The sequence below is a fragment of the Perca flavescens genome, chromosome 2 (assembly GCF_004354835.1).
Source record: "Perca flavescens isolate YP-PL-M2 chromosome 2, PFLA_1.0, whole genome shotgun sequence".
Lineage (NCBI taxonomy): Eukaryota > Metazoa > Chordata > Actinopteri > Perciformes > Percidae > Perca > Perca flavescens.
In genome coordinates this window covers 41,604,832-41,665,779 of record NC_041332.1, presented here as the reverse complement: position 1 = coordinate 41,665,779, position 60,948 = coordinate 41,604,832, and the positions used below count along the sequence as shown (strand labels likewise).

At 41.7% G+C, this 60,948-nt stretch overlaps 3 protein-coding genes across 4 annotated transcripts; 1 reads left to right on the top strand and 2 right to left on the bottom strand.

Moving 5' to 3' along the window:
- Nucleotides 1-1,425: 1,425 nt before the first annotated feature.
- Nucleotides 1,426-36,135, top strand: zdhhc5a (zDHHC palmitoyltransferase 5a). Its single transcript, XM_028567292.1, has 12 exons — nt 1,426-1,963; nt 13,475-15,589; nt 18,015-18,136; nt 18,790-18,947; nt 20,384-20,556; nt 20,939-21,041; nt 23,799-23,890; nt 24,121-24,247; nt 24,739-24,847; nt 24,993-25,102; nt 30,120-31,258; nt 34,000-36,135. The coding sequence occupies exons 2-12, from the start codon at nt 15,426-15,428 to the stop codon at nt 34,232-34,234; spliced, it is 2,532 nt and encodes an 843-aa protein (XP_028423093.1). The 5' UTR covers nt 1,426-1,963; nt 13,475-15,425; the 3' UTR covers nt 34,235-36,135.
- A 6,754-nt stretch (nt 36,136-42,889) lies between these two features.
- On the bottom strand, nt 42,890-51,430 carry tmx2b (thioredoxin-related transmembrane protein 2b). The gene is made up of 8 exons (XM_028567352.1): nt 51,084-51,430; nt 50,004-50,064; nt 48,035-48,148; nt 46,832-46,908; nt 46,616-46,722; nt 46,457-46,522; nt 46,194-46,323; nt 42,890-45,273 (listed from the first exon to the last, which is right to left on the bottom strand). Exons 1-8 carry the CDS (start codon nt 51,270-51,272, stop codon nt 45,094-45,096), a joined length of 924 nt encoding a protein of 307 aa, XP_028423153.1. The 5' UTR covers nt 51,273-51,430; the 3' UTR covers nt 42,890-45,093.
- A 2,843-nt stretch (nt 51,431-54,273) lies between these two features.
- On the bottom strand, nt 54,274-60,147 carry LOC114547845 (syncytin-A-like). 2 transcript variants are annotated; one of them, XM_028567332.1, is made up of 3 exons: nt 60,070-60,147; nt 56,654-56,704; nt 54,274-55,519 (listed from the first exon to the last, which is right to left on the bottom strand). In XM_028567332.1, the coding sequence occupies exon 3, from the start codon at nt 55,498-55,500 to the stop codon at nt 54,331-54,333; it is 1,170 nt and encodes a 389-aa protein (XP_028423133.1). In that variant the 5' UTR covers nt 55,501-55,519; nt 56,654-56,704; nt 60,070-60,147; the 3' UTR covers nt 54,274-54,330. The 2 variants fall into 2 exon arrangements, with proteins under 2 accessions (XP_028423133.1, XP_028423141.1); XM_028567340.1 differs by lacking the exons at nt 56,654-56,704; nt 60,070-60,147 and adding an exon at nt 55,671-56,571.
- Between the last annotated feature and the right edge of the window lie 801 nt (nt 60,148-60,948).

The following is a 60,948-nucleotide window of genomic DNA, read 5'->3' as shown; positions in this document are numbered from 1 at the left end:
CACTGACACAGCGGGTAATGTCTGATTTAGTTTAAAGCTTTAGTGCGTAACTTTTTGATATTAATAAACGTCCGCTACATTCAAGCCATTGCCAAATGAGTGGCTGCAAAGCTAATTAAGACTATCAGCTCCACACAACTCTCTCTGGATTTCTCAGTATGACTATGTTCTGAAGATTGTGGAGTCCGGTGACATTTCCACGCAGAAATTTGAGTGAAGATAATGACCTCTTATGAAGACTCCATCATGTTTTTTAATCCTCCGTGTCATCCTTGGCTACTAGCAACTGCATGGAGGAGGGGTGGGGGCGAGTGCGCGATCACAGAAGGCTTGTATCATGTGGACGCGCCGACAGATTTGTTGTCATTACTTACCTAACCCATACTATTCCTCAAGGGGGAGACAGAAACTACGCACTGTAGCTTTAAGTTGTGTGCCACTGTGTCTCTGACTCAGGCCATTCTCCTTGAGAAAAATAACCATCTCATCGTGACTGAGAGAGAGAATGTAGCCATGTTAATGGGCGGCAGATGATGAAGGAAAGGGTTGAGGAAGTAGCCAGCGGCCTTGCATCACTATTGTACCTGGAGGCTGCTGCTGGGCTTCTTAGCTAGTCTAATAATCCAGGACCATATTCAGGAAACATTTTAAGGCTGAGAATAGATCTGAAATGGTGAGAGTAGACACATATTGAAAAACATTTTTTGTTTGTTCGACCCCCTATGGAAAATGGGTCATCACGAAATCAGCCATTGTTTTTTTTTTAATACCATGATTGCCCCTTTAGTGTAAGAGCTTTATGGACTTGCATGCCAACTGCCAAGGGGCTTCAACGCGCATGCACGCACACATGCGCACGCACACACACACACACACACACACACACACACACACACACACACACACACACACACACACACACACACACACACACACACACACACACACACACACCTAATCATACATGGAATTGAATTGTGTGTGTGTGTGTGTGTGTGTGTTGATGAGGGGCTGTGTGGGTTTATCCTCATAGCCCCTGCTGTCATTTTAATCTCCCCTTTGTGTTGCTTGCTTGCCTGCCACACACACACACACACACACACACACACACACACACACACACACACACACACACACACACACACACATTACTGTGTCAGTGTGCCACATGAGATGATTAAAACCTCATGTCAGAGACAGCTTATGTGCCAACCATGCGACAATAACATGTATTATTAAGGCGTTATTATCTATTGCAACTCAGTCAACAAGCCCCGGACTGTGTTTTGCTATGCTGGCGAATACATTTAATCACGATTTAGTGCAATCATGACGTTCATGGCTGGAGAAGCCATAGAATAACGTTACGCCTGCAGCTTGATTGACACCCATGTCGTCCAATCAGTGCTATTTTTATTGCGACAATTCTGCTGTTGGACCCTGGCATTAGTTTTGTTGTCGTACTGACAAATATGTCGGCCTCTTGGAATCTCCTGACCACCAATATTATGGATATATGAGAAGAAGCACATCATTGTTTTGGGATTATATTCACCTGGATTTCTTCTCTTTAACTTCCGCATTGATGGAGCGGCCTGCAGACAGATGCTAGCTATTTTACAGAAGTTAAAGAACCAAGCAGCTTCCACCCCTAGCTAACATTTAGCTAGTTCAGCTAAGCTGCGTGTAGTGAAATAACGTCAGACATATCGTTCTCTGGCTAGCTAGCCAAACATTTAACGTTATCTGTATTAGCTTGACGCTGGGATAGCTAGCCACCACAGCAAGACTCGTAACGTTACATCCTGCTGGCACCGCTGAATGAGTCCTATGAATAATACTGAATGTTGCATTAAGGAGTTGTCTCTGCTGATCATAACCCCATGAGGAAATAACAAGACCAAGACTGGCACATCCCATTCACCGTTTTTTGGACCCAGAACAATTGTAAACCCCCTCACAGGTGAGGTGAATTGTTAGCCTGCTGCTAGCCAGGGCTAACCAGTGGAGACCCGAGTAACGTTAGCTTAAGGCTAGCTAATGTTAATGTTATATGGAAAAGAAGCTCCTACAGTAACGTTATACTGAGCATTAACGTTACCAATCACACTAACGTTAATTTTACTTATCGCCTAAACCACGAGTCGTCTTTGCTTTGGTGTAACTAGCTAGCTAACGTGAATGCTTGTGTGTAATAACGTTACATTTCCCCTGTATCCTGTTAACGTTAGATCATTTTCATTATCGTGCAGCTACTGTGACTCATTACCGCTAACGTTAGTTTCTTTCATCATTATTGACTTGCTAACGTTACAGTCAGCATGTTAATAATAGCTATAGCTATCGTAACGTATTTTTTAAGTTGTAGCTTAATTCTGCTCCCTATGTCAGATGTTTAACGTTATTAATCGTCCTCACTAACAGTTATGCGTCCCCACCCCGACTTCAATATTACACACTGGCTAATGTGGGCTGGATGCCACTGCACGATATGTAATGCACGCCAATTTACAGAGTGCATCCCATAATGATCAAGAGAAGGCTTTAAATAATGTGTTTTAAAAAAACAAACATGTAACGTTACACTTGTTAATCACAACCGCCTCTCTAAATAGTGAGATTTTCAATGTAGTTTGGCGTGACGTTCCGTGTTAGTTGCATCGTGTCCACTGAGCTGTCAAACCAACGCTGCTGGGCCGTACGACTGAATCAATTAGGGGCTGCTTGTCACCTGGCTCAACGCTGCACAATGTCAGTAAAATGGCAATCCATAATTGGAGACTCGTGGTCAGGAAATTAGGTTGTTTGCATCATTTAACCAGTTTGGTGAATATACTGTACCGATGCTGTAGCTGCTGTTACAGCGCTGCCATGACTGCAGCAGGCCATACACACCCAGGATGTATGGGTGCAAGTGCTGGCAGTGCTGTATGCCTCTTTTGAGATGTAAGAAGGTGCCATTGTGTCTGGGGATTTTCGAGCATTTACAGCATTGTAGGGTAGATATTCTGCCCAATAGAGTAAGGATGATTTTGATCAGATCACATGGAAGGAGCTCATGGTTTAAATGAGGAAATAACTAATGTCTTATATCTTCATGGAGCTTGAGTAAATACAAATGATGTGGTGCATGTTCAGAATTCCTTTGTAATACAGATTTGAGTGAATTAAGAGCACTTAAGGTAAACCATCTTTTTCTGTGTGTAGTCCCTGAATGTGATGGCATGGGATTTATTAAATGGTTGGCTTTCATAAATACAATCCTAGCATGTCAAAGCAGGTGTATCCCTTATTGTACAGGAGTGTATGTTCAGTATTGAGCATCATGCCACTTGGAAGTACCAGTTCCATTTGACAGTAACTATCCTTAATTTTGGCCTTGACATGTCACAGTGTGGTTGCTTGCCAAGTTCAGGGAAATATTGGGTAGTAAACAAGAAGCAATATCTTGTATTCCTGATAGTTTGCATGGCTGGGTGCATGTGTTTCAATCTAAACATTGAACTTGTGTTCATTAATTCAAAGCCTATTCAAAGTGTAGATTTTCTTCGAAATCCCTATTTGAAATTTTGTTTGCTAGAAAAACCTACTTATTTAAGGTGTTGATAAAAAGTGGGTAGAACATGACCTCAGCCGCTGCCTTTTCAGGATGGCATGACCAAGATTTGCTGAAATATCAGTGTATCAGCAATTGTGTGGTACATACAGTTGTAAATATAAACAAAATAGGCCAACATTAAAAGGAGATGTCTGGCAGTAGTACTGGGTAGTCTAAATCCATTACGTTCCACTTCCGGGATTGATTTGGTGCCACAGGAAATTCCGCCGAATGTCCCTCTTTTCGGCCGGATGTCTTACCTTCCGCTTTCTTTGTGATTGAAACTCTGAATAATCATACAGTTGCAGAACAATCGTGCCATGTAGTTAAGGGATTTATTTCTTTGGCTATCTCACTGCGAGCTAGGGTGATTGTAAGAATACACATACTTTGATTCTCACTACCCCGCGTTAATTATGTCAGGGATGTTAATAATTAACCATTAACCGACAGTAGGATTTTTGATAGATTTAATACTATCACTAAAACAATATTATAAACAAGTAATTAATTAAAATAAAGTTTGTTGCACGGTAAAGAAAAATATTCTATTTCTTAACTGTTAGTTAACCCGTGAGTGCAAAGTTTGCAGTAGCAAGTTGCGTTTTAACCTTTTTTTTTTTTTTTTTTTTTTTTTTTTTTTTTTTAAATGGACGGCCAGCTACGTGATACAGGCCGCTATATCGATGAGGACTGGCGGGTTAAATTGGCCGTCCTACACGCAGAGCACTATTCCAGGCAGACGCACACAGCTGACAACCTCGCAGCTAAACTAGTTGATGCTCCAACATACATTCCGCCTCATCAGCAGACAGCTGCAGACGTGTACCGGTCTCGTAGACAGGAAAGGGGCTGCATGCACTGTTGTAATGTGGACAGAAAGTAAGATTTATTTCATGTTGTAGACTTTATTTGATGTGTAGGCTGACAGGCTGGGGTATGTGTTGCCTATTATTACCCACGTCTTGTAATTTGGACTGTATAGAATGTTCAGAATGATGAGAGTAGATAATGCGGAGCATCACTCTTGTTAAAGGTACAATATGTAACATTTCTGCATTAAAATGTCTAAAAATGACTTTGTTATAGTAAGTTGTAAGTAAGTTGTGTACTAACACTATCCTGGGAATTGGGGAAAGGGCTATTGTCTCTGTAAACAGCTTTCTCTGGTTAAGCAGCTGAGTTGTGAGTCCTATGTGATGAATCAAAGAGGAGGGACAGATGCTAGTCGTAGCTCTGCTGAGACTTCGGTCCTGCACAGCAAAAGTGTTTTTGTTGATGATGTCCTTTTTTAAATAGTTTCCTGCAGAGTAGTAGTAGTAGTAGTAGTAGTAGTAGTAGTAGTAGTAGTAGTAGTAGTAAAAAAAGCTTTGTACACTAAATACTACTAAAGACTCTAACATACTTTCTGTGGATGGTGGTTCTATCCATACCTTTTATGGGTCTGTGTTGGTCTGGCCTTCCACACGTGCATTTCCTTAACCACAATCCACACTCTATTCCATAGGGCTGCAACTAACGGTTATTTTCATAGTCGATTAAACCGTTGATTATTTTCTCGATTATTCGATTAGTTGTTTGTTCTCTAAAATGTCAGAAAATGGTTAAAAATGTTGATCAGTGTTTCCCAAAAGCCCAAGAGGACGTCCTCAAATGTCTTGTTTTGTCCACAACTCAAAGATATTCAGTTTACTCTCACATTGGAGAGAAGAAACTAGAACATTATCACATTTAAGAAGCTGGAATCAAAGAATTTTTACTTTTGTCTTAAAAAGATTACTCAAACCAACTAATCAATTATCAAAATAGTTGATCATTTAAGAGTTGACAACTAATCAATTAATCTTTGCAGCTATACTATTCCACTTGGTGGCAGTTGGGGGTCTTTGTATTCCTTTAAAGACGAATTATATAAATGTGGGTAACCTCTCTTCCAAACAAGAATCAATTTTGATATCTTATTTATCTTTTTTTTTCTTCCAAACAACTGGAGCATGCGCAGTAGGTCTGCTTTATATGTGGACATTCGGCGAGATCGCTTTTTTGGGCTGTACGCGGACATGGGCAGATGACAACATTTACGTCACATTACACGTGCTGTGTTTTGTTTAACTACTGAGGTAATGGACAGATGAGTGTAGTTTGTTGGACTCCTGTCAGAATGACCTGATGTATATTGCACACTACTGGGGCTGAACAATGAATTGTTTTCACATCGAAATCACGATTTGAATGCCATCAGCTAATCGCCAAAACCGCAATTAATCAAATGTGTAATATTTAGTTGAATGTTTGGTTTAAAATTTTGTATTCCTCTTTTTTATTATTATATTTACTGTTATTTCATAAGATAAATGCTGGAATAATGTTACATATGACCGATTCAATGTTCCATGCTTATTAAAAGAAAAACCCTTATTGATGATTCATATCTATGTTCTGATCCTTGCATAAGAATATAGAGCAGTTTTGATGGTGTCATGTTATAATGCTCCATGACATGTTTTATCTTACACAGTGAATATTGAACTTTAGCTAAACTTAATAATAATCCCAAATCGAATTTTAATCGCAATATCTGGCAGAAAAATTGTAATTAGATTTTTTTTTTTCCTCAAATCGTTCAGCCCTACACACTACTGACTTGAACAACTTATTTGGTAGGGCTGCCCCTGGAAAGTCTAATATTTGAGTCGGATCAGTGGGTGATCAGTGAACTGACATTTGAGCAGTTTTTTTTTTTTTTTGGTCCGTCAGTGTTCAGTTACTTCTTGGGACATTTTGGTCAGAGTGTAATAGTGCGTTCCGTTTGTACTTGGAACTGGGAATTTCTGAAGTCAAAGTCGGAAACACACCCCCTGACTAGGGCTGGGCGATATATCGATATAAAAAATATATCGATATATTTTTAAATGAGATATGGAATTAGACCATATCGCATATATCGATATAGTTCAAATGTGATCCTTGCTCCCATAGATATATACACAGATGTCGCCTTGAGGTTCTAAACATACGTCAAAACCGCCGCCATCTTGGAACAGGGGTCCGAAGCATTCAGATCAACGCTAAAGATGCCGGACTTTTGTACTGCTTAATTGTGTTCGATAGAGGAAATGAAAAGATCAAACCGCAATGAATAACATTTAACAGGTGACAATGTGTTTTATGATTATGTATGCCGCCTTCGACCAGCAACCTGAGCTCCGGCGGCAGCGGGAGGCGGAGAGCTCCGTGGCCGGCCGCAGCGCCTCTTCCCCGGAAAACACAGCTTTGCCTCGCTGCTGCGCCGGTCCCCGCTGATCCAGATCGGACCAGCCAAAGACAGAGTGGTGATCGGTAGGATCTTACACGTAGTCCAGGACGACCTGTATGTCGATATCGGGCGGAAAGTTCCACTAAGTTTGCCGGCGGCAGGCGGACGGAGAGAAGCTACAGCGGGCAGCAGAGACCGCCTGCGGCTGCAGGATCTGGAGCTCAGTGCCCGTTAAAATGACATGTAACGATAAATACATACAGAAATAAATAGTGGAGGAATGAGCCTGGACATTTCAGTCTGTTTTAAACTTCACCTTGAAGCAGAAACTCTTAGTTCAGAAGGGTGAAGTTTCCGTTTGACTCAGATCTGTGAACCGATCATAATAAATATTCTTTGTATTAACACATTAATTAGTTTCTTTGTTTTGTAGTCGATAGTTCATCTTTTAGTTTACTTAAGTGGAAGCAGTATCAAGTGGAAGAATGGGACTATAAACCTAGGCTTACAGGCATGAGGCATTACATTTTGAACAAAGTAGATTATATTAATATCAAAAGCTTAATTGACCTTTGGAACAAATCACAAATATGGAGCTTTGATTTCAAAAAAGGTACTCCTGTTATACAGTATTTAGGTTTACATTTTATTGTTATTTGAACAGCTGAGCATTTAATCATGAACCAGGTGAAGAAACCGGTTTATTATTTATTTGATTTTGCAACTGTTTCTATGAAACTATATGTGACATGTCATATTTGATTTTGGCTTTGACTGAACATTTGCTCTCACTTAAAATATCGGGATATATATCGTATATCGATATTCAGCCAAAATATATCGGGATATGACTTTTGGTCCATATCGCCCAGCCCTACCCCTGACCTCAGATTTCCGACCTCAGAACTCGGGCAACCACCGAGTACCCCGCGCTAAAAATCCAACATGGCTGCTCCGTGCATCAGCAGTAGTGAAAGCTGTAGTAACATACAGTTATAAGCACTTCTGTGTTATTTGTAACTCACTAAATCAGTCGTACACACAGCGCTGTCCATATTCTATCTGTGGACATGTTGTTAGGCTGTTTGTATGCAGCGCAATGCGTTGTTATAAACTGGCATTGCTAACAATGGCTAACCTGGCTAGAGCTAATGAAAACAATGAAAGTCTGACTTGTAAATGGAACGCATTCAACTCGGGTGTGACGTCATTCCCAGCTTCTGCTTCAGAGTTCCGAGGTCAATGGAATGCACTATAACCCTTGTTTTGTCCTTCGGGTCACCGGGACCCGAAGGACAAAACAAAGTGCACACTGACCAAAACGTCCCCAGAAGTAACTGAGCACTGACTGACAAAATCTTCTTTTCTTAAACGACATTGCTGATTGAAGTGTCACCGATTGATGACTCGACTTTCAGGAGGCAGCCCCAATTATTTTTAATTTTTTTATTAATAGATATTCACTGTCAGTAGGGCTGCAGCTGTCGATTATTTAGAGTATTATGATCGAGTAATTGGATAAGAAATACTTTGCAATAATATACAAGAGTGGTTTAATTTTCAGAAAAAAGCAACTTTGTTATTGCCTACATTGCTTACAATATTATCTCTCAAGAAACTAAACACATTTTTATTTAAGTGCCATAATACATTGTTTTTAAAGAAAACATTTTCTGAAATGCAATAACAACCTCAAACTAAGGCAAATATTAAACATACATAAACATTACAACTTTCAGAACTACAAGTTTCAACCTGAGACTGATGTGTAGATAGGCCTATATGTAAATATTAGTTATACTCAACCTAGTGACCCAAAGGACAAAACGAGGGTTATGTACTCTTGTTTACTTTGTTGAGAATTGCTCTCTAAACCCTGTCACTTGTTAAGTAAGTAAAGTTTATTTCTAGAGCACATTTAAACACAGTTTAAGCTGACCAAAATTCTGTACAGACAAGCACTAAGGTGCTGTATTAACCCTTGTTTTGTCCTTCGGGTCACCGGGACCCGAAGGACAACACAAGGGTTAAAATGCCACACAGCTCTGTTACACTTATGCTAGTAGATCGCTGATCAGCTGTTTCTCAGTGAATGGGAGAGAGAGTTGGAGAAAGAGGTGCCAAAAAAATCAGCTGTTTTTCCGAAGGGATAGTCAGCTCTTTAGATCAAGTCGTGGTCACCACTACGTATTTTCTTGTCTTTGATTTTGGTAGTTGTTGTGTTTGGTGTAGTTCCATCGTCCATACGACTCTGCTTCATGGAATGGAGGATTAAGTTAGACTCCATGTTTTCTGTTGAGATGCTGAAGCACTGACGTTGTGCTATTATTGTGGTAAGCTTGTTTGATTTTGCAGTAGACACACTGTACAGAGTTTTAGTTTTAATTACGTTTGAACTGATTCCAAACTTTGGACACTTTCTGTTTTCTCTTGCCCGTCTCTTCTCTTAGCCCCTCACTATTTACGCTCTCTTTCTTCATTTTGTAATCTGCGGCGTCAGTCTTCATGGCATGTGTCGCCAGCAGCGCCAGACCAGTTTGCGACAGTAATAATCATCCGTGCGGAAACACTGAGCGATACGTTAGTCTCGCTTTGGCAGACTGTCCAGACACTGCAGAGCGGAGGAGGGTCTGGCTACTCCACATAGCATTCTGGGATGGGAGAAAAACGTGCTCTGGTTTATTGGCATTTATTGGTAACTGGTTCCAACTAGCCTACTGCTCCGAATAAGTGACAAAATAGAGAATATAGTTCCCAGTTTATATTTGGTTAGAAGATGGCTGTGTCTCATGTGACCTTGTTGTCATGTGTACATGCTGTGACTATACAAATCACAACATGTAAACAGGAACATGTTGGCGTTATTTTGTCACTTATTGGGAGCAGTAGGCGAGTTGGAACCAGTAACCTGCAGGATCTGTGCTAGGCTAAGCTAATGCTGGGGGCGTCAGACAGCGTTACAGCACGTACGGAGATGAGAAGGGTATGTATCGACTTGTCTAACTCTGGGGGTTATGGTGAATAAGCTAAAGTCCCACTAAGTCGGCGTGTTCCTTTAAGCCAATCACAATTTTCATGGACGGTGCTATGGCCTGCACAGAGCTGCTGTAGAATAGTTGTGAGAGAAAACTCCGATTGGACAGATAGTCTAGCTTGCTGTCTGGATTTACCCTGAAAAGATCTGAGGAGCAGTTAACCATAGTCCTCAGAAATCCACCGGAGGTTACAAAAGATTACAACACAAAGAAAGCGGAAGGAAACGGTCCGCTCTGGTGCTGTTGAAGCTGCCTTTGAAAATCGTACAGTCTGTGGTGAAAACCCAACGTAAAGCACAGTAAGACAAAATGTGTGTTTTATTTTCAAAGTGTGCGGTGATAATAGGCGCCGACCTGTGACTGTCATTTCCAACCAATCACATAATTTGTCCCGCCCCGGCTGGTAGTGACCCTGGTCGGGCGCCATTCACATTGAAATTGATCCTTGTCCTACCCTGATCCAACCCACCTTGTGACCTGGGTCGCGAGGCCGAGTAGATCGAGGAGGGTTACCCCAATTCAGACCCAGTCGACCTGGGTATAACCCTGGTTGAGCTACTGGTGTGAAAGGGGTGCAACCCCCCATCATACACATTGTATTAATTATTTACACTTTAAAATGCACAAATTGATTTAAACGTTAAATGATCATGTTACCTTGTTTTGGGACTGTCCGTGGACTAGGTGGTAACATTAGACTGTATGCTTTCTGCTAAAATGCTGAAGCATTGACATCAGTATCTATCTATCTATCTATCTATCTATCTATCTATCTATCTATCTATCTATCTATCTATCTATCTATCTATCTATCTATCTATTTGTGGAAAGCTAGTTCGGTTTTACACACTGTACAGAGTTTTTAGTTTCAGCTTGAAGTGATCCAAAACTTTGGACAATTTCTGTTGTTTTCTCTGGCCTGTCTCGCGCCAAGCTATTTCTCTCTCTTCGTCCATTTTGCAATCCTCGCAATTACAGTGATATATATGTATATGATATATATATTAAATGCATTATACAAAGCCTCTATGCAAAAAAAATTGCATAAATGAGTTTTAGTAATCAAATTACTATTAAATGTGCATCTGAAATGTTCTGTCTTGGTTTCACTATTTCTTTTTACTTAAAGATGCAGTACGTAAGTCTTATAAAACTAACTTTCTGTCATATTTGCTGAAACTGACCCTATGTTCCAGTAGAACTACATGAATTATGTAATATAAAAAAAATCCAGCTCTTCTGGCACCACCTACAGCCTGTAGTGCGATTGGCAAAATTCCACCGCTCCCGGTTGATTTTCTCCAATCAGGGCCACAGGGGGTGTCTATCTGCCTGTCAATCACTGCTCAGGGACGCACAAGCATATAATAGGGTTCTCCCCTCCCCGCGCACGAGCTGCAGAAAGGTTTCCCAAAACTCTGGTGAATATTGGAGTGGCTTGTCAGAGGTGGCGTGAGCTCCGGGATTTTAAAGATCTGAAGAACGATGCAGACGTAGCCACATTTCTTCTCGACAGGTTAACATAATTACCAAGAATGATTTATCTTTCACTTGGTTATTAGTAGTCAAAAGTCCACAAAGCTACGTTGGTGAGGATGATAGTAACGTTTGCACAGTGGTCGGTCTGGATCTTCACAATCTTACCTACAGCAGCTTTAAAGTATACTGAAGTAGTTTATCACATGACACAGTTAAGGTACACTTTTTCCTAAAAACTAAAATTTCCTTAAAATGTTTAATCTAAAAAAAAAGTTTTATAATGAAGCAAATGACATCCAGTATATGGTAGAGTGTATTAATTAGTTGGTATATTATACAGTAGTTTATACTAAGTGAAACATGGTATACAAGGTATGAGCATGACATAAAGTTCAGGGTTCTTACTTCAGTAAACATTTGGTTTCATTTATTCATATTATTTGTGTATACTTCATGTCCTGGGCTGCCTGATTACCGTGCTCCTTTTGCGAGGAGGTCATTGATCCTTAACTCACGGGGAAACATTGCCTGCAAATTTGACATTTTACAGTCACGCTGACATAAATGACCTTGACCACTTTGCTCGTTTGAAAGCCATGATGTCTCTTTTTCATGGGAGGGGGCAAATTCTCTGGGCGGGCAAAGCAGAGAAAGGGGAGGTAACCTTGCTCCTTATGACATAATATTTTATTCTCTTTCTCCCGCTTCTTCTTCTGTTATATTTCCGGTGAGGTGAAAACATGATTTTTGGTTGAGGGTAATAAAAGCTTCAATGTCAAAATAATAGTGTTTTTCCATTACATGGTACCTGCTCGCCTTGACTGTACTCGGCTTTTTGGGTTTTCCATTACAAAAAAAAAGTCCCTGGTACCTGCCAATGGGTCTTTTATTTTTTTATTTATATAAAGTATCACCTCCGTCGAGGTTCCAAGCGAGCTGAGGCGATACCAAAAGGTGACGCGAAAACTTGCAGACTACTGATTGGTCGGAGAGAATAGTCACTAGTCACTGTGTCATCACTGCTAGCGACAGACTGGGGTGTAGTGAACAAACCCGCCATTTTTAAATAGTTTAGCCAGCGGTGGGTTTTTTTGCTGCCTCTAGCTTCTTTCGAAACTAAATTTGTCTTGCCGAGAGTAAAAAAAACAACACACCTTCGACGTTCTGTGCGTGTGTCGCGTTAGGTCACAGTTTCCTGCGGCATCGCTATGAGGACCAGCCACACTCACCTCACGCATGAGGCGGTACTAAATCTGCAATGGAAATGGAGGACGGGGCACCGTGGTCGAGTAGAGTAGAGCTGGTACTAGCAGTGGGTAAGCGCCATAAGAGCTTTTGGGGAAAAACGGTAAAACTGCCAAGTATTTCTCTAACATTAAAAGTGACAAGACTCTTCCTTAGGTCTCCAGCAAAGTGTGAAGTGAATTGGTTCAACGGTTCACATGATATGCATGTTCACACAATCCAAGCCACCACTCTCCAATTATAGTAGTGGGGTTACATTGCCCTGTATTTCTGGTTTAACCCTAACCCTCACTCTGGCATCTCTCCATTAGTGCATGTATAGGTTCTGGCATGTGTGTGTAGTTCAGGCCTGTGTGTAATGTGTATAATAACAGAGTGAAAACGTAATTTCCCTTACAGGATTAATAAAGTATACATTCTTATTATTAATATGCTGCCTGGAGAATGCCACTTTTCAAGCACGGGGAGGGTTTTTAGGCTTTCCCCCCTTGCCCATTCTCTTGCAAATGATATACTGTCTTTAAAAAAATAAAACCCTTGTGTATTACACTGAACACTGAACAGACACTTTCCCAGAAGACAACAGGTCACAACTCAACAGGCTATGAAAATAAAAAATGTGTCTTTAAAAGTATAAAATCGCACGGACAAAGAAAATTGACTGACTGATTAAAAATCAATTGCTGACATTAGGAGAAACTCATAAGAGGTAAAAACGGCAGCGTATACATCAAAAGGGCAACACATCCGTGGTAGAAAGGTTTAAGAACGGGATCAAGAGTGTGTTTTTAAAAATAATAATTGTTTACACACGAGTATTTGATCTTAACCCAGCCCTTGTTCCTCTCATTGCTACTGTAGGTGCAGCATCCTGACCAACCATCAGACTGGATTCACTTCTTTTGTGACCCAGGACCTTTTATAGGGAGTTTATATTCAGTACTGCCTCCTCATCCATATACACAAAGCCATCCAAATCAACAATCGAGGAGGCCCCAGCACTGGGTCCTGTTTTACAGGTTGGAGAAGATACTTTAAACCTGGAAAAAATACAAATGGCCTTAGGAATTTCTATCTTCCACAGATAAAAGCTGCAGTTTTTCATATTTTTGTTGAGGTTTATTGTAGGAAGTTGCTCTGGAGAAGCTGTATCCTACAAGGGATTGTTGTAGAAGCATGTTATCCAAGCCTCAGTGCTCTCTGCTGGGGAAGGAAGCAGAGGGAAGGCCCTACAAGTCCCTGGAGAAGACGGCAAAATAGAAAACAGCCTGTAGCTGGAAGGCTTACAGTTACATAACTTACAGGCACAGCCATCCACTAACACAGTTGAACAAGGAAACCAGTTGGGAAACTGGGTTGTTCTATATGTTGTTATTGCTGGCTGATGTATGAGATAATGCCATTATCTATTCACACATAACCCCCAGCGCTCCATATCAACACTGTAATTTTGAGCTCTTTCTCAAAAATTTCTTTTACATGGATACTAATGGATGTTCGACTGGATTTTCCCACCAATGTTTTGGAAAGAATCACACCACCACTTCTTGCATTTTGTCTTCCAATCACATCCCTGGTGCAGCTGGCAGGTGAGGTGGTTTGAATCAGCCACCGGCGGGGTTTAGGGATGCCCCGACACAGGAAAACCAGGATCCTCCACTGGCCCGTTTACAGACTGCTGTTTCTAATACGAGTTCTGGACTGAAGGCAAATTTTCTCCTTCTCTAGGAGTGTAAGGGGTTGTCACTTTTTATTTACGAGACTTTTTCTTACACTGCTACAACTGCCCAGACTGCTGATCTCTGGGTGCATAAAAGACTTTATATTTTAGTGGTAATCTCATACATTCTGCTAGCACATTTAACTACACACCAAGCTGAGAAAAGTTATCGTTCTTTCAAGCTTTCCTCTCCATTTTTTGCTGTTTCTTTTAGTCCATCTTGTATGTCCATCTCCTACCAAAACAGGCCTTCCTCTGCCAACTTTTATACCTCACAAAACTCCCGTTCTTTGACCAATCAAATCCAACTGGATGAGGTCACATCAGGCTCATCAGTTTAGCTGAGGTTCTCCGTCAGATTCTGATTCGATTGGACTTTCCCAGCAACCAAATCACTAACAAACTACATTTTTTGTGTTTAAATGCAAAGGTCCAACTAGTTTTGTAAATCTCAATAACGGCCATGTTTTTTGTATTGAACTATTATTTTTTTCTCCAAGCCCTTATTCACTTTGCAATCCAACAAGCAAATGTCCTCTTTTTAGACTGATTTTACTCAGTCAGTTTCCATTGGCTTGTATACGTAATTGACTGGCATGTTGGGTAGAACTGAGACAAGCTAGTGTGTATTTACCTGCAGCTCTGTAAGAGATAGCTGTTCCGGACAACTCCTCTTCTGTTGTTCATCCCGCCTTGCCACCGGTTTTCTGGCTGACAGGAAAACAAGGCTTTCACAGCTGAGGTTCTTTTAATCTCGCAGACAAACACCCAGCCGATCAGGATCGACCTTTGACCTAAGAAAGCGATCGCTCCTCCTTCCATCTTAGTGTGATGAAGCAGAGGAGTGTTTTCCTCTTTTCCACATGAAAGAGGAAAACACTCCTCAATTATCCCTCCATCTCTTGTATCTGTTCTTTCCATTTTTGCTTTTTTGCCAGTCCATCATTTCTAACCACAAATTACAAATCCACCCAGTACACCACGCCTAAAGAAACGTTTAACTCTGAACGACAAATTCCTCGGCGTAGCAGTTGCTGGACACACACACATACACACACACACACACACACACACCACTACACGTTAAAAGCGATGCCAGGTAGCAGCAGTAAGAGTGGAGGGCGGGGTCCATCCTCGTCACCCCTCCCCCACGCCGTGATCCCGCCCAGCAGACCCCTGAGACCCTCCCGCTATGTCCCGGTGTCGGCAGCCACTTTCTTCCTCGTCGGCTCCACCACGCTCTTCTTCTGCTTTACGTAAGTGGCAACAGTGCATTGTCTTACACACCTACAGGCCTGATTATAAGCTGCAATGAACTATTTCATAAAATACTTCAAAACAAACTTAAAATCACTGATACTAGAGAGGGCCTCTTTCTTTGTACGTGGACAACTAAGTTTGCTTAATCGGATGGGTGATGATTTGACACCGGAGCTGTTTTCAGTGTTACGCGTCCTTAACCCCCTTAGAGGCCAACGATCTCGTATAGGACTGCAAACTGCATGTTTTGTCATATTTAATATATACAGATCAATGCAGTGTGGAAGACTAAGGACTTTTTGTTTTGTTTAGAAGCAGAAAGAAGCAATTTCATTTAGGTCTTCCGTGTGTTTGTAGGCCTTCCTGAAGCTTTTTAATCCAGCCTGGAACTACAGTGTCCAGTATGATAAATCCATAATCTTAAATTCATAAATCACATTATGTAATGTTCGATATCTTCCCATCGCTTCAAGCTAGTTTTGTTCTGTTTGTTTAGCAGGGAAGATTACCTTGGGCCTTTTCAAAGAGGGCTCCCGTGTCTTCCTGAATGTGTAAGAGATGGTCGATCTACAAATGCCCTGCTCTGTGATGTCTGTGTGGATGCAACCCAGCGCCATTACGGATGTGCATTCTCATATTCTGTCAGATCTATAGCCTACTATTATACAGTATATGGTAACACCCAAAATGTGTTATGTTGCTGCTACGTACACTAAACGCGTAACAAACAAGCCGAAAGAGTGTGTGTGTGGGTGGGGTGGGCAATTCTGCTTTAGATTAGTGAGGCGAAAATAGGCCAACATCTGTCACTCTGACAAAAGCCCGTGATTTAGTCTTGCACAGTCTGTTGGTGTTTGAATCCTTGCAGTCACTCTCAGACTTCTCTTATTTTCACACTAGGGAATTAATACAACACATTAGTGAATTAATTCAACACTACATGAAATGGTTGTCTGAATAATGAGGGAATAACACAAAAGTATATATACCATGTGTAAACCATAAAGCATTAGTATGGTTGTAATTCATTTTGACATGTTGGTTTGTTAATTTTTATTTGGAATTTAGGAAAAAGCATAATTATGGGCTTGTTTTATTTTGGTATGCATATAGTCAAATACAAAAAAAAACTAACCACACCTAAATACCAGCACAGTGTCCACTATTTCCAGCTTTATTTATTCCAAACAAATTGTATCCTCCTTCAATAACCTTATTTTGGTCAAACACACCTGTGTGCTGTCTTAGATTATCTTAGCTGTGTGTGTGTGTGTGTGTGTGTGTGTGTGTGTGTGTGTGTGTGTGTGTGTGTGTGAGATCACACACTGTTTTTTGGGGTTAAGGGGTATGAGGTAGCTAATGTTAATGAAATGAATTATGGTTGGTTATATTATTTAACTACTGTTTTCTTTCTTTTGTATAGGTATGTAGCTGTAAACTATAAAAGAGTCACAATATTTGAAGATGTGTCTTTGGACGGGGAAGAAATATAGGATAGTTATGTTATATTATTTGTCTTACTGTCAACAAATTCTGTAAAAGCACCAAAATCAATTACTGCATTCTACTACAAATGTTGTCTGTATCTGTGCCAGAGAGCTCCATTGTTGTTTAAAACGCATCAATAAGCCACTTTGTTGCACTGGGTGACATATTCCTTTATCAACATGAACACACACTGAGTTAACTTTGACTCAGTCCCACATACACCACCCTGCTGCCACAAATACTCATTAGAGCACCACATGTGGATTAATCTGCCGCTGAAAGTAGTCCCTGAGAAATTTCCTCCGGTTTGTTTGCTAAAAACTACAGTGACCAACTGTTTTAGGAAATGTCAGGTATGTTTTAGGTGTGAGCCAGTTTCATAGGTGTGTCTTGGGTAGGTATCAATGGGCGTGGGGCCGAATGCCACAGACAGCAGGGCAGTCGTAAAATTGAGAGACGGACTACGCATTGCTTGGTTTGGTCTTTTAATAGGATTTGTTGACAAAAAGAAAAATAGAGGAACCCACCAGCCTTATCCTTTTTAAAGTGCTTGATCAATGATTCAGCTCACTTTGAATCGTCGTACACTTTTGCAGGTTTGATCTTACAGAAATTTTGTAGTGATAACACGTCAGTCCAGGCTTTGGTGAAATCAAACCAACTCCCAGTAATCCACATATGGAGAACGATGCCCAAGACCTCTCTGTTCTGGATCCAACGGATTAAATAAATATCGGTCTAAATCGTCACCAAACGAATAATGATAATAGTCTGAGTCAGGTAAAAGTACCAACAAGTTGCCCTGCAGCTTGTCTTCCAAGGACACGGCCTCAATTATATTACAGCTGAACCATATAGTGTGACAGAATCTTTGTCTTGTTTTTGCTTTTTTTACTTTACTGAGTGACGGGCACTGTCCTCTCCATGTTTCAGGTGTCCATGGCTTTCAGAGCGTTTCTCAGTGGCTGTACCCATCTACAATGGAGTCATCTTCATGTTTGTTTTGGCTAACTTCTGTATGGCCACATTCATGGACCCCGGCATCTTCCCTAGAGGTGGGCGCATGGATGTTTTTGAATGTACTGTATGTGTGTGATGTTGTATATGTGTCACCAAATAGGCCAATAAATACTGTCTGCAGTATGTTCATTGTTGTTTGCCTTTTGGCTTCATTTTCAAAGTGTAAAAATGTCTGACTTATCAACACTCAAAGACAATTTCCTGTTATAGCCCCAGAACTCGTTTTTTTATTTAGTTGAGGCAGAAGTTAACAATTCTCAATTTAATTTGTTTGATTTTAAATATGATCAGAGCTTAGAGCAGTCGTATTAACTGATATATACAACAATGGCTAATTAACTGACCTGTAGTCAATCTAGGATAGGATAAAGTAGGGTGAAGAATCTCCAAGTGTACAAGTAGAATCTGTGTCATCAGATTGTGTGCTAATCAGTTCTTTTCTGTAGGAATATTGAACATTTAAACCGTTTCTCTGTGTTTACTCTGGTATTTATATTTGAAAACTTGACCGGTGAGCTGGCTATCCAGCCCAGGCTAGCAGAGTTGACAGGAGGCTGGCAAGTTGATTTCCCGAACCTGATGAGCGAGAGACAATTATGCATACATTTTGCGAAGCTGACGAAGAGGCGACTGGAGAGGTCTGCGCCTTCTAGAAATATGTGTGTGACTTCTGTTTCTGTCCCTGCAGCTGAGGAGGACGAGGACAAGGAGGACGATTTTCGAGCTCCCCTCTACAAGACTGTGGAGATCAGAGGGATCCAGGTCAGGATGAAGTGGTGTTCAACCTGTCGCTTCTACAGGCCGCCGCGGTGCTCCCACTGCTCCGTCTGTGACAACTGTGTCGAGGTGTGCTCACACTCACCCATTGACTTTTTACATAGAATAATGTACACCGTCTCTAAATAAATGATGTTTAAAAAGTACCTAATACATCATGCACATTTAGCCTGACGTAGGTCTACCTTAACATTCGTAAAGCCAATCCAGTTTAGATATGTTTAAGAAAACTGCATCGACAGTATGTCTCCTGAAACACGGCTTTCCTTTAGCGGTTTCTGGTCGAGAGAAGAGTGTCAGTGTTAATGGGCCAAATACGACCGGTAGCAGCACTTTAAGGGCCTTTTCTCACCTTAAAGTCTGAACCAAGGTCCAGAAAGAAAGTCTGGACCAAACGAGGTAGGTGTGAAAGGTCCCTAAGACCCAGACACACCAAACCGACATCGAAGAATTATTGGGAACGAAGACTGACTGTTGTTCGCCTCACGTCGCCTGTGTAACAGCAAAAAAAGTAGCACTTGGAACACACCGCGCTCTTTTCCTGGCAAAGAAGTCTCCCTGCCGTGGGAAGAGGAGGGACTCACCAGCCCGCTATAACCAGCTTACTAATGGATGGGTGCCTAGCTAGCGAACCTACTAATTCCACTATCATGCTACACTGTTTACAGAAAATGAGCCGCACAAAGATGTCACTCATTCTGCAATGAAGCAATGCAATAACCAGCAGGTCGCCCCTAAACCCCACCTGTTGAGTGAAAGTACTTTCGGTGTATAAATAAACTGCTTAGCCTACAGACTGTCGGGAGTTTTCCTTTTGTGTGAAGCAGCAAAAAGCCATAGCATGACGTGTTGAGTTTTTATTTGTCTGACTTGACATTGCTTCCTCCTGCAGTGTGACTATTGCGCATGCACACGTCACAATGTTGATGCTGAAGCAGTTAATCATGCAGCCCTATACCAGTCCATTTAAAAACTCTTACAGTCTGTCAGACCTGCTTGGGTCACTCACTAATCCTTTTTCTTTGTGGTAAATGAGTCATTGGATGTCAGACAATGGTGCTGTAGTTAGCACTGCCGCCTCACACCAGCTGGCCAGCTTGGGCCCTTCTGTGTGGAGTTTGCATGTTCTTACTGTGTCAAACATGGGTGTTCTCCGCCTTCCTCCCTTGGTTAATTGTTGACTCATTTATTTCCAAAAAATCTATACTGCTATCTCTCGCAGATGCCACTATAGTAACAGAAATAACTGAACATCATACTTGAGATGAACCTGTGGAGACCTGACTGTAGCTCATGTAGTGTGAAACATTCAAATGTATTGTAATGTTTACCACATATGGAGCTCCTGCTAAAGTCAAACATTTTGTGGTGTAAATGTAAATTGCAGCTGCTGTACCAGGAAGTATGGAATGCTCTTTTTGATAACTGTATGCATGTTGAACAGGGCAGACAAAATACCATTACTTTTTTTTCTTATCACAGTGTTTTTAACCCTCATAATGTAGGACTTCGACCACCACTGTCCTTGGGTGAACAACTGCATCGGCAGGAGGAACTACCGCTACTTCTTCCTCTTCCTTCTGTCTCTGACCGCTCACATCATGGCCGTGTTTGGCTTTGGCCTCCTCTTTATCCTCTACCATCGCCAAAACATCGACCGCTTGCACGCCATCGTCACGTATCCTTTAAGGATCTTTCCTATGTATTTTTGTCCCATTCATTTTAGGATTGCAGTTCTGTTCAGTTACAGTAGGTGTCCACTAGTGCTGTCCAAATTAAGTTTCATGAACTGTTACTTGTATTTGTTGACCCCACTAGGTGACCCTTTTTTGACTCATAAAATAAAGAGAATGCTTCACAAAGCTTTATTTGGACCTTACTAGTGTAGTAGCAGTGACTAAAGTTCCTCCTTGGCTTCATTTCCATGATCAATTCTAATTCTTTTGATGACTCAGTCCATGTATGCACAAGATATACTGTATAATACTGCCATGGAATGTATTCTTCAATCAGTTTTAATCTGGTCTTTTAAGATATTCCTTGACCCTCTGTGCTCTCAGGCTAGGTGTAATGTGTGTTGCAGGCCTGTTCTTTATCCCTGTTGCTGGCCTCACTGGTTTCCACATAGTGCTTGTGGCCAGAGGCAGGACTACCAATGAACAGGTGGGAAACTCTGTTTTTACTTGTATGTGCCAGTGTCAAGTCAAATAAATGAGTCACAGAAATCCTGTAGTTGATATTGGGGGAAAAAAGTGCAGTAGGACATCTTACAAACAGTAGGGTATAGGGGTGTGACGAGACGCTTACTCCACGAGACGAGACACATCACGAGATTGGGTTCACGAGAACGAGACGAGACGAGATTTTAAATTTTTTTTTTTTTTTAAATCCTCAATGATGAAATATATGAATGGAAAATAGTTTTTTTATACAACTGAAAAATCACAAAATGCAAAACAATTTGTGTGCATTTTGAAATCAACTATTAATGATGAATGTTATTTAACTTTTTTTTACTATTTTAATGAATCATATGCAGTAAAGGACGTGCAAACACTGCAAAATGTTTTGTATAAACTCTACCAACTGGCTTCTGCCTTGTACAATTTCACATGAGAAATCTAACTCCTTTCCACAAATCGAACATAAAAAAATAAACAGTATGTGTAAATAAAATAAATGTGTAAATAACAGAAAAACTTTAAATGCAAACAGTAAGTGTATCAATAACCAAAGTACTGCTCTCTCAAAACTACAAGTGCAAACAGAAACAATTTTTTTTCTATAAGATAAACTACACAGAACAGCCTAAGATATGGTCATGTTCTTTTTCAAGAATATAAGCATGTCGACTATTTCTGGCAGCAGTTGAGACCTTTGGGCAGTAACTATGTCTCCTGCAGTAGAAAAAACACACTCACTTGGAACAGAGGTAGCAGGGATGGAAAGGTATGCTTTGGCAAGTGGAGACAGCAAAGGATATTTAGGAGTTGCCGAAATCCGACATTTTCCACCACAGAAAATGGCCTCATATCAGCTGCAATGAAAACCCTATGTCCCTCGTTATTGCCGTGGCTCTTGCACGGCAATTATTTGCAGAGATGCAAAGGCTTTTAGAGTTGTTTGCCCTTTTAATGTTTTCGTCGCGGGTGCAGTAGTTAGTAGAGAGCTGTGGTGGTGCTGGAAGTGTTTTTGCATAGTGCTCGTGTTAGCCGCGGTATACGGCATTTTTTTCTTACAATGTTTACATATTGTGTTCGTCTTGTCTGTCACTCTTTCGCCGTTTATTATTTCCGGGAAAAACCAAAATGTTTGCACACAAATGATTTAAAAGTTGCAGGGGGATCTTCAATAGTAATTTCACGCTCCATCACGCTGACATCACATCGCCTCACGAGACAACTTTTCACCTCGACGAGAAATCTCGTCACGTTTTAATCTCGCGAGATCTCGTAAAACGAGATCTCGTCACACCCTTAGTAGTGTATTTAGGTGGAAACCATTGTGGACTACTTTAGAAAGATGCAAAACCAGAGAATACACTATTTTTCAATCTGGCATAATGCACTATTTCACAGCAGCCTCTCGAACCAAGTGCTATTAAATACCATTTTAAAACAATTGATTTATTAATTTATAGGTTACGAAGTGCCAGGAAAACCACACTTTTTTTTTTCTGCTGCCAGCAGGTGGGGGTTGGCCCCAGATGGCCCTTCCTCTCTACTTAGAAATATTAGAAAGATGTTATTATCAGTGACCTTATTTAGAACACATTTACAGTAAGAGCCCATGCCTTAAATCAAACTAGGGCTGAAACGATTCCTCGAATAATTCGATTACAAAAAATCCTCGATGCAAAATGACTTGCCTCAAAGCTTCATTAAATCAATGTTACCAACGTTGTATCGCTGACGGACGGTGTTTACGCACGGAGCATTATTACTGTTGCACAGACGCTGCTCAGTCTGCTGCTGGCGACACATGCCAGAGCGTAAAGATCCACAGATCCACTTTTGCGATACGACCAGAGACAGGCTGGAGAAAAAGACAGAAAGTGTCCAAAGTTTGGAATCAGTTCAAACGTAATTAAAACTAAAACTCTGTACAGTCAGTGTCTACTGCAAAATCAAACTAGCTTAGCACGATAATGGCACGACGTCAGTGCTTTAGCATCTCAACAGAAAACATGGAGTCTAACTTAATCCTCCATTCCACGAAGAGGACCCAACGATGAAACTACACCAAACGCAACAACTACCAAAATCAAAGACAAGAAAATACGTAGTGGTGACCACGATCTGATCTAAAGAGCTGGCGTGTTGACTATCCCTTCGGAAAAACAGCTGATTGTTTCTCTCTCTCTCTCTCTCTCTCTCTCTCTCTCTCCACGGAGAAACAGCTGATCAACAATCTAATAGCACAAGTGTAACAGAGCTGTGTGACATTATAATCAAATATATAAATTAAAATAGGTTGAGTATAACTAATATTTACATATAGGCCTACTGTATATACAGATCAGTCTCAGGTTGAAACTTGTAGTTCTGAAAGTTAAGTTGCACAACTTAATGTAATGTTTATGTATGTTTAATGCCTTAGTTTGAGGTTGATATTTGAAAAAAAATTCTTTAAAAACAATGTAATATGGCACTTAAATGCACTTAATATGTTTAGTTTTTTAAGAGATGATATTGTAAGCAATACTTGCTTTTTTCCAAAAATTTAGTTTTTTTCGGTTTAAAAACGCAAAAAAAATAATCTGATTAATCGATTACAAAAAGAATCAATAGCTGCAGCCCTAAATCAAACTGTATTCATTTTAAAGTGGTGACATGTTTAAAAACTTCTTTTTTTTTATCAGTAGTCTTTCTCATCTTTTGAATCCTTTTGTTGGCGTTTCTTTTTTATTTATTTCTCCAGGTAACAGGGAAGTTCCGAGGAGGTGTTAACCCTTTCACCAATGGCTGTTGGAAGAATGTCTCTCATGTCCTCTGCAGCTCACAGGCACCCAGGTGCATTTTTCTTTTACTTCTTTTGTAACTACTACTCTCTCTACTACTCTTGACTATAAGCATTACATAGCATTGGAAAGGCATGTCTCCACCCAGTGTATACTGATCAATATGGCTCAGTATACAGTATATTGCTAAACATAATAACAGACATAAAACATCCAAATGTTAATTCCAGGTCTGGACACGGCCTAAGATGTGGACACTCACTGTCTCTGTGCTCTTTGCAGGTATTTGGGCAGAAAGAAGTTTGTGCAGAGTGTGTGTGTGCAGCCTCCCTTTCTGCGGCCACAGCTGACAGAGGCCCAGCTGGCAGCAAAGATCCTGGACAACGGTATACAGGGAGACCTGCACCGGGTAAGAACAGCAAGATGGGTGCTCATAGTGCCATAAACACTGGGGAGTAAGCGCTGCTTTGGCTGAATGACTTACCACGGGCAGTATATACAGTATATGCTAGGAAATAGGGCTGTTGAGGTTGACAATTTATTTTGTTTGGAAAGTTGACTGGTATTCTTCTAATTTGTCATTTTTATCTATGTATCTATGTATCGGTCTAACTGATAGACTGATACATAGATAGATAATTATACTATACAGATCAATCTGTATAGTATAATTATATGTGTACAAAAGGCACAGATAGCTGGTGTTTTGGTAATGGTGGTGGAGATCACTTCACACATAATTTCCATGTAAGGAAGTGTCTCCATGTTTCTCCACTCATTTAGTCGGGTTTTTCTGTCACTAGTCTGTAGATGCATACATTGTATATGAAGTGATGACAACACGTCTATTTCAGGCATCAGAATGTGATTCTTTGACTTTTTATCTCTCTTTCTCTCCAGTCCAAGTCCAGTCTAGAGATGATGGAGAGCCAGTCATGCGACGCTGAGCCTCCTCCTCCTCCTAAACCAGAGCTCCGCTACCCTGGAATCACCAGAGGAAACACAGAGGGTAATGCTGTCTAACTTCCTGCTACAGCTCTGACTTTCACCAGGCACCTGCAAATGGACTTTTTCTCAACTTCAACATTACTATGATTCTGTGTTGATTTCACAATTTTAATTTTAATATTCTTTGTCTTCCCACCCGCCTGCAGAGTGCAGTCTACTGAACAAAGCCCCTCCCACCCCCACAATGTACAAATACAGGCCCACCTACAGCCCCGGCAAGAACCACACAGCGCTCACACACGCTTACGCCAACCAGGTAAATGCACACATAAACACACAGAGACAAGAGACAGCCAGATGATATACAAGGACAGTCCGAGAGGTCCATTTTTTTAGCCACATATCACAAATTACAAATTTGCCTTAACTCACTTTACAAGAAACAGAAACTTTTTGTCTAAAGCAGGGGTTAGAGTTAACCCTCAAAGTGGGGGTAGCAAGGCGGCAGTTGCAGGTCAATTTACAGCCCCACAATGTAAACAATGTGTTCATGTAAAATACAACGTTTATGGTTGTTAGGCTAATCTTCAGTGTTAGGCTATCAAAGTGCTGTATTATTAGTGCGTGTGCACGCCAACGCTTGTGCTTCAACCACCTCTGGGGATAGTGGGGGTTTCTGGCGTCGGTATTTTAGGGCCGCGGGCTAAAAACTTTGAGAACCTATGATCTAGAGTTATTATTACTTTACTGTTACTATTTTGAAACAGGCCAATGACCAGCATCTCCGTTTTATCCTTCATAGCCGTCTTACTGTACCTGTAGTTTAAAAAAAAAAAAAAAAAAAGAAAGAAAAATCTTAAAAATACATTAAAATAAATAATTCCCAGTGGCTTAGGCCTGGTGGGGTGCAACTTAGGCCTGTTGGGCCACCAGGTTTGCAAAACACTGAGTGGAAATTATTTCATAACTGCGTATAATTTGGCCAAGAGGTGGAATCTACTGAGAGAAAAGCAGAGGGCTGACAACAGAGCTATGAGGTACTCCATATTTCACATCAGAAAATATTGATGTAGTATTATTAAAGAAAACACACTGTGTTCTTTCATATAGGTAAGCTTGGAGCCATGTGAGAGCAAGGCCAGAGACGCCAAATTGATTTTGAAAAGCTTAATTTCATTTTAACATTTTCCCATAAACCAATCCTATCATGGTCAGTGTAATCTTTTATGATTACGGCTTCGGTAGACAGTGATATGATATTAAGGAAACCAGATTTGGGGGCCATTTTGGGGTTGCAGTTTGAATTAGTAGGCATATCTGTAGAGCTGCCAATAGATGAGGTATTCTACGGTATATTTTTAGTAGAAAATATTGGTGGAGACTGTGTGGTGATACAACTTTGATTTCCTTAGATGTTTATGCTGCCGCGCTGTTGTTATGATGTCTGTCCATCACTCCGTACGTTGTCCGTACATCGTCCCTTTCTTGTGAACGCGATATCACCCCTGAAAAGAAATGTCTTCAAATTTGCACAAATGTCCACTGGGACTCAAGGATGAGCTGATTAGCTAAAATCAGCTTTACACTCCTGTAAGTGCATGCTGTATATGTGTGTTTTTTTTCCATTTGTCCCTTCCTCTGCTTCTTTTATCTCTTTGATTTCAATCTAATGCATCTCCATTTTTGTTTGTGTTTTTCCTTTTGATTTCCTGTCGATCATCTGGGTTTGGTTTCTCAGTGGCTTTCTGTTGATCAGTATCAGTAAGTGATTGTTCTGAAAGCATTTTTTCTCCTTACCTATACTCTGTTTGCTCTGGACATGGGTAAAATACTGTTTAAATACATGTAAAATGGTTAAGGACTAAGTTCATCTGTCTCGGCATTACTGTTTAGACACAGTGAGTAAAAGAGGAGTATAAGGCTGATAAAGAGAGTCAGTTTTTGTGTTTAAATCAAAGGATTGTACCTAAATACATATGGATTGATAAGTTCGTTCCACTCGGTATTTGTACCCATGTCCACATCCTCCCCACTATCAATCCACCACTCTGTAAAAATATTGTTTTGATTCATTAATTTCTCCCTGATTAGATGTATGTCTCCTGTAGATTCTCTTCAGAGTTTTTCAAAAGAAATAGTTCCACTTTAGCTCGGATAAAAAGTAATTTTGATGTTTCATGCTCTTGTCACCTGAGTCAGTTTCGTATGTAGACTTTCCCTCTTTTCCTGTATTGCATTGTGTCTTTTGGAGCTTTAAGGACATATTGTATATGGAGTTTTAATCCCGGTGCATTACTGCCTATAGAAGTAACAACAAAATTAATTCTGTTCATTATTTCCGGTAAATTAAATTCATTAAAGTGCTCATATTATGCTTTTTGGCTTTTTCCCTTTTCTTTGTGTTATATATCTTTTTTTGTGCATGTTATAGGTTTACAAAGTGAAAAAGCCCAAAGTCCACCCCAAAGGGACTTACCATCTCCAACAGAAAACACTGTTCACACACTGCTCCAAACAGCTCAATTGTAGTCCAGCCTTTACTTCAGAGACAAACGTGGTCACTTTGTAACACATGTTATAATGCTCGCCTAGCTGCTAGCATGTCTCTGCTTCTGACTGGCTAGTAGTCCTTACCTAGCTACTGCACATGTGCGACTCCCAACAAAGATGGAACAGAAGTGAGATGCCTCACTCTGTAGCTAAAACAGAGAGATCAACACACAGGGTGAAAAGAGGAGCAATGTACAGTACAACAAAAATATGGTGTTTTTTGAAAATTAAACCATTTAAACCTATTCTGATATAACCTCTAAATGCAATTGTGAACCTGAAATGGAGCATAATATGAGCACTTTAAGAAATATTACTGTATGTCTTAATTGTAATGATTTGTGTGACCTCGGTACTCCCCTGCAAGTAGTCAAGGGAGAGAAACACTTTTTTATATGATGTACAGTACAGGCCAAAAGTTTGGACACACCTTCTCATTCAAATGCGTTTCCTTTTATTTTCATGACTATTTACATTGTAGATTCTCACTGAAGGCATCAAAACTATGAATGAACACGTGGAGTTATGTACTTAACAAAAAAGTGTGAAATAACTAAAAACATGTCTTATATTTTAGATTCTTCAAAGTAGCCACCCTTTGCTTTTTTATTAATAAGGGAAAAAATTCCACTAATTAACCCTGACAAAGCACACCTGTGAAGTGAAAACAATTTCAGGTGACTACCTCATGAAGCTCATTGAGAGAACACCAAGGGTTTGCAGCGCTATCAAAAAAAGCAAAGGGTGGCTACTTTGAAGAATCTAAAATATAAGACATGTTTTCAGTTATTTCACACATTATTGTTAAGTACATAATTCCATATGTGTTCATTCATAGTTTTGATGCCTTCAGTGAGAATCTACAATGTAAATAGTCATGAAAATAAAGAAACACATTGAATGAGAAGGTGTGTCCAAACTTTTGGCCTGTACTGTGTATGTTGTACATGGTTAGTGCTAATACGATTGACAATGCATACATACATTGTCTTTTTCAATTCATACACTACTGCCATTTACAGTGTTCTTCTGTTGCATTTTTAGTGACTTTTAAAACCCTCACACCATTGTACTGAAACATGTGATATGACAATCTGAACATATTGATTATCTAACATGGAGAAAACAAATATGATTTGATCATTTATGAAAAGAAGCTTTCGGGTCAGTTGACCTTCATCAAGGCAAATGTTTGACCAAAGGGAATCTTTAAAATGATCTATTTATTAATTTACAGTGACAACAAATAGAGAACACTTTACAACAGCTGTGCTCCCATGTCGGCGTGACGTTTCATACATAGTGGCAAGGCCGAGGACAGTAAATGGAGTGCAAGCGGCATGTACTTGAATTCACAACTGTACTGTATTTGAATTCATGAGAAATATGTGTTTATCAGTTTTTTTTAACAATGCTGCTGGTATTTGTGGTATTTGCTAAGTGCCACACAGAGACACTTCTTCAAGTTAACGTGCGTGCTAAAATTAAATGGTGTAGAAACCACGCCCAACTGGCACAAACTCACACTGTGCCGGTCAGGCTTTGGAGCGCACCCAACATAAAAAGCCCCACAGATGTAACGCGTGACAAAAACACAGGCTAAATGGCCACAGAAAGTAATCTCCTGATTGCTCAGGTGAAGGTCCAGTGACAGAAAGTTTGGCCCTACTGTTGGATACTTGCACTGGACCTTTATGGCGCTTTTCCATTAAATGGTACCTACTCGCCTCGCCTCGACTCTACTCGCCTTTTTTGGTTTTCCATTACGAAAAAAAGTACCTGGTACCTGCTAACAGGTACTTTTTTTAGTACTTGCTCAGTCAATGTTCCAAGCGAGCTGAGGCGAGCCGAGAAGGTGACGTGAAACCCTGCAGGCTGCTGATTGGTCGGAAAGAATCGTCACTGATCACTGCATTGCTAGCGAGAGACGGCATTTTTAAATAGTTTAGCAAGCGGTGTTTTTTTGCTGCCGGAGGCTCCACGCAGAGCTTTCTCCGTAGCATACAAGTGGCCTGATGGTTATACTGGTGCGCTGGTGTGTGCATGTGTGATGTGTGTGTGTGTCGAGTCGCCGTATGTTTGTGTGTGTGGGGAGCTAGTGAGCGAGGGAGAAGTGAGAGAGTGACGACGATTATCTCCGCAGCGAGTAGCAACTCTAGAGTCATATATATGTGAGAGAAACAAAGCGAGTAGCGACTCTAGAGTCATATATATGTGACCACGGTGGGAAATCTGGAGCAGTAAACGTTAACTATCTCTTTGATATCATGTTGTTTACGGAGACTGAGAACCAGGAAATGCGTCGGGGATATGTCAATGGGAAAAGCAAGCTACTAAGCCACGCCCACAGCAGTCGCTATGACGACCAGCCACGCTGAGGCGATACTAAAATCTGTAATGGAAAACGGACGCACAGCGAGTCGAGGCGAGTCGAGCAGGTACCATGTAATGGAAAAACGCCATTAGTGTGCAGAGCTTTCATTTCTCAGTGGCCTTCCTTCATCTTAGTATTGTGTGGTGATATTCTCGAAATAAAAAGAAAAAAAGAAAAGGGCTGTATTAAGCTTTAGGTCAACTATATCAGCATTGACCTGTAAAGAGAAAGAAAGTGGAGGTGTTGTGTCAGGATGTCAACACTAGAGGGAGTTTGAGTGCAGCAGGAATTTCTGGTCCTCCCGTGTAGCTCGCTGCTCTCATTTGCTCTGCTTCTTGTTTGTTTCTTTTCCCTCCTGCTGCCCCTCCTCTATTTCACCTTCCCTCCTCTCTCCTCCTGCCTCCTCCAGTTAAGTCGAGGGGAGAGTGTTGGCAGTGCCAGGGACTCCTCCTCCTCCACCTCCTCCCTCCTTCAGGCCAGCCAGCAGCCTGGTTTCCGCTCCCAGCCCAGCCTGGACCGGAGGGACGCTTCATCTGACCGAGTGGGAGGGGGAGGAGGTGGGGAGAGAATGGAGGCCAGAAGAGAGGCGGGGGGAGGGGGCATCCCTGGCTACTCCCTTGGCGGGCGCTCGTACCCCTCCTTCTCCGACCACACGGTCCTATCGGGAGTGGCGTCCCGGTCTTCGAGTTCTACGCACACCTCGGCAGGCGGTGTCCAGGTTTCCGAGGCGACCACCACCTCGGCCAGCTTCAAGACCTTAGCCAATCAGACGCCCCCGCATCACCACCCGTCCCGCAACGGGAGCCTATCGTACGACAGTTTACTGGCAGGTGGGGACGATTTCGACAAAGCGGTGGCGGCGGGTCCGGCAGCCCCTGAGGTCTCCCCTGGGAGACCCTGCACGCCAGGCGGCTACAGCTCCCCTTTCCTGTCGTCGCAACCGAGAGACGCGGAGCTACACTCCCAGTCCTCCCAGTCGCCCCATCACTACCACCGCTCCTCCTCCCACCACCACCACCACCACCACTCCTTCCTCCATCGCTCCTCCTCCTCCACGTCCTCCTCCCCGCCGCCTCCTCTAGAGAGGGAGTTCCTGCTGGGCGAGCCCCACCCCGGCGCTCACCCCCCGCCCGCCAGTCAGGCCTCGGCTCCCCCGTCCTCCTCTGCCCCGCCTCCCCCACACCATCACCACCACCACGCCCATCACCACCACCACCACGCCCACCATCACCACCACCACTCCTCCTCCTCTTCCACTACCTCGCGCCCTCCCCGCTTCGCTGCCCCTCATGCCCCACCCCACCACGCTTATCCCTACCGCACCCGCTCCACCGACACCCCTCTGGGAGCCTCCTCTACCTCCACGACCCACCCTCCGCGCTCCCCGCACCCCCCGCCTCTGGGCAAGTCCCTTTCTTACTCAAGCGCCGCCGCCGCCGAAATGCAGTACCGTCTGGTCCGAAAGGCTTCTGCGTCAGCCGGAGCCAACGCGGCAGGGGTAGGAGGAGGAGGAAGTGGAGGAGGAGGAGGAGGGATACAAGCGCCGAAGTGAGTATGAATTACACCTTTTGTCAGGACGATTGGTTTGCTGTTAACGCTGAAACAAAACCACCTGCCCGCCTGAAAACCTTACTACCTGATTGACTGCTCCTCCTGCTCCTCCTATTCCCTTCCCTCCTCCTCCTGCTGCCAGATTTCTTGTGAGTTCTTCCTTCTTTTCCCTTTGCTTGTCTTTCATTTGTCTGTGAGCTTTCTCACTGTTACATGTGTAATGCTGTTGTGGTCTGCCTGCTTGTTCTTGTCTCCTACATTATTCTATTTATTGTTAGCCTTTAGCAGACACATCTCTATCCATACCCACTGTATATACCACACTATCAACAGTGGGCCCATATAAAAGGTACACTGTTCAATGTGATGCAGGAGTGTTAGAACATAATTAACAATTTATGAATTAAATACAAGTGTGAACCTGAAAAATGCTATATAATAATATACCATTTTTCAGGTTTATACTTGTATTTTGTGTTTCTACTAGAACATGTTTACATGCTTTAATGTTCAAAAAACACTTTATTTTTCTAATACTGCCCCTGTATTCACCCTCTGTCTGAGACGCTCCGTTGGAGCGCTGTCTCTTTAAGACCCCTCTCCGAAAAAGCCCAGTCTGTTCTGATTGGTCAGCGTTTCCGTATATCTGGAGTTCTAGCCAGGAATGTGATCCAAACAACAACAAAATCAGCAGCTAAGATAACAGCTTTCCCCGACTTAGCATGTAGCTAGCTACATGTGGCAGGGTGCGTTACATAAACACTGCAGCGTGCCTGCTTGGAGCAGCTGACGATACAGTATATAGAAAACCGGCTCGGTATGACATCATACTAAGCCAAGAGTAGAAAAAAACTGTCGAAACCGGAGCGTTCAGACCCAAGTTTAACGTAAACCTCCAACTTTGTAACATTATAGATATGACAAAAAATACAGGAAAGCATAATAGGTCTCCTTAAGATGTACAAAACATAATTCAGGGTGTGCAAAAGTAGCAGTAGCAGCAGTAGAACTAACAGTTAAACTGCAAAGTGAAAACATGCAAGATGTGAAATGACAATATCCACATTTTTCACCATCTTATTAAACATACGTAACATAAATACTAGGGAAACTTTTCCACTGTGATAGTGCTCTTTGTTACGATTGTGCACAAATGCACGGGGCCGTTGGGCGTTTCCTCTCAGTAATGACCAACCGTAGCAGATCTGACACGCTTGCGGCGTACTTTAGAATCAGGGTTAGTTCTTTTCGTCGTAGCCTATCGCTGCACAGTCAAACTTTTGCATGGCAACAGTTAGACCGTTCCATCTTCTGCCATGTTGGCGTGTGTTTCGTTGCTTTTCCATCCTGCTCACTGTACTCGCACGACTGCATGGTTTTTCTCTCATTGCTGTGGTTCTCATAGTGATCTTCATTGTGACCTTGATGACTAAATAAAATGTGTAGAGTTTGAATGTTGCATGTATTGCCAACTATTGAAGGAAAACGTGTTTCTGATCATTTCTCCAGCATAGCCAAAATTCCTAGTCAATTGAATGTTCCAACTTTCATGCTAAGACAGTTTTTTCAGCAACCGGCTTTATCATTACATGAGCAACATCTGCAGTAATAGCAGGCGTCGCCCTCGAAGTAAGATTGTACGTACATACTGACCCATGTAGACTGAGGTTTGGGCTGTAGACCAGCTAAGTATTTTTAAGCTAAAAACAAAAGATGCTTTCACACGTATCTTGTTTGGTTTGGTTTAAACAAACCTTGGTGGGTGCCCGGATATATAGAGGTTTACTCCTCGACGCAGCGGGCCCGGGTTCGACTCCGACCTGTGGCCGTTTGCTGCATGTCATTCCCCCCTCTCTCCCCTTTCATTTCTTCAGCTGTCCTGTCAATAAAGGCCTAAACATGCCCCCAAAAAACTATCCCTGGTGCATTTGCCCATTTAGTTTGATCTGTTTGGCTGAGTTTGAAAGCTTCAATGGAGCTGTGGAAAGTAGATGAGCACAGTAGATGGTAGATTGGCGGTTTCAGCATGTTTTCAAAAGCTGAACTTCTGAATCCATCTGCTAGCACCCTGATCAGTCAGTCGGGAGCAGTTGATTAAAGAGTGTGGCATATACACATCCCACAGTAATGCACACTCATGATTCTTTCATTTTGTCATCAGGAATCATAGTTATATTCTCCTGGCGGAAAAAGTGAAATATTATGAATTGTTAATAACTATAATAAAACCTAAAACCTTATCATACTGTCATACTTTGGATGGTATTAAATTGCATTCTCTGTGGTATTAAAAAAGCTTTTAAATTGTCATATCTAATGTTCATAACCATTTTATTTTCGGTGTCAGCTCTTTGTGGAACCAGAGAATACTTAGGCTATATAAGCATTTAAGTTTGATAAATATGGTGTGTGTGTGTGTGTGTGTGTGTGTGTGTGTGTGTGTGTGTGTGTGTGTGTGTGTGTGTGTGTGTGTGTGTGTGTGTGTGTGTGTGTGTGTGTGTGTGTGTGAGAGACTGTTTCCTCCTCACACAGACCAGAGCTTGTTGTTTCCCTCGGCCCAGAGACCAAGTGAACTAAAGTACACTTAAGGTCGATTTCAGACCTGTAATAATGTCTCGTTTCCAGCTGTTTGGAAATGAAGGGGTTCAATTCTAATTGTTAGTGTCCCAGATCTCTGTGGACTTCCTGTCCTAAACTGTCCCACTGATCATCTTTGTGTTTCTTTTTTCTAAAAACAGGGATGAGCTGATCCAGGTGAAACCTCTGAGTCGGACCAACGGCGGCCAGCTCTTCTCCTCCTCCTCCTCCTGCTCCGCCCCTTCCTCCCCCTCTCACCCAGTCAGCGTGTCCGCCCGGCCTGGAGCTGCTTTCCCCAGCGCAGTGTTGATGCCGAGCCCCCCCCACAAGCCTACGGGTGGTGGGGTGAAGAAGGTAACCGGCGTCGGGGGAACCACCTACGAGATTTCTGTCTGAGCGCCGGCCAGCCTTCCGCTCGAGGACCGATGATGACAAAAAGGAGATGCTGCTGCTGCCTCCTCCTGCCTTTTTGAGGGACAGATTTTGGGGTTTTCATAAGCGACCGTTATACCGGGACATCTGAGGATGGGTTGAACTCCTCTCTGCCCGATTGACGGTGGAGCTAAACTGTGCTGGACTTCCCTGCCTCCGGGCATCCACCTCCAATAACTCTGCTGGTAAACTGAGAGTAAGACCTGGACTGATGTAAACCAGGACTGGGCTGTAAAAGACTATTTTGGGGGTGGGGGGGATCTCACTGGACCAAACGGGAATTATGTTTTGGCACCTTTTTTTGTGTGTTTATCGTCAGCAGGTAGCACGAGGCACTAGCGTGGTCAGGTCTGGGTGTTACATTATACAAGTATAGCAGCGCAGGGCATTACACTGCCAGGGCTGCGGCCGCCAACCAGCTCTGGAGCTCTGGGGCTCTGGGGCTCTGGGGCTCTGGGGTACCAAGTTTCCAATCAGCACTTTTGGACTGAAGCTGCATTAAGGTCAAAAGTAGTTCTGTTTAATATTTTAACATTTATCCATTAACTTTTCGAATCATCATAAAACACAAAATGATGATGATGGTGATGATGATGGTTATAACATGCATTCATGCACAGTATTTGGAACCGGATCAGAATCCAAGTAGAATCCATCCAAAGTGAAGGGCTTCCCATAGACGACCAGTTTAGTGTAAACTGATCGGTCATATCAGGTGAAGTCACAGCTAGTACTTCAGACCGTGTCTTACAGCTGTCGGATACACCCTACTTTAAATAACAGTATCCACCAAACGGAGCGATCTCATTGGACCACGAACACAGGCGGCGTTGTGTGCATGTGTGGAGTCGGTGATGCGGCCCGGACCCAATCCACCACCAACTCTCCTCGAGGCCGCCGTCTCGTTCCCAGCCTTCCGATCAGTCCCGGAAATGCACAACCTGGACCCGGCAAGGAGGTCAACAATCTTGCGAGTGAGATCTGTTACGGACTTGTGACAATCTACCGCGTCACAAATCGACTTTCCTTTTCTCTCAGTGTCGCTGGCGTGAATTGGCTTGCCTTTTTGACGGAGGGATGAAAAAAATGTGACAAAAACAAAAATCCCGATTCCCCGTTTCTCTGATTAATTTGATTTATTTCTAGATGTGAATATGGTTCCATGTTTGTACAGGGTGATGTGATTTTAAATGTGGGTTTCTTTTTTTTTTTTTAAGTGGCGTTCATACCAGACTGCAGCATGCACTACTATTACTACTAGCCACCATAGGCCATCTTGTTTGGCTGTGGACCAAAGTGGTCCGTTCGAACAAACAAGTGAGGAACTAAAGTGAACAAAGGAAATCCTGTTTTGGCCTTTTTGTTTTCAACGGGCTCCTTAAGACAAGGCTGTCATTCCTCGAGCAATTGCCTTGAAAATTAAAGTGTTTTTTTATGTTACCTATTTAATTTGAAATTGTTTTATATGAATTTATATGGAAATATAGCTATTGATAAACCAAGAGTTTTTAATATTGTCTCAAAAGAGGGGTTGAGTTTTAGTCCTATTAAAAAGATGAAAGCAGCCAGCTGATTGGTTTTTGGTTCCGAAGCTCCGACCAGACGCCTTATTTATAAGATGGTCAGTAAGGATTTCACTTAGTAGTTCTCTATAAAAAACGTCACATGGAAATAACCTCTTATGGCTTCTGTTAAAAAAAATAAAATAAAAAAAAATGGATTCAACAATGAAGCCCCAATCTCTTACTGGACAGTCCTTCTGGTCTCCAAATTAATTTGAATTTAGCTTTATGGGAAATTATTTTAAGATTAAAGGTGCTCTAAGCGATGTTGGGCGACGTTACTTCTTGTTGACGTTCGAAGTATTGTCAAACAAAACTGAGGTTAGCTCGCCCCTCCCTCCTCCTCATCCCGTCCCCACCCGCTCCCTTCCGTGCACTAACCCCTCCCCCAACCCCCACCCCCAAGTCCTTCTTGTCGGTTATTGGCTGGAACAACTGTTTATGTTTGGTGGTGCAGGTTGGCGCAGATTGTTTTTGTCACCGTTTGTGGAGCCTGGGCTGTCTACAGAGACCACGACATCGCTTAGAGCACCTTTTAAGTTAAAACATAAATGAGGCTCCCAGTCTGAGAAAATGTTATATTGTTTACAATAAAAGTTGTGATGATGTAGTGAACACATGTAAAACAGTGCACAAGTCTTCCTTCTCCCTGCTAAACATTATCTGTCTGTTTGCTAAAGACTTCACATCCCAAACACCTGCTGTCTCCAACAGCTCCAGCACTTTGTTGCACCAGTTAAACTTGGATTCAGCTGCACAGTAAGTCTACAGTGTACACTATATCTAATTACACCTTGCTTCATCACCGCTTTTAGAGCAATCACGCCTACATTTAGTTTGTTCTCTGAACCATTTCGACTGAAATATCTGGCCCTGGAACTAGCTAACTGGTGCAACAGGTTGAAGGACAACAGTTTAAAGGTCCTATGACATGCTGCTTTTTGGATACTTTTATATAGACCTTAGTGGTCCCCTAATTAGTGGGAATGCTGTTCAACAGCATTCCAACTATTGTTATTCGGTTCTTTATATACTTCTTCTTATTATTCCGTACGTTTTTTGGCTCTCTGTAACTTCTGCATACTTTCACCTATTTAAACCATTCAACTTTTCAAATGTTCAGCCCTTTCAGCTAATGATGGGACTTCTTCAAATTATTTTCTACTATTTATACTTTTTAAAATTTTAAGCTTTTTAACACTTTTTTTTTAACATTGAAGTGGATGAGAGCAGGCTTCAACTCCTTAAAATCCTCTTCTGCTTCAAAATGTATTTCCTCATACATTCTTTCAACTACAGACGCCAAACAAACTTTAAAATGTTCACAAAATATTCAGCTATCTGGGGTCTACTTTTCAGTTTGATATCTTTTACAGTTTTTGTGAAAAAGCTGTTTAAGTTTAGTGATCATTTCAGGAAATTTTATCGATTAAACAGTGTGTATTGCGCTTGCTAGAGTGGATGATGTCACAGCTAGAGGGTGAAGCTTCGAAAAAATTATCTTAGTTCCTTGTCTATAAACTGCTCTCACGCCCACAATATCTACTTGTCATACACAATTTATACATCAAAACTTAGGTATTTTTGTTTAGTTTCAGAACATCTGCTCAGTTTTGTGATAAGCCTTTTACTTTTGGCGGGTTGAGCTTCCAAACGACAAGAGTAACACAACTCCCTCCATTCACTCTCCTGTATAACTTTCTTTGCATTTCCCAGCAAAACGCACAGCAAACCACTTTTTTAAATCGCTGATATGTCCACATTTTTATTTTTATCCATATAAATTTTATACCGATACATTCACAAAGGCCTTGTGGTGCTCAGGATCACGTCATTTGACTGATAGCAGTTATAGTTTTGCCAGTCCGAGGCTTTGTTTGAGAGCTTGCTCTCAGTGTCTGAATTGCTGCGGTGTGCTACAGGAGACATTAAGAGCAGGTGCTATCGTTATCAGATCAAAGAGATGTTTATAAACATGGCCCAGGCCCTTAGTAACCATGACAACCCTTTCACAGACAGTCTACTGATTACTCCAGGCTTGCTGTAGGAGTCAACTAACTAGACTAACTATGATCATCAGTCTATATAATTTGCGTTCCACTTCTGTCTGTCTCCTTATGTCTGTCTCCCTCCCTCCTGTCTCCCTTTCTTTCTCTATGCCTCCCTCCCTCCTTTCTCTTTTCTCTGTCTTCCTCCCTCCTCTGTTCCCCTCCTTCCTTTAGTCTCCCTCCCTGTCTCTCCCTCCCTCTGTCTCTCCCTCCCTCCATCCTTCTCAATCTCTCTCTCCTTCCATCACTCCTTCTCTGTCTGTCTCTCTCTCTCTCCTTTCCTCTCTTTCACTCCCTCTCTCCCTTCCTCCTCCAGGGTCATTTGTGATTTCATCCATGTATATAGCCCGTTTCTTTTCAGGCAATATAGCCACCTCTCAGCTCTTTAGGGTCATGCTTGTTTGTTCTACGCAATGGATATGGCTGATAATAATACAAAGTCTTTACACTTTCAGCCTTTTTAGTCAATTTTAGTCAAAGTTGCTGTCTTTCTTTTCCTCTCCTCTCTTTTCTCTCTCTCCTCTTTATTCTCTTTCTCTCCTCTCTCTTCTCGTCTCTTCTCTCCTGCTCTCCTTTCTTCTCTCTTTCTCTCCTCTTTCCTCTCTTTCTTCTTGTTCAGACCCATTCTTTTCACCTAATATATTTCACATGTCATCTCAGCTAGATTGATGCTTTTTCGTTTTATGCAGTGTATATATCTGATAATAATAAAAATATTTCTTCTTTCAGCCTTTTCAACTTTCATCTTTAACAGTATTACAGTATTCATTTGTTTCATATTTCTGCATATGTGAGTCATTATCAGTTATCAAATCTACTCAGACCTCACAATGTTCTACATATTTTGTCATTATTCAACCTTTAAAGCAAACAGTTCAGTTTAGCATAAACTTTTAACATACTTATTAAAACAATTTCCGCTTTTTCAACTATTTTCACTACTTCAACTTCTTACGGATTTAAGCTATTCAACCAGTTTAGCTTTAGCAATTCAGCTATTCAACATTCCCATACATTTTCTGCAGGAAATGCATTTTCTAGTACTGTATCTGAAGTCTCTTTTATATAGACCTTAGTTGTCCCCTAATACTGTATCTGAAGTCTCTTTTATATAGACCTTAGTGGTGCTCTAATACTGTATCTGAAGTCTCTTTTATGTAGACCTTAGTGGTCCTCTAATACTGTATCTGAATTTTCTTTTATGTAGACCTTAGTGGTCCTCTAATACTGTATCTGAAGTCTCTTTTATGTAGACCTTAGTGGTCCCCTAATACTGTATCTGAAGTCTCTTTTATATAGACCTTAGTGGTCCACTAATACTGTATATGAAGTCTCTTTTATATAGACCTTAGTGGTCCCCTAATACTGTATCTGAAGTCTCTTTTATATAGACCTTAGTGGTCCCCTAATACTGTATCTGAAGTCTCTTTTATGTAGACCTTAGTGGTCCACTAATACTGTATATGAAGTCTCTTTTATGTAGACCTTAGTGGTCCCCTAATACTGTATCTGAAGTCTCTTTTATGTAGACCTTAGTGGTCCTCTAATACTGTATCTGAAGTCTCTTTTATGTAGACCTTAGTGGTCCTCTAATACTGTATCTGAAGTCTCTTTTATGTAGACCTTAGTGGTCCCCTAATACTGTATCTGAAGTCTCTTTTATGTAGACCTTAGTGGTCCCCTAATACTGTATCTGAAGTCTCTTTTATGTAGACCTTAGTGGTCCCCTAATACTGTATCTGAAGTCTCTTTTATGTAGACCTTAGTGGTCCCCTAATACTGTATCTGAAGTCTCTTTTATGTAGACCTTAGTGGTCTCCTAATACTGTATCTGAAGTCTCTTTTATGTAGACCTTAGTGGTCCCCTAATACTGTATCTGAAGTCTCTTTTATGTAGACCTTAGTGGTCCCCTAATACTGTATCTGAAGTCTCTTTTATGTAGACCTTAGTGGTCCACTAATACTGTATCTGAAGTCTCTTTTATGTAGACCTTAGTGGTCCTCTAATACTGTATCTGAAGTCTCTTTTATGTAGACCTTAGTGGTCCTCTAATACTGTATCTGAAGTCTCTTTTATGTAGACCTTAGTGGTCCTCTAATACTGTATCTGAAGTCTCTTTTATGTAGACCTTAGTGGTCCCCTAATACTGTATATGAAATCTCTTTTATATAGACCTTAGTGGTCCCCTAATACTGTATCTGAAGTGTCTTTTATATAGACCTTAGTGGTCCCCTAATACTGTATATGAAATCTCTTTTATATAGACCTTAGTGGTCCCCTAATACTGTATCTGAAGTCTCTTTTATATAGACCTTAGTGGTCCCCTAATACTGTATCTGAAGTCTCTTTTATATAGACCTTAGTGGTCCCCTAATACTGTATCTTAAGTCTCTTTTATATAGACCTTAGTGGTCCCCTAATACTGTATCTGAAGTCTCTTTATATAGACCTTAGTGGTCCCCTAATACTGTATCTGAAGTCTCTTTTATATAGACCTTAGTGGTCCCCTAATACTGTATCTGAAGTCTCTTTTATATAGACCTTAGTGGTCCCCTAGTACTGTATCTGAAGTCTCTTTCCCGAAATTCCTTAGTATGTGCCATTTCTGTGTCTGCAGCTATTGAGGAGAGGGTGGGGGGGCAAGGTGGAGGGTGGGGTTGTGGCCTTGACCAACTGCAAATTTTCTTGTTTGAAAGCCATGATGTCTCTCTCTCTCATGGGTGGGCCAAATTCTCTGGCCCGCTCTTCATCTGAGCTTTCATTTTCTCAAAGGCAGAGCAGGATACCCAGGGCTCGGTTTACATCTATCACCATTTCTAGCCACTGGGGGACCATAGACTGGCTGGGGGAACTCATATTAATGTTAAAAACCCTCATAAAGTGAGATTTCCATGCCATGGGACCTTTTAAAAGTTGTTGGTGAGTGACATAGTGCTTTGTAAGGCCTAAGTATGACTTTTAGAATCTGTTTTGTCTGGAGCGTCACCTATAGGTTTTCATCTTTGGCCATGTTGTCTAAATCCAGTCTATGACACAAATGGGAACAACACAGGACCACATTCTAACCACTTATGGTAAAATACATGAAGCACACTTGAAGTACCATCAGAGAGCTAAACAAAGAATATCCTATGTCTGATCTATGACATCACAAAAAGGGAGAAGTGCTGTGATTTGAGGACACTTGCTTGTTTTAGCAGAATGGATGGTGAAGGCAAAGGACAGGGCTGGGAAACATGACATGACAAATATGTGTACTGTGCAGCCGTGTGTGTGGATGGAGGGTTGATAATAAACTTAAAACAAAGAGGTGGAATATGGTCGCTCTTTTCACTTTAAAGGGATTTAAAGAAATTTGACTCGGCAGACTTGTATTTGGATGTATGTGATTTGGCACCCTTCTTTTTAGTGCTGTTAAAGGGCCTTTCTTCACCCAGATCACACAATAAATTAGCCCTGGTGGAACGCAGCTAAAAAGTTTTCGTTGTTTTGCACAGATTTTGGCCAAGGAAACTTGTGGCACCAGCCAAAACACTTAGTTTTAGTTTGTACAACACTCCCAGTGTGAATGGGTGCAGTTTTGCAGTCTTTGGCTCACAGACCGTTAATATTAATGGACAAAGCATCTGGTTTGGCAAAGTGCTGCAAATGAACTGCCTTAAACCTGCATTCTATATGAATTCCAGCAGGGGGATACTCCTTAGACCAGTTCATTCTATCTGAATTCCAGCAGGGGGATACTCCTTAGACCAGTTCATTCTATCTGAATTCCAGCAGGGGGAAGACACGTGCAATTGCAAAAGGTCTGTTTCTGTAGAAGTCTATGAGAAAGTGACCCACTTCTCACTTCATTTATTACCTCAGTAAACGTCTTCATAATGACCTGATGGTCTCAATTGCTAGTTTTAAGTCTTCTGCAACACAGAATGATGTTCATTTTAAAATCTTATATGTAATATAACTATGGGACAAAGATATATTTAAAACTTAGCGAAGCTCAGTCTTACCTCGAATTATGTAGGCTAGCTTTCAGCAGCAGTTGCATCCAGATTGCCGGTGAAAGGGTGTAGCGTAACGTAGAGTGTAAACAGCGTTGCCAACTCTCCGCTAACGTCACAGTCAGATAGCGCCCAACAAGTCTGTCTCCTCCCTCACTCCTCCCTCTCGTCTAAAATTGTCACATCCGCAACCAGGATGGCTGCGCCCGTAACGGCAAACTCAACGACTCATAGCAGATCTCCATGGTTTCCGGAGGGTGTGTGCCTCGAGCCGGCATGTGCCTGTGTGTGTGTGTGTGGGGGGAGGGGTGATAGAGCGAGGGAGAAGTGAGAGCGTGACGGCGATTGTCTTCAGAGCGAGTAGCGACTCTAAAGTCTTAGTGAGAGAAACAAAGTGTCTCCCCTGTTCTTTCTGACCACGGTGGCAAATCTGGAGCAGGAAAAGTGAACCCTAGGGCTGGGCGATAGGGAGAAAATCAGATATCACGATATTCGTGACCAAATACCTCAATATCAATATTGCGTCGATCTGAGAAATAATCATCAGTAATGTGGACATAATGTCTAAGTGGGAAAAGGCAAATAATAGAACAGCTACAACAGTCTGGTAAGTTCAGAAAAGTACATCACTTTACTGTAATGCAGCCTTTAAAACCAGGAAAAGACAACACTGATGTCATATCACAATATTCATAATCTAAGACGATATCTAGTCTGATGTCACGATATTGATATATCAATATATTGCCCAGCCCTAGTTAACCCTCTCCTTGATTTCATGTTGATTATGGGGAAGGAAAACCAGGAAATAAGTCAAGGGGGGAAATGCAACGCTACCAAGCCACGGCCCGAGCGACGTGTGTGGCCGCGATGTATAGTTACATTTTTCGAGAGGTGCGCGTCAGGCTACAGCGTAGGGTCCGGCGTAGACGCAGAGGGATCAAACTGCCTTAAAGCTTTCAGAGGAATGATGAAGAGTCATGTTTCTGAAGAATGAAGGCAGCATTGAAATGCTTCACGTGCACATCGTTTTATTGCATGAATAAGAAAACAGGCCCGACTTCTGAGGTCTTTTCAGCAGACGTCTCCATCCATGAACAGGAGCCAATATACATAAGCCTTGGAATGCAGCTCATAAAAATGCAACATAACTAAAAGGTCAAATCAATTTCACAAGAAGCGTACAATACAGAACAGTTTTAGTAATAAAATAATGATTAAGAATAAACTCAAAAAGCTAATTTTTTTTACAGTGTATGTGTGGAAAAAAAAGCTCAAAATCATTATTAGGAAAGTTAGCAAGAAAGCAGGAAAATTAAATGAAATGCCTCAAAAAGTGGAGGTTTGAATGCGATGCTGACCACGTTTGTAGAATAGAAGATGTGTCCAGTATTCAGCCCAACAATGTGCAGTGCATGAGTGTATGGTTAGACATCATCTGATAGCATGACTTCAGAATGTGAATGAAAAAATAAAAATAGTCAAATCAGCTCTGGATCAACACATACACCATCACACGTACCAGTATCATGCTACAGTCTAATGATGGAACTGTGCCGCTGCCAGCATTCACACATCCCCAGACAAGCTCTGGCTGTACTAAACGCTAACTTCAGCATGTATCATGCAACGTGCTGATGTTTAGCAGCTATAATGTCTACCATGGTTACCATCACAGTTTAGCGTGTTAACATTAGCTGATTAGCAGTAAACACAGAGTACAGCCGAGGCTGAACTGAATGGCATCAGTTCTGCAGGTATTTGGTCATAAACCAAAGACTCATTTTAATTTTGACCCGAGGATGGCCCTCGATGAAGAGTCAGTAGGATTCATCCTCTGAAGACAACGCATGTCTGTGCAACATTATAAAGCAATCCTAATATATCATGTCAACTGTTTTAGGATTGCTTCGTAGGAAACCTCCTGGGTCTAAAGTTACAGTAGACGTTGCCATTAGTGAATGCAGCTACGGGAGATCAAATCATTTATAATATTTCTATCTAAAACTGTGAAAATAACGAGCAAGACACATTTTGATTCGCCACCCCTTACTAATTTTACTATCGTGCCAAATATTTGGCAGATCAGTTGTCGTTCAACATGCAGTCTGAGGTCATGACATCCGATTAATAACAATCTGCAACTGGGGGGTTGAGAAGCTATAAAACAGTGAGTGCCAGTGGACGCCAAGGCTTGAGCACTGCTTGCTTCTAAAAACAACAATACTGGTTTACTTGTCGGCAACGTAGAAATAGTGAAAGATAAAAGTGCAACCCATTTGGTAGAAAACCTGAAAAGGGTTTTTTTTTTCAAACCAGAAAATGTCTCACAAGTTAGCCACGGCATTAATGACTGTTGGTCTCTCGGAGAGGCACATACACTGCATACCAAACAAACAACAAACTAAAAGGGAGTTGGAATCCACAACAATACATTAACATGAAATGGATGGAATGACGGAGTGTAGTTTGGTCTGTTAGGGATGAAATAGGGAAGCTGTAGTATGAACTATTAGTCATGAGGTTATGATGTAGATCTCATTACAAACCAAAAAACAGTTTAACGACTTTGTGTGTACCACTGAGTTATAACTTAGTTTACATAAATATACACTTATTCTGATTTAAAAAAAATCTACGTTTATCTAATTCAATTAGTTGCATTAAAAAAAAAAAAAAAAAGCATCACATTCACTGATCCCTTACTGTTAATTATTAAGAACATCCTAAATTAGCAGCCACTCAGACTTCACAGCTTTAACCATCAGAAATGTGTGGTGTAGACTTCGTAACCCAGTGCACGTGGCAGGTCTGCACAGCACATTTCCAGGCCTTGCAGCATTATACTGGGCCAGGTTTGAGCATTACAACCCCCCACCCCCACCCAAAAAAAAAGCTGCTTTACTGTGTCCCAGTTTGCTCCTCTGCTAAAAGCATACACTTGTTCTCTTTGCTCTTTCATAGAGGGAAAACAGACTGAGGTCACTGTAGATGCACCGGTGTTGAATTCTTGGGTTTAACTGGGGTTAGGGTTAAATGGTGCTGAATGGAGGCAGAAGTACTGTGGCGATTTTAAAATCTCATGATGATCCGCAGCGACGCCAGCCCTGTTCTGATTCACTTTGAAGATGAGAGAGCAGGCGGAGGAGGAGGAGGAGCTGACCTGGACCCACACATTTCATCCAGGGTTGGAAGCTGAGTGAAACGAGCCGTCTTATTTGTCCTTCTTGGATTCAGAGTCCGCCACCTCTGCGTGGGCTCCGTGCTGCTCAGGCTCGTCCTCCTCGGGGACAGGTGGGAACTGGGATTCGCTGACCTTGTCTTCTTTGGTCTTGTTGAGCTTCTTGGATTTCTGGTAGAGTTCGTTCAGGTTGAACTCTCGGATGATGTTCTCCTTGGAGGGGAAGAGACGGCGGCAATTACTGATACCAGTTTACAGTTTAAATGCTAAAAATGTCTAAAACTGTTAAGTTTAGTTTTGGGGGCAACTTTCTGAAAAAACAAGATATTGAGGTGTTAACAATGTCCACAGCACAACAGCATACCGGTAGTTGGAATGAGTAAATTGAGGTTTGCCATTTTTGAAAATATACAGTGTTGTACATGTTAATGACTAGACATGTCAGGGTTGAGCATCGTACCAACAGTACTGTATCTACTAGACTGAAATGATCAGGCTTTTCGGTGCTACTTAAATGCCCACGCATTTAAGTAGCCTCTGGTGCTCCGAAACGGACGTTACGTGTCAGTCTAACATGTGGCTGTATTTCACTAGAAAGGGTTCCAACAACAACCTGCAGCTAAAGACACACAGTAGTCTAGCTGCACTTTGCTAGACACTATGGCCACTGCCGGAGTCAGAGTGGTCTGGCTAGTCCACACAGCATTCTGAGATGGGAGAAAAATGTGCTCTTGTTTATAGAAATGTCATTAAACAAATCACAATCATCTGGAGCCACGGTGGCGCTGCAAAAAAGCCTCGGAAAGGAACTTGTGTACGTTCAAAAGTAGTTTTAGTCGTGCAACAGAAAACTCAGATTGGACAGATAGTCTAGCTAGCTGTCTGGATTTACCCTGCAGAGATCTGAGGAGCAGTTAACCTTAGTCCTCACAAATCCACCGGAGGTTAGAATTACCACACAAAGAAAGCCGAAGGTAATGGACATCCAGCCGGAAAGAGGGACATCCGGCCGAATTTCCAAAATCGTTTTAGCACCAGTAGATTATCTAAAAAAAAAAAAAAAAACGATACCCAACCCTACACACAACTTGTATTTTCTGATTAACAGTCACAAATGTGAAGTGCAGTCTGACCTCAGTGAAGCTCCAGGATACAGCTCTACCCTTCTTGTCCACCTGGGGGCGCCGCATCACCTCCTTCCCTCCCTGAAACAACACCAAGGACGGAAGCTGCTTGGACAGCGGAGATGTAGACACCTTGTACCTACGGGATTAAATCCATATGAAATGTTCACGTCTGGTCTGTCCTCTCTGACAACATATAGGCTCATCAATCTATGACCCAAACTTCTTAAAGACAAAAAAGAATAAAAAAACAAAAGAGAAATCCTTCTTACTTTTTGGAAACTTCTCCATAACGTCCGATGTCCACTTTGCCAAACTTGAGACCAGAACAGTTATACCTGAAAACACAAGAAGCAAAAAGTGACCCAAGTTACTCATTAATGTCACTGACTGTACTTATACTTTTACTGTATGGGCGGATGAAGTCTTACTTGAGAGAAAGATCAGCATAGACGGAAGCAAAGGACTGGCACTCTGGAGACCAGTTGGCGAAAAATTCAACAATCCACGTCACACGACTGTCTTTGTCCAGCTCATCCTGGACAGACGCACACAATTTTGATTTATGATTAAAAAATAAAAAATTGTACAGATCCTTGCTCTTGGTAATGAACAAAATTGCTACTACAAATTCCATTTGTACTCACATCAATGGTTTTGTCGCTGAAGTATTTGATGTACTCTGGTCCCATGTAAAGAGGAGGCTTGCAGATCATCAGAAACACTGAAAGAAGATGGCATTATATTTCGTAAATTCACTGATAAATTAATTGACGGACCATCAACTCCCCAAACACCATTCACAGCCACGACCTTATCTAACAGCTTGAACCCACACAAAACTGGTAAATGTGCTATTTTGCAATTAATTTGTAGAAAAAAAAATATTTTCACGCTGGCACCTGATGATAATATTTAAAATAGCACATGCTCCTTACTGTTAGGCTTTGGAATACAGTTTGAGAAACCCTGTTTTGAATTGGTTGACACCAGACCCTTCTCAGTTGTAATTGAGAGGGGGTCTGGGGAAGGTTCATTCACAGCCCATTTCCAAAGCGCCAACGGACGCCGCTCAAATGCCTCTGGGCGCAAATGGATAGTCCCTCAACCAATCAGACCAACGATCCGAGTGACGTAGAAGCAACAGCGGCATCAACGGGTTGCTGCGCCTCGGTCATGTTGAATGTAAACAAAAACCTGCTCGGCGCTGTGTAAAGCCCGCCTCAACGGTTGTGATTGGTGCCTCGATTTGGAAAAAATTGGAAATGAGCTTGCATGGGCTCTCGGCCAGACGGACTTGCAGAGCAAATCTCAAAATTTGCCGGAAGTTCGTCAGGGTTTTCCCAGGCTAATAGTTTACCAAATGCTTGGTCGGCCATTCTTTGAGGAATACTGCTCTAGTGAGTATTTGTGGCAGCAGGATGGTGTATGTGGGACTGGGTCAAAAAAAACTCTAGTGTGTGTTCATGGTGATGAAGGAGCAGATCACCCAGTGCAACAGAGTGGCTCATTGACGGGTTTTAACAACAATGGATTTGGCACAGAGGAAGAAGATATATCAGGCTGTTTGAGGGTTAAGACTTGGTTTTAGGATTAGGGTTAGAATTAGGTTATGGTTAGGGTGAGGGTAAGGGTTAAGGTTAGGCATTTAGTTGTGATGGTTAAGGTTAGGGTAAGGGGCTAGGGAATGCATTATGTCAATGACGGGTCCCCACAAAGATAGTGCCACAAACCTGTGTGTGTGTGTGTGTGTGTGTGTGTGTGTGTGTGTGTGTGTGTGTGTGTGTGTGTGTGTGTGTGTGTGTGTGTGTGTGTGTGTGTGTGTGTGTGTATGTAAAGGTTTGACTGACCTATGCAGAGTGTCAGGTACAGCAGTCCCATCCTGATGTCCAGTCTGAAGAACAGGATGACATTGGCCACTTTGCTGAACAAGATGATGTTGCCCAAATGCTGCTCCACCGTTACTGATATGAACAGATACACAGAGACATGTTCCATGGTTGTGTCCAAAATCCATAACATTTTTGCATTTAAAATCATGAGCAGTGCCGTTTCTAAAGCCGCTTTCACACATTCGCTGCAAACCTGAACTTATCTCGACATTGCCCGGCAGAGCTGTAGGTGAGAATGCAAATGTCATGCTGCTTGCGCAAAACTGGAAGAAAAATATCTGAGGGTGAAGGAGGAGGTTGATTTACATGAACAATTCATATTTATATTATAAATATAATTGCATTTTATATTCTAGAAGGTGTCAGCTCTGCAAAATTTGTGCTGAATTGTCTATTTTACAAATATAAGTAACTAGTCCTTTATATGGTTGACGTTGGACAGTGATTGCACGTGGCTACGAGTCCCTCATCAGGATCAGGAAACAACTTGCCAGTCTCCTGCTGACTCTGCTAGCCTGGCCAGTCAAAGTTTTCAAGGTTTTTAACTGTGTTCATCAGAGTGGCCACAGAGAGGACGATTGCTGGACAATAGCTATCAGATACGACCTACGGCTTCAGCCCCGTATGCGTGGATGGGTTGGACCATCTGCGTGTCCATTCCCATCTCTACATCAGAGGGGGCACAGGCATCGGACAGTGAGCGAGGTGGCCTCGGTGCCTGCGTCTGTTTCCAGCGGGATGTCTGGAGCTGTCTGGTGTCCTTTCACCGATACTGCCATTCAACCTGCGGTGACTCTCTTTCCTGTGTGCCAATCTGACAGCCACATTCTGCTTTATGACAAATCATGCACAATTTGAAGAAGCTGATGGGATCACATTTCACTGGAACTGTAATTTGTACAATTTGATTGTGACAAATAAAATTGATTGATTGATGAAGACCACAATGAAAATGTCTAACTGGAGAGACGATGAGATTTGGGAACTTCTGTTGATAAGGGCCAACACCAAAATCGGCAGACAAATTTAAGTTAGTTTATGACCAAATTATGAGCTACTCCGTGACGCAGGGTAATGCACGCCATGTCCTGTCTGCTGCATGCTGTACCCTGCGCCAGCCCTCGTCTACATCAAACGGAGTGATTCCAGTGAGTGAGAACACATCTGATACAAACAATCTTCTGTTGTGTGCTACATGTGTGAAAGGGAAACTCCTGACTATGTTAGGAACTAATTCCTCAGACATAGTCCGGAGTTCATATGTGAAAACGGCTTAAGATTCAACCAGTGTCGGTTTTGGGGGATGATGTCTGTCACAGTGGAGGATGTCATGAAAGACAGATATCTGACATTAAAATGAATCCTGGGCGGTGGTGATGGAGCAGTTGATATGACAGATGCCTTTGGTGTGAGATATCTGGGTTCAAATCCCACTGCGATACATCAACCAACGTGTCCCTGAGAAAGACACTTAACCCCTGTTGCTCCAGAGGCGTGTGACCTCTGACCTCTGACATATATAGCAATTGTAAGTCACTTTTGATAAAAGCGTCAGCTAAATGACATGTAATGCAATGTTTGGCCCAGTGTATTAGTTTACTCTTAAGTTGTAAAAAGTGTCGCACTCTGGCTCCATATTTTGGCGCCACTGTTGATTTGAAGAAGGCCTGAGGGCCAAAGCGTCGTTGGAATAAATACAGATATGCATACTTATGGATTTATTTTATTTTCAAGTCTACCTCCAGTGATCAGCACCTCAAAACAACCATTGGTGGGTGTTAACTTTCTATATTACTCCCACTTGTATCATACACTTCCTGTAACTGGTTCTTCATCATCCCTGCATCAGATTATAACCTGATGTATCATACTGCTGCTCAGGAAAAAATGAATTCTGAACAAAATAGAAAAGAAGACAATTACTCACTTGCTCGTCTGTTCTTCATCATGACGATGGCGCTGAGGAACATGAGGATCTCTACCTCCCTCTGTGAACACAAACATGGTCAGCTCATTGACTTGTTGTCACTCAGTCTTGTTTTAAGACATTTTGCTTTTAATAGTTTAGTAAGGATCCACTGTGAAATTCTGCAACATTCAATACACGCTTGAATTATGTTTTAATAAGAAAAAAACTTGGCTCTACTCTCCTGCATCCTCTTAACCGTTCTTATTATACATCCATGAGCTAAACCAGTACCCAATGGAGTAACAAGTAACCTAACTAGTTATTCCTGTATTTTTCTATTACCGGTCAAAAGTTTGGGGTCACTTAAAAATTTCCATTCTGCTCCATTCCAGACAAAATACCAGCGGAGATCAGTTGTGTTGTTTTTTTAACCAGGGCAGCAGTTTTCAGATTACAATATGTGTTTATAATTGCAAAAGGGTTGACTGTTGTAGAAAGAAGTGGCTGATCTTTAATGCAATATCTACATTGCCCATTATCAGCAACCATTCATCTAATATTCCAAAGGCACATTCTGTTTACTAATCTGATATCATTTTAAAAGGCTAACTGAGAATACATTGGAGAACCCTTTTGCAATTCTGTAAGCACATAATGTAATCTGAAAACTGCTGCCCTGGTTAAAAAAAAAAAAAAAACAGATCAGCTGGTATTCTGTCTGTAATGGAGTGGAATGGACATTTAAGTGACCCCAAACTTTCGACCAGTAGTGTAACCTTCACTAATTATAGTGAGTTATGAATTACCGTTACGTTTTGTGACTTGAGTAACGTTAGCCATGTTTGCCAATAAGCAAAACACAATGTGAATATGAATTTCCATCGTAACGTTAGTTTGGCCTGTCATTATCGCCCTATAGCCAAGAACAGCTAACGTTAATGTCAGCTACCAGCTAGCTAGCTAGCTAGCTCGCTATAACGCTAGCCCTTGCTGTCAGCCTGTCCAACGATCCACTAACTGTGTCCACTGACTAGCTAGCTAGCTAGTCGATACCGATTATTAAAAAATTAATTTGTGACTCTAGTATTTTCTACGGACCCAGTCGAAGTCGCAGGAGTTGCCGTCCTCTCGCTGTGTAGCCAGATGGTCGCAGATGCCAGGGGTCTTGCGGATAGCTAGAAAGGCAATAGACATGAAGAGAGAGGCTACATAGTAGGGCTTCAGCAGCCACTTGTACACCTGCGGCAGGTGGTACAGGAAAGCAAATAATGGCGTTAGCAGAGCCATTTTTCTATTTAACTGTCGCACTACAACTAAAACTGGTAATGGACCCCGAAAAGACAGAGGCAGCCAGTGATGAAGCAGTTAGATGAATGGCTCGACACTAGCTGTCTTGGCGTAACGTTACCAGTAACAGTAGCCGGAAACACAACTTCCGGCTTAGCTAAATATTACAAAATAAAACGATTTATTATTACATGCTATGCACCGTGTGACATTTAAACGCATTTTATTTTATGATAAAGTTTATTTTAGGTAAATATAACATTGCGGTTTATATTTAATACATTATTTAGTTATTTTCTTAACACCCACATGCGCGTTTTCTCACCCAGCTTAACATCAATTTGCTTTTAATATGTAGGTGGAAGACGTAACTTCCTGTATAACTGTGGTTAACTTTTGGTAACTTGTTTTGGCTTTGTAGTTTGATGTCGGCGAAATTCTACAAAAATCTTGATTTAAAGGGGCGGAAGGGTGAGGACTGTGGAGGTCAATCAGGACGAATGTGTTATAGCAGGCGCTGATTGGTCAGGACAGAGAACAGGTCACTGATGATTGGTTCAGTGTGATTTAACGTAACAGACAGTCCTGCAATGAATTGATAGATTCAAATATGATACTTTTAGAGGAGGTAGTTCTATATTATGTCTATGGTTGGCAGTGCTGTTGAACTGCAATGCATTATACTGACAGGTGTTTCTAATTTTCTGTACCCCCATTCATATCAACGAGTGTAGCTATTAGAGAAAAACCTCTCTGTATATGGCACCTCTCTATAGTGTTATACTGACATACAGTTTCATATAAAGGGAAATTGAGCAATAAGTCAATATTCTTTGAAGGATTTATCAAAATGTTTTTAATTTATTATTCTTTATGTTATTTTTTTAACTACTTCAATTTGGAGAAATGTCTTTTGGGCAATACGTACGTATGTTTGTAAGCAGCTGTGTAAAATGTGTCATTTAAAACTATATGAACAGAAAGAAACCAGGGTGAATGGGATGGATTGAATGAATGGAAGACAGGCTGCACAGACCCTCCATCCTCCAACCAGGCAGTGCAGGACACCAAACTACGGAGGACTTGCATCAGCTCCTGCTTTTAGCCGTTACACGGAGTGAACTTTCTAAGCTGTTAGTTCAGCTGTCAGTCTGCACCCATAAGGAAAGTATGGGAGCCCATTTCTGAGACTTTATCCTCCTGAGAAAAACAACAGCACAAACAGCTTTTGTGTACAGACGTGATGTCCTGCTGATAGAGGCATCAGACCAGCCAGGAAAACAAAAAGTAAACTGTAAGAAGAAAGACGACAGAAAATAGAAGTAGGCCTACTTGTGGAAAGGCAGAAATTTTGACATTTTAAATGTATACTAAATCAAAAATGATGTATAATGTCATAATTAACCTCACAATTTTAACTTAAAATGTCTCCTACTGTAAGTCAAAAAAATTGAATTGTCATGATAAGTCAAGATGCTGATGTACAAAGTGAAATGTGGTATGTCACAGGGTTGACTTTGTTTTTCATAAATTTGACTTTAAAGCTGTGATGCGCGACTATTTTATATCAATGAACGTCCAATACATTCAAGCCATTGCCAAATAAGTTGATATAAAGCTAAGTAAATGTATTTCTCAGTATGACTATGTTTACAAAATGGTGTGGTCTGGCGACATTCGCGCGCAGAAGCTTGAGTGATGCTTTTTACGTCACCGCTGAGGAAGAACAACAGCATCGTTCATCTTCGGAGACGAAGAGGACATAAAAATTCCAAAATAATTACGTCTTCCGAAGAGTCTATGTTTTTTTTAATCCTCTGTGTCCTCCTTGATTTGATAAACGCTGCGTGGAGGATGGGTGGGGGTGGTGCGCTATCACCAAAGGCTTGTATCATGTGGGTGCGCCGGCAGTGTCATTGTCAGTACTGTGGATTCCATGAGGGCGTCAGAAACTACACACTATAACTTAAAAAAAAAGTTTAAAAAAGAATATATACTGTATATATAAGCCTCTTTTTTTGGAAAAAGAAGCACAGATGGTGTCTTCACAGACAAGGGCTACAATATGAGGTGTGTGTAAGAAAATACCATTCACTTCAACTGTAGTGAATGTATTTAACCAATTCTGATCAGATGATCTGACTCCCAAGTTGAAATGGAGTGTTTCCTACAATAATGTGTAAACCAAGTGAAAACCTCGATGTGTAGATGACTCCAAATGGGAATGTGAGAATTCTTCTCATTTCTTATCCCTATTTCCCGCCTTACTTGAACGCAACACAAGGAGGTAGTAGGAATCCTGTGTGATTCCTCAGGATATTGGGTTCATTTTGGATTTATATCACCTATATTTGTGGATTTCCCAAAAAGGTTTTTGTTGATAAATTTGCTCATAAAGACTTTTTTTTCCAATTGTATTATAATGTAATGAATTGACACAGACCCACAGATAAGGACTAAATCATTTAAACAGCATTTGTGAATACTTTGTACGTTAACTGATTTTTTTTTTGTATCTAAGCTTAGGTTGATAGATAGATAGATAGATAGATAGATAGATAGATAGATAGATACTTTATTAATCCAGCAGGAAATTTCATTGTTTAGCAAGCAACAAAGGTAATGTATAAATTCTATCTTATATTATAATAACTATACAATACTTATCAATGTACAAAACATATTAACAATATCCAATACTTGTCAACTATGTTTGTGTATATATATAATATATATATATATATATATATATATATATATATATATATATATATATAAAAATGGTTGGCATAAAAAAAGTTCTATATATCTTCAAACCATGTAGCTTTATCAAGATCAGCTTTATGCAGCTTTTTGTTTTTATTTTCTTTATAGAGGATGTATGATGTTTCTTTCATCCATCACTTCGGAGGTATGACTGATTATTTTTATTTCTTACAGATTCCCCTTTTCACACCTCAGGTGTGAATACTACTAAGCTTAGGATTATACGGCCCTCAAACTGGTAAATAATTGTCCGCACTAGGGGAAGAAGAAGCAAGATTAATATAGCATAGCATTACATTGGTGATTCACTTCCTTCATTGTCCGAATCAGTCTCATCACCATCCTCCATCCCCAACAGGGGCATGGAGTAGGCTGGAGGAGCATCTTTCTGGGGATCTTTTTTGGTCAGAGCCACATCAATCCATCTGTTCACCAGAGTGCGACAACAAGGGATGCAACAGCATCCACAACACACCAATATGCCCACAAACACTGCCACGGACATAAGCATGGAGAGCACAATTGCTTTGTATTTGCCAAAAACGTCCTCCAGCCAACTGGTGATGAGGTTTTTAGCCACACCCGAGTTCTCTGCTAATTCATTGGCTAGAGAGGTCAACCCCTCCAAGGCTCTAGTGATGCTACCATCCGGGGCAGTATTATTGGGAATAAATGTAAAACAAGCATCTCCAAACATGTGGCACACACCCCCTTTTTCTGCCAACAACATGTCCAGTGCCATACGGTTCTGAAATGCCATGAGTGAGGAGGCGGCTAATTGTTCGGACACACCCCTCAGGCCATCCCTAGTCCGGTTCAAAAACCTCTGCTGGTTGTAGTATATATAATTTATCCAGTCCACATTCTTGTTTGTAGTTATCCAGGGCAGTATAGACTCAAAACCCTTTGCTATCTGATTCTGAGCTTTGAACTCCTCTGGTACACCCCTTGGTATTCCAATTGCATCTATATACACCCTACTATCTATAGACCCGAACGGGGTGCTTGGATCTCCCCATGTACCAAAACCCAAGTCAGTGTCTCTTTTAGCCCTCTTCAAGGAATGTTTGTGGTAGGTAGACTGTACTGTCTCCTCTAGCTTCCCTGCGCTAATAGGGAGCATGGTAATCGGCAATAATAGGGACACTAAGGCGCAAGTTCCCCCCCATTTAGCAGGTAAGGATGGTCTAAGGCGGGGCTGTGTCCCACACATCCACCAGACATCAGCGAGTCCCTTACTCTGATTGTTAAACATCGACTGTGTGACATTGGGAACGAACGAAGATGTGTTGTAGGTGTACATACAAAACTTCTTAGGTAGGTGTCCCACATTCATGGTAGAGCTGTTGGGTTGTGTGATGCAAGTATAGTTACCAGGGTAGGCGACCACTCCTGGAGGCGGTTGTATTGCACGCACTCTGGGATACAGGAGAGACAGGGTCCTGCAGACATCACTTTCCATGGTCACATCACTGTAAAGACTTAACATACAATTATAACCAATATGGTCATCCACAGGTGAGAGTGGGAATGGTACTGTCCCCAAATGAGGTCTTGCTTTAGCACAGATAACACAGTCAGACATTTTATGCGTTCTAGCAGTATATTTCATCATTTTGAGCCACGTGTTACCTGAGGGTGTGAAACCAGTTTCCATCTCCAACCTTTCCTCAATGGTAAAGTCCTCTAGGTTCAAATATTTTACTAATGGCCCTTTAGAGTCTTTCAGGACACCCATACCTGTGTTCATTGCGTCAACCTGGGCAGTAATGGATGTGGACGGTGTACTATTACTCCATGGGTCTGTGACTCGAATGATGAACTGTCCTAATGGATCTTTCCCTTCAGCATACAATCCCATAACAAAAGTCCCTGCATCCTCTGGTTTTGGATCCTTCAACGTCACATATATAGGATTACATTTCTGTTACTGGCATCGTCCTTCCTGCTTTCTACCTACACTCAGTCTGGATTTCAGGTCCCTATGTGTTATCGTAAGGTACACTGTATCATATGGTTCACATCCCACATTTCCCCAATCTGAGCCTGTGTTAGCTATGGCACACTTCCAACTGCTACACCACTTGTCTGAGTTGGTCGTGACGCATATGTATATGACTTCCTCTCTTCTGTTTTTGGTGGTGCATGGCACTATGTCGCATAGGTCTAATAGGGCTGTGCTTGTTTGTCCCCTAATAAATGACAATGTGATCTGTCCCTTTGTTCTAGTCACCTGAACCTCCCTTCTTCCTCTGTCATATTTGGTATCTATGAACCAAAATAACAACATAACGAGTATGGCTGTAGATATTAGCATACCTACCCAGACCTTCCATGTGCATCCATAGTAGTATTTTTGTCTGGGTTTGCTCCCTTGGCCTGATTGCCTAAGTTTGAACGGGAGCGGCATTGTTGATCAAATCAGCTCTAACTTCCCTCAAATCACGGGAAGGTGTAGGTGCTGGGGCACAATGTGTCAGGTGGTGCCAAGCAGCTCCTGCCCGGCCTTTTACTTGCACAGAGTGTGAGGTAACCTCCTTCACTTCGTACGGTCCAAGCCACCTGGGCTCGGCCCACTTTCTCTTGTGGACTTTCACTCGCACCCAGTCACCTACCTTGACACTGCTCCGGGGCTCCTCTTCTCCCGGGGTCTGTGCTCTGGCGACCTGTTCAGATAAAACTGAAGTAAGACTGGTCAATGCCTTCATGTAGTCATCATATTCTTGTTTACACACATCCAAGGATGGCATATGACCTCCATCCCTGGGTGGGCCTGGCATTTTTCTTCCAGTCAGTAACTCATGAGGAGATAAGTGTGTGTCAGATCCTGGGGAACTGCGCATGGACATAAGAGCTAATGGCAGTGCTTCTACCCATGTTAGTTTTGTACCTTCACATGCTTTAGCGATTTTTCTTTTCAGTGTCTGGTTGGCCCTCTCCACTAATCCCTGTGATTGTGGATGATAAACTGACCCATATCTGTGTATGATCCCTAATGCCTCTTCTACTTTCTGTAGATGTTTGTTAGCAAAATGAGATCCATTGTCTGATCTTATTGTGCGTGGTACGCCATATCTGGGTACTAGTTCATTTTTCAGCCATTTTACAACTGTCTGTGCTGTTTCATCTTTACTTGGTATCGCTTCAACCCATTTTGTGAATCTGTCTACCATTACAAGGAGATACCTTTAATGGTAGATACCTTTTTCTGGCAGAGGTTCGTTTTTCAGGTCTGGCCTGAGTTTCAGTTCTTGTGCTGCCACTTCTTCACAGCTGTGGGGTTTTACGTGTCCCATTCTGTCTGCCAAATTGATGGCTGAGGTTACAAAAGTGATGTGGGGTTGTCTCAGCTCCTTCTGTATTTTCAGTTTTCGTTCAGTACTGAACGTGAATGCATTGTTCTGATGTTTGTCCTTGTTCAATAGTGTCCAATTTTGAGCTGTGGTAGGTTAGCACTAACCTGTCACCCCCTTTTTTCTGGAAAAGAGCGGCATGAACATGTCCGTTCTTGACAGAAACATCAAGATGCCAACATGGTCCAGCTCCCTGGGTGATTGACGGGAGGTCATCCAGTAACCCCTCCAGATCTCTGTGTTTAAATGGCACATACACTCCAAAGCTGGTTGAGGGGTGTTCCATAATAGGGAAAGCTCCGGTCCCCCCTTTTTTGGGTCTGTCTCTAAGGTCATATTCTCTTCTTGCTTCATCCATGACCTTCGCTTCTCCTTCAAACACACCTTGCAGCTGCAGTTTCTGCATGGCTCCATCGTGTGGGGGACCCCTTTTGGTGAAGAGTTTTGTAATTCTGTGCTGCTTTTCATCTTCATCGTCAGTAGAGGATACATCAGTTCCTGATTACTTCAAGCTAACCGCTGAGGTGTGGCTGGAGAAGGTGTAATCAGAGTGTTTGGAGACTTTATCTGAGGGGGCATACTCATTTACAAATGGATCAAAAGGAGGTGGTCTCACTTGCAGACCCCCTCTAGGAGTGCTTTGGGACCGAGGTTGGGGCAGGAGTTGAGGCGTTGATTGTGATGGTGGCAGTTGGAGTGATGCAGTGGATGGTCCTGGGGGTCCTTGGCCTGATGGTGACTGTGTCCCAACCATGGATTCCGTCTTGAGCTGGCTCATTTATGCTCTGGTGTTTTGCATTTTATTTTCTAGTTTGTCAACTGTGTCAGTCAGGTCGGCTGTGCATTTCACCAGATTTGCCAGGTCGTTGTGTTGGGGGATGTCCAGATCCAGAACTCCTCCATTCACTTCCAGTACACCTCTCTTTACTGGCACCACAGGAGCTTGAACCACTGTTATAGCCTCGTAGGATGGAGGTGCTGTTGGTTGTGGCAGGGAAGGGTACATGCTGGCAGTGGCTGTGGTTGGGTTATTATTAGTCTTTTCTGGTACTACTTCAGTTGTGCCACCAGATGTTGCCAACTTCTCATTTCTCCTTTTCAGTTTACCCAGCAGTTCAGTCAGCCCCCTTGTGACATCTTTCTCCACGGCTTTCTTTTGTTTACGCCCCCATGCAGGCCCCCACCTACTACTCCCTTTTTCTTTCCATTCTGTGTCTGCCACTCGTGCCTGACTCTCTGCTCTGATATTCAAAGTTCTCAATACACTCTCATCTCTCCCTATGTCTGCCAACAGTCCTTCCTTTTCCCACTTACAGAGTATCTTTTTCCCTGTCTCAACCCATTGTTTCTGCTGCCCCCCCGGTGCTTTCTTCCCCAGTTTCACCAACAGAAAAGCTTTCAGTTCCTCCATTTCAGCACTGTATGCACAATCTTTCACTTCTTTATGCCATGATACAGTTCCCAACAGCACCCGAAACACACTATATATAAGAAACCGTATATATTTTCAACGAACAATTGTCTCTGCTTTTCAAAGTGTCAATTTGACTCTGTAACGTCAGTCTGTCTCTTGTCCTGCTGTATGTTGCTCTCAAAATCTGAGTCTAGCTCTAAACTCACTTCGTCACCACTACCTGTTACTGTTTCACTCTTTTCCTAAAGTATTCTCCCCTGTCCGTTCGGACACTTCACACAATGAACCTTCACTAGTAATTGTTTCTACTTCAAGTTGTGCCTTATTAATTTTATCCTCTTCACAGTATACCTCAAAATCAAACAGTGCTCTAGTAATTTTATTCTCTTCACAATATACTTCAAAATCTGCCTCCGTATCGAAATGTAAAACGTTTTCTGTCATTGCATTGAATTCACAATCATTGGCTTTTTACAGTATCTACCAACCAACCGACTGAGATTCCTCTAATTAAGTTAAATTAAACCAACTTTCCGATTTTTCTAACCAAGAGCTTTTTACGGTGAATTCACAATCATTGGCTTTTTACAGTATCTACCAACCAACCGATTGAATAACCAACCATTGGCTTTTTACAGTATCTACCAACCAACCGACTGTGATTCCTCTAATTAAGTCAAATTAAACCAACTCTCCGATTTTTCTAACCAAGAGCTTTTTACGGTTTTATTTCACCCAATGTACTCAACTTTCCGACCAGTTGTAGATCAAAAGCTTTTTACGAGTCTCTTATAGCCAATTTATAGGTCTCGTCAGACCATTGAACCTTCGAAGGTTTACCTCTTTGATTTTAGTTTTGCCCAACTCTCCGATTTCAATGAACCAAGAGCTTTTTACAGGTCTAATTTAGATTTAATTTTTGTTGCCCAACTCCCCGGTCACGGCGGACCAGGAGCTTTTTACAGGCTAATTTAGATTTATTTTTTGTTGCCCAACTCCCCGGTCACGGCGGACCAGGAGCTTTTTACAGGCTAATTTAGATTTATTTTTTATTGCCCAACTCCCCGGTCACAGTAGACCAGGAGCTTTTTACAGGCTTTCTTTTCACTCTGTTAACAGTTCTTATTTTGCAATTTCGTTTTACTGTTTAGTTTTCTTTTATACTCTTAAGATTTCATTCAATTTACCAACGGCACTCTTGTTCTTCTTCACTCAAAAATTTGGTTATGCTCAATGTGCAGAAGTTAGATATTAACAGGCTTACCTTATTTTTGACAGCGCGCTGTTTTGAGTGAAGGAAAAACTGGAGTCCGTCCTGTCTGCTCAATTCAGGGGAAAGTCCTCTGGCGCCACCTAGTGGATCGCGTCGGGGTCACCACTTTGTCGTGTTTCAAAATCCACTAAGTAGGCAAGGAGAGGATTTAAAAGTTTAACAAGTATTTATTTAAGTAAAATCATAAGAGCATAAACGTGTACACGGGTCCGAGTTGAGCAGGCACACAGGCTTCTCTCATCAGACTGAATTTTCTGGCATATACATGAATTCATATATCAGTCTCTAAGAGCATTTTGATTTGTTTATCAAAAGTTGGAGGAGTACCGTGGTTTAGACTTAGCGTCCCCTGGTTGGTGCACAGACTGGTCCCAGTCTTTTGGCACACGCCCTCTTCATCAGCTGTTAGGAAGACTTTAGTTATGCTGATGGTCAGAAAGAACAATGCGCCGCTGTTGCCTGTCACAGGTTGAGGAGTAACTTATTCTCATGGTCAAACTGATATCAAACTGATATTAACTTTGTTGCTGCACTCTTGTTGCTTTCTGACCACCGTCATACAGTGCTGCTGTACAACAGTACAACAGTATCCTTTTCTCATTTTGCATGACTAAGCTGTCACAGTGCTCTTCCACTAAACACACAACTATAATTCAACTATGATTTGTATCCTCATAAAGCATAGCCAGCTTGACTGATTATTTTTATTTCTTACAATATCTTCAAACCATGTAGCTTTAGCAAGATCAGCTTTATGCAGCTTTTTGTTTTAATTTTCTTTATAGAGGATGTATGATGTTTCTTTCATCCATCACTTTGGAGGTATTATGTTCACAAAGTGTATCTACACAGCATGATCAACATTATTAA

Excerpts from the sequence above, each read along its gene's own strand:
- zdhhc5a (XM_028567292.1), top strand. The coding sequence starts at position 15,426 with ATGCCAGGTAGCAGCAGTAAGAGTGGAGGGCGGGGTCCATCCTCGTCA. Across the intron at positions 18,948-20,383 it reads TCTGTGACAACTGTGTCGAG|GACTTCGACCACCACTGTCC; the intron begins GTGTGCTCACAC and ends CTCATAATGTAG. Across the intron at positions 25,103-30,119 it reads CACACGCTTACGCCAACCAG|TTAAGTCGAGGGGAGAGTGT; the intron begins GTAAATGCACAC and ends TGCCTCCTCCAG.
- tmx2b (XM_028567352.1), bottom strand. The coding sequence starts at position 51,272 with ATGGCTCTGCTAACGCCATTATTTGCTTTCCTGTACCACCTGCCGCAG. Across the intron at positions 46,523-46,615 it reads TATGCTGATCTTTCTCTCAA|GTATAACTGTTCTGGTCTCA; the intron begins GTAAGACTTCAT and ends TTGTGTTTTCAG. Across the intron at positions 46,324-46,456 it reads TATGGAGAAGTTTCCAAAAA|GTACAAGGTGTCTACATCTC; the intron begins GTAAGAAGGATT and ends TTAATCCCGTAG.
- LOC114547845 (XM_028567332.1), bottom strand. The coding sequence starts at position 55,500 with ATGGAAAGTGATGTCTGCAGGACCCTGTCTCTCCTGTATCCCAGAGTG.